The following is a 60,840-nucleotide window of genomic DNA, read 5'->3' as shown; positions in this document are numbered from 1 at the left end:
ACTACACACTGTATTGTTGCTGAAGCTCCAAGGATAATCTAGCATCTTCCACCCTCCTGAAGTTCTAGTTTGCAAAACAGAATTCACTCTTCCTTCTTTTTCCTGACACACATGCAACTATGTCTCCCAACCCAATGGAAGAACAATTCTTCCTCTGGCCAGACTTCAGTTAATCCTGATCCTATTCTCTTCCATTCTCATTTCTCCCTAACCATGGCTGCTGCTAGTCCAGTCTTTCTAACAACGCTTGGGTCGTGCTGCTTTCCTGTGCCTTAGCCACAGCAGAAGAGTGTGCATTATGCACTGTGATCTGCCTAGATGAGGGCTTAAAGCTGGCAGCAACACCCAATTCAAAGGGAAACTTAAAGCCTGCGTACTGGGCTGTCTGCAACCACTGATGCCTGGAAACCAGCCTTTCCAAACAAGCTTCCCATCCAGGAGCCAAATGGCCCCCCTTCCTCCTGCTCTGGCCAATCGCAAGAAGCTCCATCCCTCCCTCCCACCTCCCCAAGAGCAGCAGGCAGCTCTTTCAGTTTCCCATCACCCTGCGGAAAAAGCCTAGAGTAAAGGATGCCCAACCACATCCTTGGGCTCCTTCACCATTGGGCTTGCTCTTTCCAAGGGAGTCTTTGCTTGTTTTTAAATAGCCTCATGTTACGTTCTGAGCCTTGACTGTGTTCCCGTTTTATAAACAGCACAACAGAGTGGAGGAAACGATATCATTTTGAATCAGGCCCCAATTCACTGCAGAAATGTTTTTGTTTTGCTTTTTTTTATCCCCATCAATCCCAAAGGCTCTCCTGGAGAGTAGCAATACATTCAAGTGCATTAAACAGCCTGTGAATTAAGAAAAACACACACATAATAGATATTAAATTCCCCTAACGCCCCCCCCCCAATAGCTTGAAATATAGCTCATTTTAAAAGGCATGTTAAATTTCAGAACATGCATTTTGCTTCTCTGGGCAGTGAAAAGTTCAAAGGGTTCAGAGATTTACCTGGGTTTGGCTTCCTTTAAAGGCTTATTACAGTTATTAATATATGGATTTATTTACAAATACAGTTTCAGCAAAGGTGGAGGCGCAGTTTAAACGCTCCAATGTTCAAAGCCTAATCCTACAGCAATCTACTCAGGCTTGAGGTTTAGGCAAGACAGCTCCCCTCTCACTAGGAACTAACCAGGAAATGTACAAGTGACTCACACACTTTCTTTCTATGCTTCTGGGCACCATGCACATGCTTTCTGCCTCTCTCTTGTAACACTAGACTTGTGATCACCTAATGAAATTGATTAGCAGTAGCTTTCAGGGAGCTGCTGTGGCTGCACCTCCCCACAGGGAAAGATGCTTGGGCTGCCCCATCACATGATACCTGAAAGCACAGAAAGAATATATGCAACTATTCACTGTTTCCTAGTAATGTTTGAAATGGTTCTAAGACCCACTGCAGAAGTTACCACATCTCACCATCCCCTGCAAATAATTACTCGTGCAAGTGGTCTAGTCACATGAGCAGAAAAGCAAATGCACACAACAGCAAGACTCTTCTTCCACGAATAGGAAAAAACCATTTTCAATAAGGAAAAGAGGAAACTGCCTTGTATTGAGTCAGATTATTGGTCCATCTTTCTCAGTATTGTCTTCTTCACTGGTCTTCAGCTGGTGGGTAAGGAGGGCTTTACCCAAAGTGAGTCAAACCAGCAACACAACCATCATGCAAGTTAAGAAGATGCTCCAAATGTATCTTTGCATTCAACACGGGGCTCATATCTGGAAAAAATTGAAAAGTATTGGTACACTGTCAGGCAGCAGTTCTCCAGGGTCTCAAGCTGCAAAGACAACATAATACTGTAATAAATAATAATAATAATAATAATAATAATAATAATAATAATAATAATAATAATAATATAACTCTGGGCGGCTTACAACATATATAAAAACACAACAAAACATCAAACATTAAAAAACAAAATATCCTATACAAGCAACAAACAACCAATAAATCAACAGAAATCAACAACAAGAACAAGAACAAACAGTCTACAGTTATACCTAAATAAAAATAACTACCAACTCCAACTACAAATTTAACCAACACCAACTCAACCAAAGGAACTTCAATTAGAACAATTTAAAACATTTTAAAACATTTTAGCCAGTTGCCGCAAACCAAGAGTTGTTCCAGCAACGTCCCAGTGGCCTCCCAGGAGCCTCTTTTGGCTGTTCAGGGCGAGTCAGGCCCTGCCTCTAGGCCAGGTGAAAATGGGCCTTTCAGCAGGGAGCGGTCTTCCTTCCAGCACTCATGGCAGCAGCAATGTAAAATATTATTAATAAAATTACTAATAACAATAACAACATAGAGTTATAATTATTTAGAAGACATCTGAAGGCAGTCCTGTATTGGGAAATTTTTAATGTTAGATGTTTTACTACGTTTTATATATGCTGTAAGCCACCCAGAGTGGCTGGGGAAACCCAGCCAGATGGGTGGAGTCGTCGTCTTCTTCTTCTTCTTCTTCTTCTTCTTCTTCTTCTTCTTCTTCTTAACAACAACATTCAAAGCCAGTTCCTTATTTCCAAAAATTCTGTGTGCTCTCAAAGAGTTACAAATCTCAGCAACCTTAACAAACCTCAGTACCCAGAATTCTTTGAAGAGAAAAATATGCTTCAGGTGTTCTTTTGAGGTATAGAATGTACACAGCCTCAATAAGGTGACTTTCTCTTCTGCACATGTAAATGCCTGGGGTTTAACCTGGGACTCTACCACTGCTCTACCACTGAGTTAGAGACCTTCCTCAAATGGTAAAAACCTGTGTGCATCATCTGAAGAAGGTTCTTCTTCTTTCCATAGAGTGTTCCTCCACCTCAATCCATTTCCTGTCGTACAAGCTGCCTTGCCGTTCCTACTAAGCCACCCACACAAACTCTAATCCATAATGCACACCCAGTGATCTTTCAGCACTCTTTGAGTCCCTGAAAACTATACGCAGGAATTAGATTTCAGTCGGGTGTACAGAAAGCAATGCAATCTTCCTTGCAGGGAGATTTTCTACCTCTCGTGGGCTTGTCCTCTCTGCCTCAGGCTCTAAAGGTGAACCAAAAAACCCTAGACCACACTTTTGAATGCATCTTAAGATATATCATATTGGTGTATACATCTACACCAAGGAAACCATAGAAAATGCTAGCGTTGACTTACTGAGAGAATCCAAGATGGATCTCTCAGATGATAATGATTTGGTATTCCTGTATACTTAATGACTTTGGATAAATTTTTAGAAGGTAGAAGAAGAACTGGTATTCTCTTCTACCTTCAATTTTTTTTGGTTCTAAACCAGAAACTCAAGTATTATTCTTGAAGAGCACATCCACCCAATCTGTGAGCCACTGAGCCAACTGCAGCTCCCTTCCTCATGCATGGCAGCCTACAAGAGCTTGAAAATACTCTCGTTTTTGATGACTGCTTTAGGTGCAAAGGCTGGGGGCGGGGCATCAAATGTGTGTGATCAGTCATCCTAAGTCTTTCAGCCTGTTTAAAATAGATTATATTGAAAGATACTTCAAGTTGTTTGAGAGATTGGGATAACGTATCCCTTTTTAATATAGAAGGAATGGGTTGCATTGCAAAACATCTATAATCCGCATGTAATGACAGATTGTTGGGAAATGTATTTGGTTCATTTTCATTACATCTGTTAGTGAAAGGTAGTGTTTCCTACCTTTCCTTTACCACACCAGCAATCCTATACAAGTAGGCTAGACTGGGGGCCAAATTAGATTTTGTACCAATGAAGACCCTCCCATGAACTGCAAAAAGCAGTTGACCACAGCAAAAACGCTTTCAGAAAACAGGTCCAAAGTTGCTTAGGCTTCCCTGTGGCTATTTACGAAACCCAAAATGTACATATTAATTAACACCACACCTAGTTTGGTCCTAAGAGGTATTGTATGCAATATCTTCTCATGTCTTCTCTGTTGTGCCAGCATGAAATGCCACTCACTGAATTCTGCAGGCCCATTTGTTGTGTGAGAAATGAATGCCCAGGAATTTGGCAGCATGTAGCCAAAGTACAGACATAGCAATGGTCCAAAAGGCTGAAGCCCCTTCTCACTCTGCCATGTGCTGTGAGGGGTATATGTTCAATTAAAAAATATATGTGTTGTTTATTATACCTAGTTTTTTTATCTACCTACCTACCTACCTGAATCTAGTTTTTTTATCAGTAGTGAAAAAGATGACAAAGCTTGTAGGGTATGAGTGTGATTATGAGTATGGGATGCGGGTGGCGCTGTGGGTTAAACCACAGAGCCTAGGGACTTGCCAATCAGAAGGTCGGCGGTTCGAATCCCCGCAACGGGGTGAGCTCCCGTTGCTCAGTCCCAGCTCCTGCCAACCTAGCAGTTCGAAAGCACATCAAAGTGCAAGTAGATAAATAGGTACCACTCCGGCGGGAAGGTAAACAGCATTTCCGTGCGCTGCTCTGGTTCGCCAGAAGTGGCTTAGTCATGCTGGCCCCATGACCTGGAAGCTGTACGCCAGCTCCCTCTGCCAATAAAGCGAGATGAGCGCCACAACCCCAGAGTAGGTCACGACTGGACCTAATGGTCAGGGGTCCCTTTACCTTTACCTTATGAGTGTGATTAAGGTGTTGGACTCCATAGTGTGACAACTCATTAATCTCCTTATGTAGGTTTAGGATTTTAAAAACATTTTCATGCCACGTTTGATATTCGCTTTTGAGGATCTGTAGGATTTTGTGTGACATGTGTATCATTGCACATGTGTATACAATGTGTGCGCTTCAAGGCAACCCTTGCAAGCAAAGGTTTGAAAGTTGTCTTGTTGTGTGTGCATGGTTCACAATTTGTAATGCTTTTGTGTGCATATGGTATTCTTCAGTGTATGCATTCAAACTCTCAGCAGTGTTTGAAACACTACTTTCCCAGAGTGACAACCAGTGGGAGATGTTTGTTCCAACGAAACTCAAGCACATCATCAGATTGATGGTCAAAGCTTGCCAACGGTTGATGTGAAAATGTAACACGACGCAGAATATTTTATTGATCTAAAATTACTTAGAAGCCCGTATTGAGTCCAGATAATGACTGAATACAGAATACAGAACTACAAAACTCTTATCTGAAATGCTATGAAAAAACAGCTACATCCAGGACAGTCATTATTTCAGTGAACTTCTCAGCTCTTTTTTTGTATCACTGTTCTGGCTCAGTGGCTCCGTCAGCCTGAGGTCTCACTGTTCTTGAAACTCCACTGACCATCCTGGAGCTCTTGAGTTTATGGGAACTGAGACTCCTAGTGGGTCAGCGCTGCTGTCTGTTCATTCCAGGAGAGAGAGAACAGGCAGACATTTCTCTTTGGGCTACTCTACCACCCTGAGCAAGAAGAGTAAACCACCCCCCAGTCCCTCCCCGGCAACTTCTGTCAGCTTCGACAAACTTGTTCTCAAAGAAGAAAATGTCTAAAAAACAAAAGAAAAACCCAGGACAAAAGACGTCCTCTTGGAGACACACACCCATAGAAACAGACACTCCCACATGGAGGAACAGCGCTGGCAAGGCTTGCTCACACACGCAGCCACACACGTACAGCCTCTCTCGCACAGGGAACAGTCGATGCTCCCCCACACAGAGAGGAAGGCACACTCTCCCTCTCTCAGACACACAGGCACGCTCCTCGTCCTCTCATGCAGAGCCTCTCGCAAACTCACACATACACCTTTGAACTCCCCGGCAAACTGGCGGCTGGAGCTGGCATCCTGCATGCCAGGGCCCTGATGTCACAGGCCAGCGAGGAAAGTCTGCAGGAGTTGCCGTAGGGACAGCTGGGTGAGGAGGGCAGCTGCTCTTCGAAGAGGACTATAACTTGCTGCTGTGGCTGCCTTTCTCTGCTCCTCGTTCCCCTCTCTCCACCAGATGCTGTGGCTGCTGCTGCTGCTGCCCATGGAATGGGCCTCTTCGCAGGCGCATCTGCAAGCTGTGGTTGAGGTGAGTCCACGTTTCTCTCTCTCTCTCTCTCTCTCTCTCTTCCAGTGCCTTTCCTTGCTGGCGGTGGAGGCCGGCTCCTCCGAGTTACAGCCAGCCTGCATTTCTCTGCTCCGCTGGGGGATGAGAGCATTCCTGCCTGCTGGCCACACAGCTGCACTGAATTAGCACCATTGCCCATTAGAGAAGCCTGGCTCCCTCCAGGAGCTTCCCCCGGCCTCTCCTCTAAATGAGACCACAGAACCCTGTGCCAAGGCGTTAACAGGACAGGAGGACACTTATTGTGGCGCATGGGGATTCGCAGCGCTCAGGAACGGGGCATGGGAAGGGGCATGGCCTAGAGTAGTAGGGCTCATGGAGAAGGTCTCAGGTTCAGTCCCCAGCATCTCCTGGTAGGAGATGGACCCCTACCTGAAACCCCAGAGCTGTTTAGACCAAGGGTCTGACTTGGGAAAAGGTAGCTTCCTGTGTGAGGAGGCAAAGCCACAGAGTGGGCCTGTAAACAGAGATGGCAGCTTGTCATGAGTAACTGCCGTGGTGCTCAGTGTGTGTGGCACATTCTGCCGCCGCTCACACCTTCACCTGCCCAACTCAGAAGCACACAGGTTCCCAGTCTGGATGCTGTGTCTGTTGGAAATGCTGGAATGAGGTGCGTTATTAAACTTCATACTCTATACTTTTAGTTCTACTTGGGTGTTTCCTGCCAGCCTCTCTGGACTTATGTATGATTCCCACACACCCCCACACCCCACTGGGGCACATGAACCCTCATCAGACGCAGCTCTGTGACCTGTTTCCATTAAGCGCCTAGTTCCTCCTCCTTTCCCCCCTCACAATGCATTGATAGTTGTAGAAATTTGCCTTTACACAAATCTACCGTGCAGCCAGACCTGGAATACTGTGTACAGTTCTGGTTGCTGCACCTCAAAAAGGATATTGTAGAGCCGAGAAAGGGGCAGAAAGGGTCAAGCAAAATATCTGGGACCAGATCAGTTCTCTCTCTCTCTCTCTCTCTCTCTCTCTCTCTCTCTCTCTATATATATATATATATATATATATATAAGTTTTCAACAATAATTAAACGTACATTAACATCTTATACAATTTTTTGACTTCCATCAATCACATCTGAAAATTTTCCAATCTATTTACTTAATTTACATTTCTTATTTTCACTATTACATTTAAATCTCATAACTAATATCCCTCTTCTTTCTCTTCTTTGCAATATTTCATATATTTCTCCTTACAAAACCTCTTGTAGACCTACTAGTGTAATTTGTTGATTACAATTGCTCTTCAAATAGTTCGTATATTTCTTCCAATCTTCTGTAAATCTCTGGTCCTGCAGGTTTCAAATCCTTCCTGTCATTTTATCCAATTCTGCGTAGTCCATTAATTTTGTCTGCCATTCTTCTTTCGTTGGGACCAGATCAGTTCTCGTACAAGGAAAGGTCACAACTCCTAGGGCCTTTTTTTGTTCAGGGAGAAGGGAGAGAACAAGGAGGGATGTAAGAGATGGAAATTATACCTGGTGTGGACAGAGAGAATATTAGCACTCTCTCATAATACCAAAACCCAGGGTTGTCCAATGAAGCTGAATATTGGGACGTTTAGGACAGGCAAAAGGAAGCACTGCAAGATGTAGTAATGGTCACCAAGTTGGGTGACTTTAAAAGGGGATTCGACAAATTCACAGAGGCTATCAACAGCTGCTAGCCACAATGGCCTTATGTACTACTGCCTGAATCAGAGACAGTATTGCTGTAGTTGTTGGAGGGGCCCATTGAGCTCATGTCCTTCCCATAGGCATCTAGAAGGCCACTGTGAGAACAGGATGCTGGACTAGATAGGCTTTTGGTCTGATTTGTTCATTGACTCCGTGTGCCGGTTCAGAATTTTGGCCTTCCAAAATTCTCCACACTATTTGTGTACAGAAAAAAAACTTGTGTTTCCAGAGCATTTCTCCAGAGAGAGGAGAAATTATCCTCATTATTATGTCGCCATTAGGTGTGGCAGTAGCACAACTTCTCCATCCCCAAGTCCCCACCCCCCTTTGTTGCCAAAGGGTCCTAGCATCATTCGGGATCATGCAGGAGATGGAGGGGAATGATGGCACCACAAAAAAGGTGGATAATATTAGTAGAAAATTCTGCAAAATGGCTTTCTCTTTTGGGGAGGAGGGGGAAGAATGAGGTAAGATGAAGAAAGAAAAATCACATTTTTTATCTTCTAAGAAATTTCGGCTCTGTTCTAGAGAAGGTTGTTCAGCCAGGCAGGTGATTTCCCTGGTGATTCTGATCACTTTCTTCATGTCATGAGAACCATCCTGGAGGCAGGGTGAGGCCGAGGAGAGGGATTGGTGTTGCATTGCCCTGCCACTTGCGAGAGTTCCCCAGATGCATTGCATGAGATGCTATTCCAACCATAAGATTTACATACTTGCAAGCCTTTGAAAATCCTCTTTTTCGTTTGGGTAGTTTTCTGGGAGTCCAGCAGTGGCGTAGCGTGGGTTGTCAGCACCCGGGGCAAGGCAAGTAATTTGCGCCCCCTAACCCGTGGATTTGCGCCCCCTAACCCGTGGATTTGCGCCCCCTAACCCTAACCCCCAGATGTTGCGCCCGGTGCGGCCGGCCCCCCTGCACCCCCCACGCTACGCCACTGGAGTCCAGAGATGCTGGACTCCCATAATCCTTGACCCTTGTCTATACCGACTGGTGATAATGGGAGCTGGAGTCCAACAATGTCTATAGGGTGCCTTGTTGGTAACTCCTGCACTAGATCTTGGTTTTAACCATGACATTCAGCAGCATATTCAGAACAAACAAAACAGTATTCATCATCACACACAATTCATATGTGGAAATCATTGCTACAAGCTGTAATAATGGCCACTCTAGCATAAATACCTTTAAAAATGAATTTCAAAAGTCAGGTTGTTCAATGACAACTAGTAATAATCTTGAAGGACAGAACTTCCTTCCACGTTTCATGAATAGAACTTCACTGTTCAGGATTAATGGATGTGGGGGGATACAACAGGAGAAAGCTATTCCAGCATGCCTTGCTTGTGAGCAATCCAGGGTCATTCAGCTGGGAGAGTTGCCAGCTTCGGTCCTTTCCAGTCCATGTAGCTCTGCCTTTAACAGCAACTTGATGCACAGACATTGGGAGGAATTCAGCTCCACATTGCTACAAACATTCCATCAGAATGCATTTCTGCTAGCCCAATGAAATTATTTCCCCATACATGCTGTTCTGGGGGTACTGCTGACCCCCACTTCCACTAATTTGTTGAGTTGGAAGGAAGCCTCATTGTGCTAGTGGAAGTCCTTGTATGGGCTTCTGCTAGCAGGACCAGTTAGTTGAATCTGGCCCCGGATAATGTTTATTTCCATCCTGCAAAAAAAACATTGTACCCACTGATTTCTACACATCAGCCTGTTGTGGAAAGCAGACCTGCTCCTTTCTGCTGGCAACCTTGCTGGTTGTCATTATTGGAGACAGAATGCAGGATAAGGGGAATCTTTGGTCAGACCCTGTTAAGCAAATCTTAGGGGTTTTTGTTCTTGTCCAAATCTCATTGTAAAAGTAGGAGCCAAATTAGGACATGGGAGCTTAAACTGAACCTGATGCAAAGAGGAGGAACTCCCATAGATCATTTCTTCCTGGTTTTCCAACTTCACGTTCCTCCAACCTAACTATTGCCATAGGGCTGCAACTAGAGTGGAGGTGAAATCTAGACATTTTATGCAGTTGGGTGTAACTTTCCCCATTATTAAAAATAAAATTAAAAGCCTTAGGAGGTTATAAATTTAAGTGGAGGGAAAGTGAGGTGTCCATGTGCTTGACCCTCCCTCCCCATTTCTTTCATTTATAATCTCACCCCCCCCCCCAACTGTTCTTCCACCGGTATCTTAGCTTTTGGTAAAAATGGGAAAATACATACCACCTTCCTATCACTGTTCCTCTATTTATGTTTACATATGCAGACTTACGATGTTGTTTTACACACACACACACACACACACACACACACACACACACACACACACACCTGTGAGGGAACATTGACTGCATGTAATGCCTAGGTAAAGGTAAAGGGACCCCTGACCATTAGGTCCAGTCGTGGCCGACTCTGGGGTTTCGGCGCTCATCTCACTTTATTGGCTGAGGGAGCCGGCGTACAGCTTCCGGGTCATGTGGCCAGCATGACTAAGCCGCTTCTAGCGAACCAGAGCAGCGCACGGAAATGCCGTTTACCTTCCCGCTGGAGCGGTACCTATTTATCTACTTGCACTTTGACGTGCTTTCGAACTGCTAGGTTGGCAGGAGCAGGGACCGAGCAATGGGAGCTCACCCCATCGTGGGGATTCGAGCTGCCGACCTTCGAAGCCACAGCTCCACCTGTGTCCCATGTAATGCCTAGTTTGGCCCTAATTGTTTACTTCAGGCACCGACCTTTACTGGCCACATACCAAAATGGGGAGAACCAGGGAGTCCACTACAGCTGCAGCATAATGACTTGACCCTTGTTACGAAGGAAGCAACCTGGATAATGCCACAAAGAGAAACAATGCAAGAGGCAGGGCTTGGCTATACACAGCAACAAGTCTGGCTTCCAGAGAGACGTACCAAGCTGGGAAGGGAGGCTGGAAGCCAGACAGACCTTACAGTTTCTGAGAGCCAGTCTAGGTAGGATCTGTAGTTGGACAGCACTTGGCAGCTGTCAATGCTGAGCCATTGACTGTGAATGACCGCTCCACGCTTAAAACGGGGGGCGCCCTTTGCGTGGACGCGCGCAGCTCCTAGATCTGGAGCGGCTCCAACAGCATAGGCTTGGTTTGCCTTCCCTCAGGTGGGATACCTGGAGGTCTCCGCCTACCTCTGTCAGTTGTCCAATCCCACCTGGGGGAAGCGTTGCCAAGGAGACCAGGCCAGGTAGGGGAGGGATTACCTGCCCACACAATAGAGGGAGGATCTTACCTGGGAATCCTCACTTGGCTCCAGAGCTTCTCCCACCCTACCCACCCTCAGTTAATGTCTTATTTGCAGGTTAACTTTTCTTCACAGGTTTTGCAGGTTAACTTTTCTTCACAGGTTTTGCAGGTTAACTTTTCTTCACAGGTATGCGGGCGCTGCTACGTTAAGGTTGCTGTTAAAGGGCCGGAAAGGAATTTCCCTGCATTGGCAGGTTTCGCCTTTCCCGCAGCAAAACGTCACAACTTTGGCGGTATCAGGCCTTGGGCAGAATCCTTTAGTCCATCTTCCTCTTTGAGGCAGCGATACCAGGGTTCCCCGTTAAAGGGGTTTCTGAAGGGAGGCTTTGACCGTACGCCGAAAGGTCGTCATTGCTCTCCCCTGCGGCGGCGGCGGCGTAACGGGGGCGGCTATCTCTGCTTGAACATATGTTCTCCAGAGCCGGCCCATCCCCCCCACACACACTGGAGATAACCCTGATGCTCCCTAGGTCCCCGGCTGGGGACTGGGGAGGGAGAACGCCCAATGCCTGAGCCAAGGTCTACCCACATTTGAAATTTAATAAAGTTGTGGCCAATTTAATCCCATAGCACGTTGTCATGAGTCGTTATTTCACATGACGGGGGGACTGCGCGGGATCTGGGGACTCCGCCTGTCCACGCAAAAGAAGATGTAGCCTTCCACCACTCAGGCATTCCATGCTGTGCCCCTCCATTTGGATGCAAACTCTCTTCCCCTTTGAGGTTGTGGTAGCAATGTCTAGAGAGGATGCACTTCTGTTTTAAAACAGTTTCATGCACCCATCCCTGGTCATTAACTATTCTGGATGGGGCTGATAGGAGCTGGAGTCCAATTCATCTGGAGGGCACCAGGATAGGGATGACTGGACTTAGTGATGCTAATCAGAGAGGTGTCCCCTCCACATATGGCAAGTGTGAGGGACCAGGCATAAAGGTGGGTATCTCAGGGGTGGGGAAACCTGTGGCCCTATCATCTGTGACCACTGGCCATGCTCACTGGGGGCGATGGGAGTTGGAGTTCAGCAACATCTGGAGGGTCACAGATTCCACACCACTGGGGTGTCATAACACTAGAGGTGTTGTGTCTCTTTGTTTTTATAGCAGAATAGAGATGCAGTCTTTTTCTGAGCCTTGCTTCTATCCAGACACCACTAAGGATTTTATTAATTTCAATCTCATAGGATGACAGATGCAACCAAACAGATTGGCAAAGGAATCCAGGAGTGGAAGGACTGCCTGACGAGAAAGGTGAGTTTTCTGCTCCTCTCCCCTGGGAGTTCCCAGACAGGGAAATCTGGAATATCACAGGAATATCCACTGTTATTGGAGCCAGATATATTTCCCTAGAGATCGCTCCAAGGGACAAAGTGAGGGAGTGATGGAGACCTAAGGGAGTGAGAATGTAATGGGAAGGTGTCCCTCAATGTTCTCACCTTCTTTTCCCTGAAGAAGAGGGAGAGATACTTTTTCTCCTCAGTGCAGCTCAGCCTTCAACTTCCAACTGGTTTTTATGGAGCCAAACTTCATGGGAAAGGACACAGCTTGAAAAACACTCCTTAATCTAAAGAGTCACTGAAAACTATTTGTGGCATTTGTGTGTGTCGGGGTGGTGGTAGCATTCTTACAGTCCACAACTTTTAAAAAGAATTGGCTCATTGTGCACGTTGGGAGACCGCAAACCCTTTATAGGAGGCTGGGGCAACCCAGTCAGATGGGTGGGTACTACTACTAATATGTGTGTGTGTGTGAGTGTGAGTGTGTTTAATTAAAATAGTAGTCAATGAAGGAAGGAGGGTGGAGATTGTGTTGCTAGTCTCTAATTTTCCTTCCTTCCTTCTTTCCTTCCTTCCTTCTGAGGAGTTCAGAGCAATATTCAATATCCAGTTTTATCCTCACCCAGGATTATACCTAAGGCTTAAAGGACAGTGACTATGCCAACATCACCTTCTAAGCTTCATGACTGAGTCTAGGTTTCCTCAGTCCTATTCTTACACTCTGTCCACAACACAACACAAGCTCTGTATCATATGTCCTATAAGTGTTTGTGACATTTGCACTACCACGTTCCATGCAGCAATGCACACACCTAGGGAAATATTCTTCTCCCGGCACCATGTTTCTACAGACTGTTCTGGGGAAAAAGAAACCGTCTTGGCGAAACAAAGAACTGTTAAATGTCAGATCTATTTAGGCAAGCAAGATGCACATTCAAGATCATGAAAAGTGACAGCAGCATTCTACAAGTGTTCTGCCTTAGCATAAAAATAGATGTTGAATTCTGTAAGCTACCTAATGCTTGCAGGGATGGAGAATATTGTGAAGGAAAGGCCCAAAATGAATTGGCAAAAGTTATTATTGCTTTCCGGCAACCAAGTCAAGCCAAATTCTCTTAACTCAGAGACTGCACAGATCTAGCATTTCCATCATCATCATCATACCTTGCCCATCTGACTGGGTTGCCCCAGCCACTCTGGGTGGCTTCCAACGTAAATAAAAGCATAATAAAACATGACACATTAAAAAGCTTCCCTATACAGGGCTGCCTCCAGATGTCTTCTAAAGGTTATATAGTTATAAAACCTTGAAGTTTTTGTCAATATTAATTAACCTGGATACATGTTTGCTCAACAATTAATTGCAGCATGCAGAATTTCCACATAGGTGAGTTCAACACAAGCCACCAAGAATATATTAACAATTACAACATGCAAAAGTAGCACAGGTTGCACACAGACTTTGCCGGCAAGCAGGTAAACAGGGCATTAGACACACTTCTAATACATCAGCAAAGCATTAAATAAGGCCTTTGTCTGCAGAGAGAATTACACTGCAATCCTAGGAACACATTAAGACTTCATTATGTAGATACTTCTCCATAGTGAGTTAGAATTAGAAAGGCACAGGGCAAGGTCTGTCTTAAACTGTTAATTCACCTAATGAAACCACCCAAGGTGTCTGCAGATCTTGCATCCAAAACTCATAATTACCTCCACCAGGGGGGAAAAGCATACCAAAGTATTGTGGAACCTGAAAGGCCAACAGATTCATTGTGACATAAGCTGTCATCGACTAGAGTTCACATCTTCTGATGCATGAAGAGTTATGCACAGTTAGTGGATATACATGGGCATAGAGGGGAAAGATAGTAAACAATGAAGCCAAATAGCATGAAATGCAGGAGCGGCAGGCTCTGTTTACACATGTACGTGTGCATACACATGGCAGACAAAGATTTCAGAACTTGTATGATTGGATGAAACCCACCACGTCCCACCATTGCACACAAAAACATGCCCCATTGCCTGAACAGGGCTACAACCTATGATTATTCTGCACAAAGCTTATATGTCAACAAAATAAACATAGTGGCCAATCACAACAGCAATGTGCAATAACACAACATTCCTAGCTTCACTATGCTAATTTTTTAATTACCTACCTGGAGTAGGAGAGGAAACTATTAACTATGTTGATGCCATTTCACACTGGAATGAAGTGCCTTCACAGAAAAATGATGGCTTTTAGGTTAGGAACAAAGTGTTTTCTAAAGACTGCCAATGGTTTCTGAATATTGCCATTTTTGTGTTGCTTTATTCTTTTCTGTAGAGACTGACTTGTCCTAGGTCAGGCATCCCCAAACTCGGCCCTCCAGTTGTTTTGGGACTACAACTCGCAACATCCCTAGCTAACAGGACCAGTGGTCAGGGATGATGGAAATTGTAGTTCCAAAACAGCTGGAGGGCTAAGTTTAGGGATGCCTGTCCTAGGTAGACACCAGAAGGGCATTGTTGACAGGGCATTACAAAAATTACATGTAATGCATTGGAAGATGAGCTGGTGAATGAACACCTGATGATATGGTTAGCTTTATGGATGATGTCTGTAATATTGTTGCTTGTATGAAAAGGGAGGTAGAGTTGGCATCTGGGCTTGTTGCAGAATCTGGTCCTTAGGTTTCTGTCTCCATTTGATGGTTAATTGTTCCTAGTGACTAGCCAGTTTCAATTGAGGGACTTTCTGCAAGTGTGGACAGGGCTACCACCCAAGGCCTTGTCCAGGATAGGCTGTAGATTATTCATGATGAAGAAGAAGAAGAAGAGTTTGGATTTGATATCCCGCCTTTCACTCCCCTTCAGGAGTCTCAAAGCGGCTAACAATCTCCTTTCCCTTCCTCCCCCACAACAAACACTCTGTGAGGTGAGTGGGGCTGAGAGACTTCACAGAAGTGTGACTGGCCCAAGGTCACCCAGCAGCTGCATGTGGAGGAGCGGAGACGCGAACCCGGTTACCCAGATTACGTGACTACCGCTCTTAACCACTACACCACACTGGCTCTCTGTGCCAGTGATGATGCATTGGGGCACCTTTACCTGGGAGCCATAGGTGACAACAAGTTATTTTCTCTTCTGGATCTGAGTCGTAGAAGGATATGCCTGGGAGTCAGACTGGCTTTTTCAGTCTCTTATTTGCATTTCTGGGTGAGGGTGTCATCAGTTTCAGGAATGCCTGATGTAAATATTGAGTTCCTTTCTAAGGAGCTGGAACAAACGTGGTTGAATTGTGGGGCTTGACTACAGACAATGAATCATGTAGTGCTGGGGTTGCCAACACTGCTCCCCCCCCCCTTTGACCACTTCAAAATTGCTGATGGTCTTAGCAGACCAAATTATGATTTTCCTGTCTGTTGTTTAGCAATTGTAGATGCTAAAGAATTAAAACATGACTATTCTAATGCAGTGGATTTGCCTGTCATACTACTGTTCCTTTTTATAAACCAACCACTCCCACTCAGGTTCAGCATGAGAGTGATATCTAAAGTTCCTCCGACTTTTTGGCCCAGATCAGGGGTAGCCAATGTGGTGCTTTCCAGTTGCTTTGGACTGCAACTCTCACCAGCCCCAGCCAATGGTCAGGGATGAAGGGAACTCCCCTGAGTCTGTGTGGCTCATTTGACATCAACGTGAAACTGATCCTTTAATGTCACTGGCTCAGTCATGTGGAATGCTCTTCCAATAGAGATTCAACAGGTGTTTGCTCAAAAATTTAAGTGCCGCCATACTTATAGAGTCAACAAAGAAACATAGTTAGTTCGCAATCTGTTTTAAATTCTTATATACTTTTTAGTGTCTCTCTGTGTGTTTGTGACAGCTTTGATTATATATTTGTGTGTGTGTGTGTGTGTGTGTGTGATACAATTATTTTTAAAAATAAAAACAAATAATAAATAATATGGCGCCCACAACATCTGGATAGCATCACGTTGCCTACTCACCTAGGTGATGAAGGTGTTATTGATCTATGTCAGATAGAGAACAGGCCTTTGGGTTTGAGGGCTGAAGAAAGCAGACCCTGAAGGACAATACAGTTTTGAGCACCTTATGGTCTATCTTCCCCAGGACACCTCCTGAATGTGAGCATCAGCAGCCAAGGCCGCTCTGACTACCTCCTCTTGACCTGGGAAAGGCCCTCTGGAGGTGTCCGGGGCTTTTCACTAGCCCTTTATGACTTCAAGACAGACTCTTTGCTGCAGAATGGATCAGCTGGGATCGATGCCACCAGTTTCGACTTCCAGGGCTTGCTTCCTGGGACACGATACAGCATTGAAGTCACCGTGCTGCTGGTCTGTGCACGAAACTACAGCAGGAGAGTCACCGGGCAGACAGGTAAGTGGGAGACAAATGCTGCGTGAGGCTATTCTGAGCATTGAGTTGGTTTATATTTAGAAACATGGACATTGCCTTTTCTCGCTTTCATTCACACACTCAAGACTCAGCATGCCACATTGTGTAATGGCGGCCTCCCCTTGACATGCCTGGCTGTGTGCTTTCTTCAGAAGTTGAAAGTGCTCACTTCTATAATAATAATCATAATTTTATTGTTTATACCCCACCCATCTGGCTGGGTTTCCCCAGCCACTCTGGGTGGCTTCCAGAAAAATATAAAAAATAATAACATTTCAGACATTAAAACCACCCTGAATAGGGCTGCCTTCAGATGTTTTCTAGCTTACTGAACAAGTAAAAAAACAACTCAGAGGGTCAGGATGGAAGCAAGAACCACCCTGGCTTGTGAGCTGCTATGCCATGGAGGAAAGTCCCACTCGGCTAGCACTATGCCTTGCACTAGTGCAGATAGTTCATTGAGCCTTGCCCTCAAAAATCAAAGCTGCCATTTCATTGTCAAAGCTACCAGCTACCCATAAAGAAAGGAAAGAATAACAGAGCAACCTAGGACTTTTGCTTTCATTTAATACCCTCTGCCACTCGTATCCTCCTTAGAGTCTGAAAATACGTGGCAGAAGATGCTTCTGGGAGGCTGTCCCAATCACAGCTTTCACACTGATGTTCATGCAAATACAGTGGTACCTCGGGTTACATATGCTTCAGGTTACAGACTCTGCTAACCCAGAAATAGTACCTCGGGTTAGGAACTTTGCTTCAGGATGAGAACAGAAATCGTGCTCCGGTGACGCGGCGGCAGCAGGAGGCCCCATCAGCTAAAGTGGTGCTTCAGGTTAAGAACAGTTTCAGGTTAAGAACGGACCTCCAGAACAAATTAAGTACTTTACCTGAGGTACCACTGTACCATCAAAGGTTAGAAAAGTGCAGGATCACTTTACAGTATACTTGTTTTTTTCTATGACATCTACAGTGGTGTGAACTTGATTTTGGATGGAAGAAGAGCTTCTGCTAGCTCTTCCAGGCTGAATTGCTTTAGCTGTGTCAGGCTAAATATAACATGATGTACCAGTACTTGCGGTTCTACATCCAGTATTTAGCACAAATGCAGCAACATCTGGCTATTTTTTCTGCTTGCACATCCAAGTTGGGCCAATAAAATGTGTGTCTGGCCCATCGTTTATGCAACACTATACCCTGTGAACTTGATTTTGGATGGAAGAAGAGCTTCTGCTAGCTCTTCCAGGCTGAATTGCTTTAGCTGTGTCAGGCTAAATATAACATGATGTACCAGTACTTGCGGTTCTACATCCAGTATTTAGCACAAATGCAGCAACATCTGGCTATTTTTTCTGCTTGCACATCCAAGTTGGGCCAATAAAATGTGTGTCTGGCCCATCGTTTATGCAACACTATACCCTCTTGTTCACAACTTCCAGATGCTTTGCTGGGGAGGGGGAATACTTTGTTCCATTATCCCTTCTCAGCATTTGCCATTTCATTCCAGAAACATCTGACTCGTATAGCTAAAAGCAACATATTGTTTTGTGCATGCAACATTGCTTTTATTAACGCTGCAGTTCTAAGTATTTCCTGCTTGGAAGCAAAGTCTCATTAGTTAGAATGAAACTTGCTACCAAGTTAGTCTTCTTAAGATGGATCACAGCTAATCCTCCAAAGCACTCTGCATCTTATTCTTTTGTACAGCTGCAGAAGGGTTTTTTATCTTCCTCCCTGGTTTGCAATTTACATGTACAATGATATTGAAATCAACTAAGGCAAACTGATTTGCAACCTTTCCCTGTGACATGCACAGAAACTGAGAGCAATTGTCAGGCTCTGCAGGCAGCTGGCAGCAAAGTTAGCTCAGAGTGATTCCATGGCCGCCTGTTCCTAATGTAATGGTACCACAACCGTCTCACAATGTCCTTGTGGACTTTGGAACAGTGGGAGCCACTAATTGCAGAAACAGCCCAAGGTTTTCTGTTGGAGCAACTGATACGGGTCGTTCTATTACAGACAAACTGTGCCCAGACAATTCTGTTACAGAGAAGTGTTTTCCAGGCTTATGAAAAATTCCTTTGATCGCAGAAGTTCGTGTATCAGTCACCAGCTGAAATTTGCTGAATGCAGTGTTTTCACAAAAACTGTCTTTACCACAGCCACACATTTGAGGTGGTGTACGTTTCCATTTAAGTGCTTTTTATTGTCATTCAAGCTGTAGCAGATCCTCATTGCAGTTTTTGCTTGTGAAAGTGCCTCTGAAGTATAGCAACAACCAGGGTCGGAGCTAGGGTAGGATTGCACCTGATCCAAGTCCCCACCAAAATCATAATTCATAGAACCATATAGTTGGAAGGGATTCCAAGGATCCTCTAGTCCACAACCCTCTGCAATGCAGGAACCCTAGCTACGTATGGCCTTCCAAACTCAGTTTCAAAACCTCCAATGAAGGTAAAACATGTTATATGCATTATTTAGTAAATGAAATTTACTTTTTAAAAAATAATGTGTTAGGTGAGATCACTGGTTGTAGTAATGATTTAAATCCTGCAAATATTTAGGGTGTGTACATACTGTGTGATAATGTGCATTCGGAGCTGGATGCAGGAACCTTTTTCGGGTGCTGTACACATGACCTCATCCCCATGTCATCCCTGCCCCCACACTAATGCTTCATCTGCTGGAGTGCTTATAATCCATTTTGTGCTGAGAATGCACTTCTCAAGCGCACGCTGCCGGCGTGTGTACACAGAGCAGGCTTTCTCAGGTCACCTCCTATTGGGACAGACCTTCCGGCCTTGCAGGACTGTGCCACTCCCCCTCCCCATATTTAACTTGTCTATGAATGAAATAGTCAAAACAGGAAGCAATACCATACCTTCGTTGTCTCTGTATGGTGATGCACACCAGTATATCAGCACACCAGTTTCCAAAGACTGTAGAAAACACCTTAAAAAAAAAAGTCTGTGGACACAGTAATTCAGGAGAGTAGATAACACTGTTGCACACTAATTTTAAAACATGCCCACCTGTGTTTACAGACAACCTGGCTAGCAGCTGCTACTTTAGATTGTGCCATTGCATAAAGCTGTGTACAAAGGCAAAAAAGGTAAAGGGACCCCTGACCTTTAGGTCCAGTCATGACCGACTCTGGGGTTGCGGCCCTCATCTCGCTTTATTGGCCGAGGGAGCCAGGGTACAGCTTCCGGGTCATGTGGCCAGCATGACTAAGCCGCTTCTGGCGAACCAGAGCAGTGCATGGAAACACCGTTTACCTTCCCACCGGAGCAGTACCTATTTATCTACTTGCACTTTGACGTGCTTTCGAACTGCTAGGATGGCAGGAGCTGGGACTGAGCAACGGGAGCTCACCCCGTCATGGGGATTCAAACCGCCGACCTTCTGATCAGCAAGTCCTAGGCTCTGTGGTTTAACCCACAGCGCCACCCACGTCCCTTGTACAATGGTAAAGTCCTATGTAAAAAAGCATGCTATAATAAAATGGCAACTGTGCATTTCAGAGGTAGAGTGTGTACACTCTACCTTAATCTGAAAGGCAAAACTTTGGAGCACCAGGCGCTGTCAGTTCTCCCAGTTCCAGAGTCATCAGACCTCCTAAAATAATCCATGAATATTCACCAACTGTGTCTATCCAAGTCTTGCTGTTTATCGTTTTATTATAACTGGTGTTAATGTTTTACGTTATAAAATAGGGGGGTTGACTTAAAGATGTGTTTCATGTTCTTTGCCCTAGGCATCAAGATACTTAATTGTGGCCCTGGCAACAGCCCAGCACTTCTTTACCTATAGACACCCTGTTTCCTGTTTCCTGTGTCTGCATGCAGGCTGAGTTTACATAAGGCTGAGCTGAGGACTGTGAAGCTTTAAGCATGCAATCATAGGTGCACTTTCCCAATCACAGTGGGTTTTATTTCTGAGTAAACATTAGTCGACTTTCACTGTGAAGTGTTCATCTTTCAGTTCAGCGGTGGGGAACCCGTAGCCCTCCAAGTTTTGCTATAGTACAACTAAGAACTTAATTCGTTCTGGAGGTCTGTTCTTAACCTGAAACTGTTCTTAACCTGAGGTACCACTTGAGCTAATGGGGCCTCCCACTGTTGCTGTGCCGCCACCATGCGATTTCTGTTCTGATCCTGAAGTAAAGTTCTTAACCTGAGGTACTATTTATGGGTTAGCAGAGTCTGTAACCTGAAGCATCTGTAACCCGAGGTACCACTGTACTTCAGATAGGCTAGAACAGAACTCACATAAAATACTTTAGAAATCTGGTCAGGATTTGAGAGAGATAGGAGCAGGTTTGGGGATCTGGTAAATATTCTGAAATGCTTACTCACTGGCAACTCTGTTTTGGAACCTTCATCTTGTTTTAGCTCCCTTAGCTGTGCGGGACGTGATCCTCAGCTATGATGGCCCTTCTGTGTTAGTAGCCTCTTGGAGTGAAGCCCCTGGTGGGAAAGATGGCTACCAGCTGGTTCTGTACCACATAGACTCACAGGCACCTGTCAGGAATGTGACTCTCCCTAAAGGGGCCACCACCTTCCGCTTTGAGAGGCTTCGAGCTGGCAGTGAATATGCCCTGCGAATCACCACCCTGGCTGGATATTCCAATGCAAGCACCAGTGCACGTCAATGGACCGGTATGGAAAGTTGCTACTCTGACCTGAGGGCGTTGTTGGAGGATAAAATCAACTCTGTAGAGACAGAAGCGTCTCCAGAAATTAATCAGATACCTGGGCAGGGCTATGTTATCTCATTGTTCCCGCATGCTCAGGGAGTAGTGAGGGGAAAAGAAAGTAGGCTGGGGCTAATTAGCCATGCCTGAGATTAGTTTATGACACCCATGGAGCTTATGAGGCCTGACATTTTATCTATTTATTATAAAGTGATTTATGACTTGCCTTTCAGCCCAGTGCAGTCCGTAAGGCGGCTTACAATTTAGATAGGCAATTTAGACAATTGTTGTCTATGGAGTAAGACTCACCTTCAAGCAGCCAGGCAGGAAAAGATGACAACCGGTCACTGGGAATCACAAATGGAGACACTGCTGTTGGTGCTCATGTTCTGGTTGCAGGCTTCACATGGCCACAGTGAGAACAGGATGCCGGGCCAGAAGGGTCTTTACCCAGCTCTGGTGGGGCTCTTATATCCCTGTGTTCTTAAAACTGATCACTTTCTCTTCCATTAGGCCAAAGGCAGAGAAGTTGTGGTTCTTGCTGGACTCACAACTCACATCATCACTGACTGTTAGCCATGGTGACTGGGGCTGATGTGAGCTAGAGTCCAACAACATCTGCAGGGCCACCTCTGCTTTAGGCTACCAGCGTGCCATAAAAAAATTGGCACATGTATGTGTGAGCAAGGCAAGCAAGTAAAAAATGTCAGTGGCTTAGCTGCTTTCACTGACTGATTTGTTTGCAAGGGTACTGGAGTGTCCTCTTCTGAGGACTGGGGACTTCCATGGAGTGGGGACTCCTCTTCTTGGAGCAGGTGGTTTCCTGTAGTGAGTGATGACTCCCTTCAGCTTTCCTTTGTCCCAACAGCTCCTGTTGCCCCCAAGGCGTTGGCATTCCATAGCAACTCCAGCTCCAGTCTGACAGCCTCATGGGCCAAAACAGAGGGAGCAGAATGGCTCCATCTCACTCTGCAGAACCTCCACACCGCAGCTGAGAGCAGCACAGTGTCGCTCAGGAGAGGCCTGTCCAGTTACGTCTTCCAGCACCTGCAGCCGGGCACCCCCTATCGCCTAGGGATCAGCGCTGCAGCTGGGCTTTACCTAATAGAGGGGCCCAATGTCACAGCTTATACATGTGAGTATGCAGCAGAATACTGTTCAAGGCACTTGGAAGTCAGGTAGGCAGGCCTAAAGTAGAATGAGAGGCTACTTTGAGCCTATGAAACAGAATAAGGCAGGGTTACAATAACAGGTAGTCCTTATCCTGAGAGACCTAGAAGCTTGCTCTGAGTCTGTTTAATAGGGATAACTAACACACATGAACATGTGTATAGTGCTTCTGGCTGTGAAATAAAGACAGTCTTATTGTTCTTTTCGCATTATTTGGTGCTTGTGTTTCCCTACTGTAATAGAGGCTCCATAATTTACTTTCTGAATACATGAACCACAGACATTGTGTTTTACGTTACCAAAGCAGTGCCAATAAAGTTGAGAATTTCCAAAAGTCAACCAGACTTTTTCCAGTCGGTGGGCGGGGGAGGGGGGTTTCTTAGTGCAGGAGTATCCTCCAGGTCCCAGTGACCATTTCTAAAAGGCCATCCCTATATTACAGTTGACTAGCTTTCATGTTTGGCGAATCCAAGCTACCTGCAAATCGAGCCTTTGGTTTTTTCCTCACTTGTATTATGCAAAGCAACTAAATTCATTTCCTTCCTTTGAAGTATGGGTTTCCCTTACATCAACATCAGGGAGACTTGACATTGTGTGTGTTTGTAAGTCTTAATATTCAAAATATTCCCCTATTTCTCATAGAACTCAAGAGCAGAGCAGGTACATCCCAAACATCCCCCTTTGTTTACATCACATTCAGATATGCATCTGAAATAGATGTCAAACCTCCAGTTTTGTGCTCCACTTATCAGTGCTAGCTTGACCCTTCACTTATCCTAAGAGTTGAGATGGAGAACTCTGAATCATATGAGCAGCTAAGGGTTTGGAAAGCTGTCACAATCTATTTACTAATTATTCCTAAAGCACCTAACATGATTTGTTGGCTCTGAATTAAGGAAGACATAAGCTCTGTCCACAGGTTTACAGACCACATCACACTTTTCCAAACTGGTGCCCTCCAAACTACAACTCACATCAGCCCTGGCCAGCATGACCGATGGTCAGGGATGATCATAGCTGTAGTCCAATACATCAGGAGAGTACGAGGTTCAGGAAGGCTGACAACACCCTATTTCTTGGCAATTCATTAATGGTGAACACTGATCCTTCCTTTCATTTTTCCCCCAGACCCCCTGAAACCAACCAATGTGAGCTTGGTCAACAGTGGCAAAAATAACACTTTGAAAGCAACATGGAACTCACCAGCTGGAGGAAGAGAATTCTATCTGGTGATTCTGCAGGAAGGGGAGAGCAGGACACCTGTCAGAAATGTATCGTTGGCAAGGAACAGCACACAGGTCACCTTCCAAAGTCTGAGCCCTGGGAAAAGCTACATTGCCTTGGTGACCGCTGTTGCTGGACCCCATAAAGCATCTACAAAGAGCATCTCTGCCTGGACATGTAAGCAGGGCTTGAAGTTCAGATCCTGCCGGGAGGCAGTAGCTCCTATAGAAATGCTCTGCTACTTGTTTTGGGCAGGAGGGTATTTCAGTTACCTGACTGAAGGGAATTCTGGTAAGGTGAGGACACTCAGGGAAGAATTCAAGATAGCTTTAAGGAGATCACTCTGTCAGTGCAAGCATTTCTACTTGCTGGATGGAATTATCTCCCCACTCCTCTTTTCCCGTACACCATTCTGGGGCTTCTCCCAACCCCTCAGCCAACTGGAGATGAGGGCACAGAGGGAGGAGAGGGTGGGGAAAAAACCCATTGTGCTAGTGGGGACCCGTTAGTTGACTCCATCCCTCACTTTCTTCAGCACCAACACTGATGCTTCATCAGCTTCAACCTAAGGGACCACAGAAAGAGGTTTCTTCACCACGGGGTCATAAAGTATGGTTCAAAGGCAAATGAGGGCACCAGCTTGCTGAAGCTAAGCAGGTTTGGGTCTGGATGGGTGGCTTCCTGGAAACCACATGTGCACTGCCTTGGTTTCCATGATGGGAGAAAGGCAGGATAGAAATGCAAGATTTTTGTTTGTTTAGCATTCCCAAACATCTGTCAGGGTCAGTGAAGAGAGACTCCAAGAGAACAGTTCTCTGTCTTGGCTGGGGCTTCAGTTATTAGGCGTTGGACAAAACAAATATTCTGAGTTGACTTGAAGAGGAGACCTTTCTGATAATTATGTCCATCTTCTACTCTGGAAGCTGGGATGGGAGAAACATCACAATGAGTCTTCTGAGGAAGGGTTATTTTTTTGGTCACCCTTTCATTCTACACTCCCAAATAGGTGCTCCCCAATTTGTATCAACCCAGACCTTTCATAGAAGGCCCTGTGCATAATTTTGTGTCTGTCTTTCCCCCTTCCAGATCCTGCAGCTCCGCCAGGTGGGAGCTTGTCCAGCCAAGGCAGTGCCCACATGCTCCGTGCTCACTGGCAAGAGGCGCCTGGGACTGGCTACGTGGCAGCATTGTACACCACGGAACCCCACATGCTGGTGCAAAACAAATCCGTGCCTAAGGGTCATAACAGTCTGCACTATGAAGGGTTAATACCAGGCACACGCTATTCCTGGGAGATTTGCACCATTGCTGGGCCCTACATCTCCCCGCCCCTCGTCCTTAGCAACTGGACACGTAAGTGTCGTGGGAAGTCCAATAGGCTTTCATGCACATGGCTACCAGGTCCAGGCCTTGAGAGTTTCCTTGGGTAATTGAAGGGGAAAAGGAGCTGCCACTGAAGTGGGAAAGGGGTCTGGGTGGGTGCAAGAGAGACAGGTGGGGCCTGTCAAAGTTCAGTCACCCCCAAAGCCCTGGAGCTTAGTGAGGAGGTGATTTTAGAGCTGAAAGGCTCGCGATCTCTTTCAGAACTGGTGGCACTGGACTGACATTTCACACTTTTGCCGTCACTGTCACCATCATTTCATTTGTGTGCTGCCCAGTGGCGTAGCATGGGTTGTCAGCACCCGGGGCAAGGCAAGTAATTTGCGCCCCCTAACCCGTGGATTTGCGCCCCCTAACCCTAACCCCCAGATGTTGCGCCCGGTGCGGCCGGCCCCCCCTGCACCCCCCACGCTATGCCACTGGTGCTGCCTTTCCACTTATGCTCAAAGCAGCTGACAGCAATACACCACAAAATCAACAAGTACTATTTCACAATAATGATACAGCAGCATGTAACAACATCACAAGAAAACAACATTTCAGTACTGTGAATGTAGGCACCTCCTGGTGGAAGCAAAAGTAATGAGGGAGTCTGAGCAGTTTCACCTTAGTCCTAGCCGCTGCTGCTATGTCCTCAACAAATTAGCAAATACTGTAATAAAGTCCATCTGATTAAATCGCAAAGCCTCAGCTTCCCCAAAGGACCACTGCACCTTTGGTGTCATTATTTGGGCAGCGTTAAGGCTTCCAAAGGCAAAGGGGTGAAGAAGCTGGAGACAAACCTCAAAAATGCCTGAAATTGGTCTGATCTCCTCCTTTCAGATCCTTTGCCTCCGGAGCATCTGAGCCTCAGTAATGGCGGTCACAGCACCAGGTCACTACGGGCTTCTTGGCAGAGTCCCTCTGGGGTCAGAGGCAATTATGCAGGGACTCTCTTGGAAACTAAATCCCAGTTGGTGGTGAAAAATGTAACAGCGACGAAGGGTGGGACAAATGTCACCTTTGACGGGCTGATCCCAGGGCGTCAGTATACTCTGAAGATGATGGGAGTGGCTGGACCATATCCATCCATCATTCAAACAGCCAGTGACTGGACATGTGAGTATGCCATTTTCTGGAGTTGAGGGTTCTCCCAGCAAGTTCTGTCCCTGGTTGATTTCCACTGAGTCTCCCTATTTACCCATGAACAGGAGAGAGAAGATGTATCCCATCTGAAGGAATAGTAGAGGCAGGAAGACAGGGAAGTGGCTGGTAGGGATATTATGAGGCCTGGTTTGGCCTTTGCTGACAGAGGAGTTTATCCTGATTCAGAATTGCAGTGTGTGAAATTTTCACAAGCGTTTCAGACTTTTGAATTCGGACCTCTGACCTTTCAATTTCAAAACATTTTCAAACTTCTCTTTTAAAATCTTAATTCTTGTTGATGAATTTAAGGCAAGAAACAAACCGGTAAAGTAAATAATTTTATACTTTTGCCGCCCAAAGCAACAATAATAAAAAAACAAACCCAAGTTCCAAATCCAAAACTATCCATAACTGGTAAATGTTAAAAAAAGAAAAAGAAATGGATCAAGGCTTCATTTGGTTTGTTAGGGTTTTTTTCATCTCCAAATTAGGAGAATTTGCATGTGTATCCCCTTCCACCCATTGCCCAGGTTTCTGATGTCCTCCTCACACCTGAGCAAAACATAAATATTGTTTGGACCATACAAGAAGTATTACTGTCTCTTGGAGCACAGCACCCCCACCCTCCCTGTATGAATCATATGGACTTTTCCTATCTGCATATATCTGACAGCCATGAGTATGAAGTGCCTTTAGGCTGCACATCCCATTTCCCCCCAGTGGATAAATATTATAAACCTGTGTATATGAAAAGGTAAATTCATAAGCATCTAGCCCCAAAGGGAAGTTACCCGTAACATAACCAATTGGGACCATTTGTGGATTGAAGCCAGGGTGGGTGGGCAGAGCAGAGTGTCTGGACTTGGAGGGTAGCAATCTCCTTACTGATATGAGTTTTTCAGGAGAAATTAAAGCTTGCTGGTATTTTGGTCCCACAACTGCACCCCAGGTTTTTAGGTCTCATGCACATGTTAAATAAATAACAAATAGCAACCATTTCCCAACACCCAAGAACACCTGCCCTTGTGGAGAACATCTGCATTGGCTTCTGTATCTCACCTCTCTTTCCTCCCTGAATGTAATTAGATCTAATGGCTAATGAGTCATCTCAGGCTGTGTCTTTTAAGAGGGCAGGGGGAACGGCATTAGGCCCCTTGCCAGTGCCCCTGGGCACTCTAATCTAGTGTGGATGTGATGTAAGACAGTGTCCTGTTCCCAGTGCTGAAATAAGAGTCTGCCAGTCCAATGGGATTCTGTAGGAGAATTAGGGAAGGAGATGTGGTCTTGTCCTTTGCATCAGAAAGCAAAATGTCTTGGCATTGCATTGCTGTATGGTGCTGACCAGCCACTGAGAAATCTTTTTTTTTTTTCAGACCCTTTGCCTCCTTCAAGGGTTACACTGGCCAGTAGCAGATGGTCCCCCAGTCTTGTTGCCACTTGGGACATGCCTCCAGGTGACAGAGACCAGCTCTTTTTGCGAATCTACAGCCAGGAGCATCCTCTGCAGAGGAACATCACAATTGGGCCAGGCATGCGGAATTTCACTTTTGAGGGCCTTCTTCCTGGCAGCCAATACTTCTTGGAGGTTATAGCACTGGCAGGACTATACCGGGCTTCAGCACAGGTGGTCTCTGCATGGACATGTGAGTATGCCAAAGAATTTCTGAACCGTGTGAGGGCTCAGTAGTGACACTCTCTTAAGCTTCCATCATTTGTGCAATGTAACATCTCATCCTCTTGTTAACCCCAAGAATAGCAGACGCTCCAAGTGTCCCTATTTTCCAGGGACGTCCCTGATTTAGAGAAGGTGCCTCAGTTTCTGATTTGATCCCAGAATATCCCACTTTCCCTTAGGATGTCCCTATTTTCATTGAAGAAATATTGGACAGTATGGAGTTATCCAACCCCCAAGCTGTCTGAAGGCAAACCTGTATAGGGAAGTTTTTTTGAAAAAGCATTTAATGTTTTTTATATATGTTGGAAGCTGCCCAGAGTGCTGGGGCAACCCATTAAGATGTGTGGGGTATAAATCGTAAAATTATCATTATGGAATGGGACGTCCCTATTTCCATCGGAGAAATGTTGGAGGGTATGGAATAGGTCGAGTAACGTAGCATTGGAACAAAATTATTTGAGTGTTAATAACGCACTGCCGGTTAAACCACAGAATGTGTAAATCTAGGAATTTAACAAGCAGGTGGCAAAAGCCTCTAGTGTTGGTGTGATGCAACCCAAGATGCCACAGTGATACATGTCACATTAAAGCTAACACAAACATGCCTCTGTGAAAGCAGCTGTGTGCCTGCTTCCTTATGCCACCATGATGTCCCTCCCACACACCATTTTTGTTGCAACCACAGATCCTCTGTCTCTGGCTAATGTCAGTGTGAAAAGCAGCCAGAGCCCCCAGCAGCTGACTGTGAGCTGGATGGAATCAGGAAGAGGACGAGAGTACTGGGTGCAGCTCTACTCGGGTGAATCTCTCTCCATTATCCGGAATGTTTCAGTGCCACATGGAACTACCCAGGTGACCCTCGATAGCCTGGTGCCAGGGACTCAGTACCGGGTTGAGATTGTCTCCAGAGCTGGACCACACTACATTTCCTCACAAACAGCCATTGGCTACACAGGTACAATGTTGCCCCCTTCTGTCTTTTCTCCCAGGCCAAACATTCTAGTTAAGTTCGCACTCAGCACTAAGCCTAATGCGTTTGTTGACATTCATACACAGACTTTATGCTTACTGTGGTTTACAGTCTAAAATATTGACTTGCAATCTGAAATATCATAACGCAGAAGGGAACATGGGGAGGGGAGGGAAGCAAAGTGTTGTATCCATCTAAAACAGTCATATTCAGAATAGGTCCGCTTAAATCAATGGACGTAAGTTAGCCAATATTGATTTCGGTGGGTCTGACGTATTAGATACAACCCCCAACTTTTCCTTAGTATAACTTAATGACCTGGTGGAATGGCCACTGACTAAGGCAAATTGCAATGGGAGGAGCAAATGGGCATTGGCTCCAGCTAAGCCTCTTGCCTCATTGGAGTCTTGTTGACTCTTGTCCCTATTTCATGATTACTTTTTACTCTGACATTTTGTGGTACTCGCTGATGACTCAGGTTCTTGCCTTGCCTGTGGGGTTGTTCAGAACCTACTTGTTGCTGTTTCCCTCCTGTATTTGTTGTATGGCTTGTGTGTCATATCTCAAAGGACTTAGAAACTTTAGAAAGGTTACCAGGGGTTACACAACATAGAAATCAACAAGATGGCTGTCCCCTCAGGCATGGCTGTCTTCTCTGTCAACAGTTCTTTCCTGAAACCCTTTGTGGTTCTCCTTCTAGTGCCCTTGATGCCACTTGCCGTGACGGTGACCAGCCACGGCTCCTCAGTGTTGACAGTGCAGTGGAAGGCCCCAGCTGGACAGAGAGATAGCTACATGGTCTCCGTGTCTGAAGAGGACTCCACAGCTATCAGAAGCCACACGGCTGTCGAGAAAGCCAGCACTAACCTCACCATAGAAGGGCTAACCCCAGGCATATGCTACCTCGTTGCAGTGTGGGCACTGGCTGGACCGTACAGCTCCACGTCTCGGAACAGCACAGCCTGCACAGGTGAGTCGGGTGGTCAATCCAGTGGGAAGAGAGGGTGTTACATCTCGGATGGAGGAAGATCTGTGAGAAATAATTGAGCCCATGCAGCTGATGATAGCGAACAGTGTTATGGAGTTACATCTGAATGAATTCTGATGCAAAAGACTTGAGCAGGTTTGGATGGTGGTGTATCTCTTCCCTGCAGCACGAGTCAGGCACTAGATCTGCAGTAACTGTCAGATATCTTCATACTCTGCTTTCGTGGAGCCGTTGCATAGACTGATCTTCTCTTTAGCACTGGGCTTGTGATTAGCAGAAGTTGACTACTGCTCCAGCTGTATCACTGTGAAATATGTGGGGTGTTGCTGTGCCATGGGAATCAACGGCCCTTTGTGTCTGAATGTACCCGCTTCTTCTTTTTCCCCGGAAGCCCCTGCTGCTCCTGTGAACCTGACCCTGAGTAATGTTGGCAACTCTTCTGTGCTACACACAGCCTGGGGAGAGCCTCCAGGAGGAAGAGACCACTACCGGATGGTCCTGTATAGCCTAGTGCCTCCAGGCATGGAAAGAGTTCGGGTTGTGCAGCCAAGCACCCAGGACTTCCTCTGGACGGGTTTGCCATCAGGAAGCCAGTTTGCTGTGCAGGTCATCACAGTGAAAGGCCAAGCTGAGGCCCCTTCGACCATTGCTGTTGAGTGGACATGTGAGTCTGACAGGCTAAGTCCCATCCCAAGGTTGAGGAATGCACCTGTTACCATCTGACATGCAGCTTCCTTGTACAGTTCTAGGCCTAGAACCTCTTTCCTCTTCTTCAGTGGCCCATTTTATCTCTTCTCTCCTGGGTCTAGAGCCGAACTGAAATTTCTCAGAAGACCTTTCTTTTCCTGAGAAAATTTCTGAGATTTTTCTTGTTCTTGCCTCCCTAGAAAAAGACCACTTTTTGCAAATTTTTATTCAGATATGCTCCAACAATATATATGGATTGGATACGGACAAGGCTTCCAGCACAGTTACTGCTATTGATATTTGCAGTAGCGGCAGCAGCAAAAAGAAACAAAAACCTCTGAAGAAAAAGAGGCTATACTACTCCCTCTGCAAATTGTGAGCCTCACATCTGAGAAAGTGTTGGAGAATTTCTGTTTGGAGGAATTTGGTGGACTACACCCCAAAATTTCTGTGCACTTATAAGATGGATAATTTTGAAAGACCATTTGTACTCGGCTTGGCTCATCCCGGACCCTATTATTCACTCTGTTTAATTACCCGCTTTCCTACTCCCTTACTGGATTCCACATGATAAAATAGAAGGATTTCCCCTCGTGTTGAGGTATTACTAGCCTGGACCATCTTGCCTCATTAGAGGGAAGGAAATGTGAGAGGTTTGGGGAAGTGGAAAGGCTTGTTCTTCTCTAGATGTGTGGCTCACATGGGGGCAGATATGCAGGCAGTCACTGACTCACACAGGCCACAATCATACACACAGTATATAACACCTATCCTTTATGCAGACATCTTCCCAGCATGTGACCAATTGCATGCACAGAGATTTCTCCAGAAGATCCAAAATGGCGGCAGGGATGAGACATAAAACTCTCTGATCTATGTTATATAGAAAGGTGGACTGAACCAGGTGCTTCAAAGTTTTTTGGCCCTTAAGTTGGTTTAAAAAAATGCCTTGAGAAAGGTTGAGTTGGACTTGGACCAATCTTGAATTCTCTCTTTCAGCCTGAACTATTATTGATAGTTTAGTCCTGCCTGCATGCTATGCCATGTAGATCCCATTGGATAATTATGATAGTTCCATATATTGCAGCTACAATAAGCAGCCTCTTCCTTCAGAAATGCCCTTTATTTTCTCATGCAAGTTCTTACTATTTCACAGCTCCTCTACCTGCTACCTCTGTGCAAATCAGGAATGAAAGGCACCCACACCGGCTGAGTGTAGCTTGGACACCAGCCTCTGGTAGATTGGATGGCTACGAGTTGAACTTATATCGCTCAGGATCTGGTACCACAGCAGCACAAACATCTCTGGGGACAGATGCCACCAATTTCACCTTCTCAGGTCTGACACCAGGAGTCAAATATTTCTTTGAGATCATCTCAAAGGCAGGACCCTATAGGACTTCAGCAGGGAATGTCAGTGACTGGACAAGTGAGTAGCTCAGGTTAACATCTGCCATTTTAATCTGAATGTCAATTTCTCTGTGGGAGGGAAACAGTCAGCAAAACAACCTTTCAATTCATTCCAAGCAGAGTGTTGCAGCCTGCTGTGAAAGAAAGCAGCACTGTGGCATTTACGAGACAAAACGATGAGGCTGTCTGGCTGCTCTTATCGCCCAGGAAATAATCCTATCATTGCCTCTGCACCTCAGGATGAAGACATAGGAAACCAGAAATGGGATTAACTGGGTTCACCCATTTTATTCACTTGAACAACTCTGCTTTGCAATTTCATTTAAAACAGCCCCACCTTCCCGGGGCAGGCCAGCATCAGATCAGTTCCTGCGCTAATTTTGCCCTTCACAGCCTGCACACTTCAATAGCATGCCCAAGAGGTCTGTTCAGCACTGGCAGCCTTGAGCCAGGACACAATGGAGTCAAAGAGGCCACCAGAGTCCAAGGGTTAGCAAAGTTTGCCAGGGCCCACTGCAAGGAGTTAGTTTGGATGAGTCTCTCTTCACCACTCTGAAGGCTCACCTCAACCTTCCTCAACCTGATTCCCTCCAGATGTTTCAGCCTCAGCCAGCATGGTCATGGAGTTGTAATCAAAAACACTGGAGGGACCAGGCTGGGAGAAGATGTTTTTTGCTTTCCTTCTTCCTATAATCCTACACAAAGTCTCCCAGATGTGACTTAGGGATCTGTTGACTTTTAATACAGCAAACCAATTAATACCCAACAGAGAAGAAGTGGAGGGGGACATTTTCATGGCTGATCCAGGGTTCTTTTCTCTTCTGGTATTGCCTTCTTCTTAGGTCCTCTGCCTCCTCACACGGTGCATCTGTCAAACAAAGGGCAGACTGACAAGCTGAGTGCTTCCTGGGGACACAGCGCAGGAAACCAAGATGGCTATGTACTAACACTCTATTACGCTGGATCAGGCACTGTGGCATCCAAGACATCTGTCATGAAGGATGCTACTAATTTCACCTTCATTGGCCTGAATCCAGGAAGTAAATATTTGCTAGAAGTTGCTACTGTGGCAGGGCCTTACCAGATAGCAGCAGAGAATGTCAGTGACTGGACATGTGAGTATCCTAATGCACTTCTGCAGGTTTGTTTACACTGGATGTGAACCAAGTTGACTCCCCATTAATATAGGGGTGTCCATATGATGACCTCCTCATCCCAGCATGGATCTTTCCGCCTTTAAATGTGGAGATTTCCCATCCTTGGAAACAGTTCAAAACAGCCAAGATAAAAAGAATTCCCATATTTGAAGGAGGAAATGAAAACACCCATTGTCTAGCCTCTGGGTTTGCATTTAAGCCTTTTATGCTGATTGCTGTCTCATAGAAAACAATCCAGGTATCAGGAATTTTAGTGTAGTTTTGACTGGGGAGTAATGGGTCTGACTCAAAATAAAAAAGGAGTTCATTATTTTTCTGACTCAGGCCTTACTCCATACAAAAAAAGATGGTTTGTTCTGTGTCTGTAAACATTTTTAAAAATTACTCTGCTAATGCTAATGCAAATAAAATCCTTCATTATTTTATCCATCTCGCACAGGGTGGGGCTGTGGTTTAGAGAGCATGGGTTACACCAGGCCTGTAAAGTTAGCCAGTGTTCTGATACCCATTTTGCTAGATGGGGAGAGTTGGGAATCAGAGCCAGTGTATGACAAGAGAATCTTTCTCAGCCTTACCTAGGAATGGCAAGCAGTGAAGCTGGGAACGTCTGCATGCAAAGCAAATGATCCATCACTGCACTATTGCCCTTCCATTTTGCATTCATAAGGCTCCATATTCAATTCCTAACATCTCAGTAGAGGTGCTAATCTCAGCAGAGAGCCTCTTTCAGTCCAGGACGATACCACAAGCACCACTGCTCTGACTTTTGAACGTCAATGGCTGCTCCTCCAGGCCAACTCTCTCCCTGTTTGTTCTCCCCAATCCCAAAGCAGATGGCTCTGTAGTTTTAGTGTCTAACTCACCCTCTCTTGCATTGTTTTTACACCACAGATCCTTGGGTTCCTCGGAAACTCTCCATAAAGGCAGAGAAGGGAAATCCAGCACTGTCTGTGTTCTGGACAAAGCCCCTCAGCAAGCCAGAGCGCTGCCAGCTGCAGCTGTGGCATCCAGGCAACAGCACCATGCTACAGCACCATGCCTTGACCCAGTGGCAGGTCCAACATGTTTTCCAGAGACTGGTCCCAGGGAGAAATTACTCCATATCCCTCAACTGCATCGCTGGACCATATACGAGCAGCTCTGAGACTGCGGTGATGCCAATAGGTAGGTATGCACTTGTCCTAGGGCAAGAGAATGTGACTTTTATTTTCTTTTTATTGCATTGGCAGTGGCAAAGTCTTGAAGACTGTGTACATGTGCCACCTTCTAATTTTCTCTGGATAAAGTCTCAGAGGACTGGTATGGAAGGAGCCTCAGAGGCAACGCAACCAAACGCATTTATATTATCCATTGGTGAGATTGCTCACTGCTTTCCCTTTAGTATAAAGGCTTTCTTCAACATACCCTTGGCTCTATCATTCCCTGACAGGTTCTGGTGAATCTTTCATTCCTCCAGGAGAAAATCCAGAACTCTTTTCATCATAGGGCACTCTCATGCATCAAGCTTTGTGCTTGTCTGTCCCTTTTTAGTTACAGAAATCTTCACGATTTTGTTCCTCTTTTCATGGAGTTAACTTCACTCTTCTTATCAGTTAGGTAAATTTCCCCACTTGTTTTATGGGTCTGGTAGTGTCCTACTGCCTTTAGCCTTCAAAGTCTGTTGCTCTTGGTCATTTGTTAAATTTTGCTCTGCACCCGTCCCCTATATAGCAGTGGGGGAAGACAGAGCATGTGCATGCCTCACACCAGCTCTATAACAATTTGACAGATGTTTTAATATCATACAGAATGGGCTGAGAAATATGATGATAACAAAACAACAGCACCACTGATTTTTCATTTATAAAAGCCCCAATATTCAATCATTCCTCTTCTTTCAATATCAGCAGCAATGTATGTTTCCTGTTGTTAATGTCCTGAGGAACTCTCACCTATGTACTCCCCAGTGAAGACACAGAAGCAATTTGCTTCTATTCCCCAGAACAGTTGGGACCAAAAGAAGGAGATGTTAAAGGAGAACGAGAACCACTTACAAAAACCCCAAATATATATGTCTCCATGCAACAAACCTATAACTTATACTGCCCCTTAGAATTTATGAACATCTCGCTTATCTGAGACAAACTGTTCAGGATATAAGATTCTGTCCTTCCCAACTAGGCCTGACCTTCTGTGCTAGGCCTGATCACCACAGCAACAACTGTGGGATGAAGAAGAACTACCGTATTTTTTGCTCTATAAGACTCACTTTTTCCCTCCTAAAAAGTAAGGGGAAATATGTGTGCGTCTTATGGAGCGAATGCAGGCTGTGCAGCTATCCCAGAAGCCAGAACAGCAAGAGGGATTGCTGCTTTCACTGCGCAGCGATCCCTCTTGCTGTTCTGGCTTCTGGGATTCAGAATATTTTTTTCTTATTTTCCTCCTCCAAAAACTAGGTGCGTCTTGTGGTCTGGTGCGTCTTATAGAGCGAAAAATACGGTACTCTCTTCTGTAACTCAAGGACCATATTCCAAGGTGGTGTAGGGGAATCTGTTGCAACCATTAGTCACCCTACAATGCATCAGTGTGTCTTGATGTGCTGAAGGCAGTGCCCCCCAGAAAAACGCACCCAGGGCCACTACAGCCCACCCCATGCTATGCTGGATGTGTGGTCGTCACAGAGACAGTCAAGCTGTGCCTGCTCAAGTTTTTGTGTTGTGTCTCTCCAGAGCCCACACAAGTGAAGGACCCACAGTGTCTCCCTGATAGCACAAGTATATTTCTGAACTGGACCATCCCTGAGGGTGATATCGAGTCTTATAAGCTGACAACAAAGAAGTTTCCCCAAGGAAGCCAGCAGCAGCCTGTGCTTCCTTTGGCTGTTTCCAGGGCTGATGTCACACTGACAGAACTGTCCTCAAACACTTCCTATCAAATCAGCGTTAGTGCTGTGGGCAGGAATGGCATCTCGGGCCCAGCCGTGACACTGCTCTGCAATACATCTGTGGAAGGTACGTGTCTTCCAGGCTCTCCGTTGCCACAGGTTGAAAGTGCCATAACTTAGTGGTTGAGCAATGGCTTTGGATACAGAAGGTCACAGGCAGTGGCAGCTGGTAGATCCTGGGTGCGGTAGGGCAACTAGGTGAGGCTTAAGAGGTTGCACAGACAGGATATGGGGGCAGTTAAGAGATGTGAAACACTGAACATTTGAAATATGCTATTTAAACTTTTTATTTATATGTACACCTGCTGGTGACACCCTAATACCTCTTCCTTTCTGGCTTTCCGAAGCAGTTCTCCCGCCTCCTGTGCGAATGGACACCCCCCAGTTTGACGCCAGTTCTAGAGTCATCATCTCCCCTGATATGTTCAGCGAGGAAAATGGCCTCATAGAGTATTATGGAGTTGTTGCCACCACTAATGAGTCTTGTAAGTATCTGCAACCACCATGGGCCATCCTTGTGAGGGGATTCATGATGCCCCCCATGATCATAACGTTGCAATGCTTTTCTCTCTGTATCTCCAGTGTTGAGGCCCACCCAAGACATCATCTCCCGCACGTGGTATGACCACTATTATGGGCAGGAAGACTCTTACTTGGCTCTGTTGGTGCCAAACCCATTTCGTTTCAATGACAGCACCAGTCCCAAGGCCTGGCCAGTGACAGTGGGTGCAGACGAATGCAGTCGCTCTCGAAAGACCTGCAATGGAAGGCTGAAAAAAGATTCACAGTACAGGTAAGAGCATAAGAAAGTGCCTAAATGGAACACTAAAGGCCTATCTGTTCCAGCACAAAGCCGTGTTCCTTGGTTCACTTGGGAAGCTCACAAGCAGGCATGACGGAAATGTTCCATCAGCAGATACACAAGGATCTGCTAATCAAAAATATACTGCAGCCTTCTCCTTACTCTTGACCATTGGCCATGCTGGCTGGGGTGGATGGGAGCTGTGGTCCAATAACATCTGGAGGACATCCAGTTGCAGAAGGCTGGTAGACTGTTTCTGCACATGGAGGTGTGAAATTAGGCAAGCTTAACTTGGAACAAACTAAGCTCATTCTTAAGTCTTATGAATATTGCATAGTTGTTTCATCTCAGCTCTAAAAGTGCTATAGGAATAAAATTTACCACTCAGGAAAATGAATAGAATAGAGGCTGATGCAGCCTTGAGTCATCCTTTATGTCTCAGCGTAATGCACCTTGTGGAGTCATTGGAAAAATAAGGGGCAGGAAGAGAACCATTTACACTGCTGAACTATTTGGAGGGAAGGTGAGGTATAAATGTAATGAATAAATGAATAAAATTCTCCATTTTGTTCTGTTATAGGTTCAGCATTGCTGCCTTCACCAGATATAGTCAACAGGCTCCTAAAGTGTCATTCACAGCATTCTCAGGTGAAACAAGTCTCTTCATCTGGTTGCATTCTGGATTAATTAAGCCTCTAGTCTCTTAGCCAATTTCACTAGGTCCTTTTTGGCACCTCCTGTTTATCTTTCAAAATGATGAACAGTACAATCCTCCACATGTCTATTCAGAAGTGTACAGGAGTGCAGCCTCCTTCACAATTGTATTAATATGTTAATCTTGATGCTTCCTGAACAGTGAAGTGGTGGGTGGCAGGAATTCCTGGTGAGTGCCATATGTGTGATAGAGCTCCATGTAAGGGATATTCTCATGGCTGCCTAAACCTCTGGGTAGAAAGGGAGGAGTCTCATATAAACTGTACCTTTCACTGTCTTTGTGTTCAGCGGCAGACACCTCAGCAGCCTCTGCTGCTTTATCTGCCCCAGTTGTGGCTGGGATCATTATGGGATTTCTCGTGACAGTCACAGCAATTGCTGGATGGGTCTACTGGAAACATCTGAGAGCAAGGAGGTGAGGACAATTGAAGGGGTTGCTGCTTTGGAAGGAATGATACAGCGCAGGATTTTAGTATTTGGAGCTTGCCTGGAAATTAGCTGGCAAACCTTGAGTAAATCTAGGATGCTTCCAGAAAAGAGTCTTCTTGCATTTTTTGTCATCGCTTTCCTGTTTTTTGTTGCATGTGGAATTGACTAATCCTTCCAAATCACAAATTCCTTTTATGGCTTTTGTTTTTGCTACCATGCCACCATTTCCCATCTACATCAATGAGCATGATGGGATATAGCTGGATTTGTCTTATCTCTCCCTCCCATATTCCCTCCCCCTGAAAATTGCTTTCTTTTTGAGCACAAAATGGCCCTAGATAGACTCTCTGAATGTTTCTAAAACACACACATTCATAATATCCAACAGGTGAGAAACTATGGACAGGTTTCAGCTAACAATTCCCACTAGAAGAAACACATGCAAGGACTTCCACCATTCCTGGCACCCCCCTATTGACAGTACAGGAGCCAAAGAAGGGGGTGGGGATCATTCCATCTGGCAGAGACAGAATAATCAACATTGTGTGACATTGAAAATGCCCCCTGTACCCCAAGCACATATAGAAGTTTGGGAACACATATAGTTCTCCCCTTAGGTGGGAGAGTCAGCAGTAAAGAAGATGCTTGTCTCCCCACTTAGGAATTAACCACCTGCATGTATGTGCCTTGCTTTCAGAATGAAAAAGGGTAACATCCCCCAAGAAATGGCCACGTACAGCCCAAGGTGAGTGAAGCTACTCTCGTGTCTCCCCTGCTCACTTAGTGTCATCTTCTGCCACAGCACAGGCAACAAGCCAGGCTTTGGGACAGGAGGAGTTGTGGGTCTGGCCATTCCAGCCTATCCTGGCAAGGAGGTGTTGTGGCACCAGCTCTCCTTCTAAGGGCTCATCACGTGAGATTTCAGCTTGCTCTAGGCTGAGTTGGTTTTACTTCTATATTAGTCCCAGAAAATAATGCACAACATTTAAATACCGTATTTCTCACTCTATAAGACGCACCAGACCATAAGACACACCTAGTTTTTAGAAGAGAAAAACAAGGGAAAAAAAATTCTGAATTCCAGAAGCCAGGACAGCAAGCGGGATCGTTGGGCAGCAAGCAGCGATCGCTGGCCAGCCCTTCTCCCTCCTCGGGGAAAAGCCCCAAAGCACACACGCTCCACACGGCTCTTTAAAGGGAGCGCTGAGCAGAGCCTCCTGCCTGCATTCGCTCTATAAGACGCACACACATTTCCCCTTACTCTTTAGTTGGGGAAAAGTGCATCTTATAGAGTGGAAAATACGGTAAACAACTTCCTTCCCACCTCTTGTCCTGCAAGGGGATTCCTGTAGGGATGGGTGAATCTTCTGCAAAAGTTCTTTTATGTAATATACCATATTGCATTTGGGTATGCTATTTTCAGTAATATATGAATCTATATGCACAATTTCCCCAGGAATGTGCATTTTGTGTTAGAATTCCTGCGTGTTACTTGGCTGGAGAACTGCATTGCAGAATTCAGAGAAAGATGACTTTCCCCAAAGGATGGCTCTGTTTCAGTTCATATATTATTTCAGAATGTGTATTAGGTAGATAAGCATTTCTCCCCCATGCTTAGATTCATGCCATACCTTGAAACTGAAGTTATGGTGAATTCTCATTTCAAACAATGGGCTGATATCCCCCTTTTACTACTATAACAGTTTGCCACACGCCTGCTGATATATCTTCTGTTACAAAAGAATGTTTTGTGTTTGTAATTTGAGACTTATCGGAAAGGAACCTGAATTTTACCTAACTTGATGTGTATGTACATTGAACCACTCTCTCAGTATTTTCATTCTGCCTAAAGGAGGATCCCTGCACAGCACTCCTCGCTCTTATGTGCATCTTTATTTCTTGCAGAAATACCCACCGGCCAATCCCCATACAGAGCTTCAGGCAATATTATGAGACAAGGGCAGCAAATTCCAATCATGGCTTCTCTCAGGACTTTGAGGTAAGCGCTCCCCTCTTCTTCAAAGTTAATCCAGGCTGACTGTGAAGCCACGGTCAGACATCATCATCATTGAATGCAGGCTGCAGAAATTTGCCAGTTTCGTGCTTTTATTAGAGCTAAATTTCACTACCTATGAAATATCCATTGAAACCAAGGCAGGTGAGCATGAAATGTTTCTCTTCTCCCAAATCAACATACCGGTAATACTGAGTAGCATGCAGTCTCCTCTTCTTATTACTAGTAGGTTTTAGTTAACCTAGAAGGAAAAATATTTCTTTGCCAGCATGTGCTGACTGCTATAAATTCAGGCAGAAGAGAGGCTATGTTCATGGCGCCCCCAACCATAACTGTACAGTGGTACCTTGGAAGTCGAATGGAATCTGTTCCGGAAGTCCATTCAACTTCCAAAACGTTCGGAAACCAAGACACGGCTTCTGATTGGCTGCAGGAAGCTTCTGCAGCCAATTGGAAGCCACGGAAGCCGCGTCAGATGTTCGGGTTCCAAAGAACATTCGCAAACTGGAACACTCACTCCAGGTTTGCGGCGTTCAGGATCCAATATACATCTGTAGCTTCAAATATCAGTTTAAAAAATGGTCAAACCAGAAGAGGCCAAGGGTTTAAAATAAATTCAGATAAAATCAAAATGTTGGTTAAAAACATGGATGGTCAGTAAAAAAATTGTTAGGAGAAATGTCTGGTTTGAAAATATGTTTTTTAAAAAGTAAGATATTTGGGAATCTGGCTGACAGCAAGAAATTGTAATTTATTTGAAAATAATTATATTAAATTGTGGAAAGAGGTTAAGAAAGCGTTGGAGATTTAGAAGAGAATGAAGCTCTCCCTGCTAGGTAGAATTTCAGCCACTAAAATGAATTCATTGCCCAGGATGCTGTTCTTATTCCAATAAATCCCAATTGTAAACAATTCAGGCTGCTTCAAAGAATGGAAAAACAATATTTCTAAATTTATTTGGCAGGTGGGAAAGCCAAATAAATTGGTTTTCTCTGACCTTGATACCAGACTTGAATGTGGTTTGTTTTAATTGCGATAATCTTTTGTAAGCTGCTTTGAGAGCCTCTAAGGCCATAAAGCCGGGAGATAAATATTCTAAACAAATAATAAATCCCCTTCTCTATGAGATTGGCACCTGACTCAAACTGACGTAGGGGATCTTGCTGATAAAAGTTTTCTCCTTCTGTCCCACAGGAGCTGAAGGAAGTAGGGAAAGAGCAGCCAAAAACGGAAGCTGAACTGCCTGCTAACATCTCCAAGAATCGATATCCTCATGTTCTACCATGTAAGTTCTGGACAGAATTATGTATAGCTAATTTCCCCCCCTCTTCCTAGTTGGCAAACTCCCTTCTCTGGTTGGTTCATAAATTTTACAAATCTATTGGATGTTGCAGTTTTAGCCATTTCCTGTCCCATGAATTGTAACAGAGCTGAAAGACGGTTGGCTACACCTTTATGCAACTTTTAGCCCCTGCTCCCCTTCCTCATCCTTTTGCCCTTTCCCCTGCTTTACCCCACCCCTGAACAAGTCTTCTCCATGGTAAATCCCACTATGGTGTCCATGATTGTGCCTGCATGTGTATGAGTGTGACCACGTGTGTGAGCTGTATGCCTGGCGAATGTGTGGTGGAGTGAACGTGTGTGCGATCTGTACATGTAAAATGTGTACACTGATTGATTGATTATTTAATTTCTGTACCGCTTAATAGTCGGCATCCATCTGTGTCAGGAGGAGTGTGGTCAAGCTGCTGGAAGGTTGTAACACCTGCTGTGGCTGTAGAGACCGATCTGGGAGAGACATGTTGTGTTGCAGCTGGGGCAGATGAAGGCATCCGGTTGTGCTGCTGCAGATGCACCATCTCTGCGCTTATCCCAGCCATCATTCCTTCTCTGGTCACTGCTGTGGATACACAACCTGACTGCCTGTCTCCAGGCACTGTGGTCGTCTGCAAGGGATTCCCACACCGTGGGGTTAATGTTGCCAACCTTCGCATCACACAAAAAGCAGAGAATTGGCTAAACTCTTCCACAGGGCTGCCAAGTTGCAACCTGGAGAATCTGATTTCACCTTTGTCTTCTGTGTACCTTCTTCCTTTGCGTGCTGTAAAGAATATTACAGTCCTCTGCAAACAGAAAGACCAGAGGAGAGGAGCACTTACCTCAAAATCCTAAGTAGATAGGTAGCCGTGTTGGTCTGCCATAGTCAAAATAAAAAAAATCCTTCCAGTAGCACCTTAAAGACCAACTAAGTTAGTTCTTGGTACGAGAAGAACTCAACACACGAAAGCTCATACCAAGAACTAACTTAGTTGGTCTTTAAGGTGCTACTGGAAGGAATTTTTTTATTCTCAAAATCCTAAGAGAAGCCACGATTGGAATTTGCTGCCCTTGTCTCATAATATTTCCTGAAACTCTGTATGGGGATTGGCCGGTGGGTAAAGATGCACACCAGAGAGAGCAGTGAATTTATATTGGTTTATATGTATTAGCAACTTTGTGTTTAATGTAACATTTTTATATGTAATTGTGCAGATGATTACTCCCGAGTGAAGCTGAGCCTGTTGGATGAAGAACCACATTCTGACTACATCAATGCCAACTTTGTGCCAGTGAGTTCTTTGAATACTTCTGTAACCTTACTGGCATCTCATAGGAAGGCGCAGGATGTTAGGGCATCTGCAGCAAGATCTTCACATATGACAGGAATGAAACCTAAATCTCAGGAGACCTGGTTGACCATTAGAATACTCTGCAGAGTTAGGAACAAGATTTGATTGATTGATTGATTGATTGATTGATTGAATTTGCATCACTATAGCTTCAGTTAGGACACAGCAGGTATATCATGTGGAGCAAATAGACTTTTCTAATAATTACATTCTGTCACTATATTGTTAGTCTCTTTGGTTTCTGTGGAATGATAGAAAATCCAGTTTTTCTTTTCTTTTCAGTAAGTGGGAGGCTAATACGGAAATAGACAAGGATAAAAGGAAAACAAAAGATGGGGAGGATGGGTCAACTGAGCAAGGTGTCAGAATATCATAACTTCCACATAAGTGTAAACATGGTCTAAAAGCGGACTCAGGCATGGACACCATGTTTTCCTCAGTCCAAATTTACTTTAGTCCATCTCTAGGCAAAGGCAGGCATAAGAGCAGAAGAGAAGCCACAGATGTCTCTCAGCTGCAAGATGGGCCTGGCTTCAAAAACTGACAAAAACGGATGAAAGCAAATTATATTATGTCACCATCAGTCTTCTCATGCACCCGCAGCTTCAGGGGGGGCTGTCTACTTTTAAATTTTTAAAATCACCATATGAACATTCACACATTTATATGCATGCTCTTTTAATTTCTTAATAAAACCTTACCAGTTCAAAACCGCTCTGGTGATTGAAACTGGGTAGTATGTCCTAGTGACATTGCAGGGGTCAGACAATCACCACCATGTGCGGCTAGCCTCTTCTTCAGACTTGCAGAGCTGTTTCCCCCAGAACATGTTTGGGTTTGGACTGAATGGAGCGAGGGCACTCCCTGAGCAGCCCCATTGCTCTAAAACTTTCACTTGTCTTTCCTCTTTCTCCTGCTATTTACAGCTGCATATTAAAGAGCTTGGATGTTTCCCTTATGCCTCTCTGGTGATTTATCCAGGTAATGGCTAGAAAGCACATCTTTATGTGTGTGCATGCAGCACTTGTATTTGCACACCCAAGTCTGCCTTGTGTGTACATGGTATGTGTGCGTAATAGCACAGCAGTCATGTTTGCATGCTTGTGTAAGAACACTGTGCTTCATTTGCACGTTAACATCTAAAGTTAGAAAACAAGTATCTTTAGCACAAGAGCATCTGTGTCTCCTTTGCAGGCTGCATTGGCTAAAGAGTGTGTGCCTGGCTGGCCGCTACTGGAAACACAATACTGGAGGAGATGATCTGTCTGATCCAGCAAGGCTCTTTTTGTATTTGTAAACATATGAGCAGCAGCAGATAAGGCAAAGGTGGCAGCCTCTCTTTTGCCAAGCAAGGAACTGTGCAACTGCTCATTCCTGGCAGCCCCTCTTTTACTGAAAAATTGTTCACCATGTATGGAGAAGGGAGGCTTTGTATTGCTTTCACTGAAGCCAGGAGAGCAAGAGAAATCGGTGTGCACGGATCCCTCTCGCTCTCCTGGCTTCACTTCACTGGAGAGACTCTCCAAATGTTGATGGATTCTATCTGCTATCAGCCTACCCAGCATAGCCAATGATCAGAGATTATGGAAGCTGTAGTCTCAACAATATCTGCAGGGTCACAATTTCCCCATCCCAAGTGTAGCGACTTCTGCTGAGAAGGTATCTTCTTCACTTCAGCTCTCTGTGGCACATTGTAACATGCATCATGATGTGGCTTGAGTGTGTTAATAGCACAGGCATGGGGTAGTGCACCGAGAAATCTTTCTTAGAGTTTCAGGTTGAGCTATCTGATCTTCCGGTTTCTTCAAGCCCAGTGAGGCAGCATTCTATGAACTTGCATTCCTTAAGCATGTGGGACTGTGCCTACTGCATTCTGTGGCTTGGAGAATGGGAGATCACCTGAGGAAGCCAGTGGGTCTTTCCTTCGCTCTAGAAGAGCCCACAGAGCACATTAATCCAAGACTTTTTAAGGGTTTCTTGAAAAGACCATCTTTGATCTCTATTGACTCTCTATGTCCTGAGCTGAATGTTGTGCATAGCATATGGAATGTAGAAGCATTTTGGATTTTGAGCCTTTTAAGGTGTGATGCTATCCTACAGATCCACTGACTGAGGGATATTAGAAAATGTGGCTCTACCAGCAGAGATGGAGTTACCAGCAAGGTATGGTAACTCCCAGTGACACAAGTGGAGTTTTCCACCAGCTTGTCTGTAGTCCTGGTGTATGACCGGGGTGAACATAGGATTGTGTGGCTCACTGTGTTTCTCCTCCATTATTAGAAGGGTTTAAAACTTGCTGTTTAAAAATAATGGTGGAAAGGTGCCGTAAGGAATATGCAACAATATTCTTGTAGGGTGGAGAATTAAACCTGCTTGGCAGGGGGTTGGACTCGATGGCCCTTGTGGTCTCTTCCAACTCTATGATTCTATGATTCTATGAAACCTCTATAACTTTGCTACAGCAGAAGGATGACTCAGAATGTACTCAGTTTGAATCCATACAGCTAAACATCAGTACCTCCATCTGTTAATAATTGGTTACATGAGAAGTTTATTTGGTTATGTTCATAAATAAGCATGCAAGATATAAATGAATGTCATAACCAGTGTTGTCCAAAACATTCGGAGCCGGCCAAGTTGGTGAAGGCTGCTGTGTAGCATAAACAGCATTCCAAACAGATCTGAAACACTGTTAACCGTTTTGGATGACAACAACAACAAGTTTATTATTTATACCCCGCCCATGCTGGCTGGAGCTGATGGGAGTTGTAGTCCAAAACATCTGGAAGGGCCAAGTTGGAGAAGGCTGCCATGAGGAAATAGCAAACATCTGCAAGACCATAACCACAAGCATCCAAAACAAGTCAAGCTTAAAACTCATCCTATTGCTTTCATTAGGACTTGGTCAGCACTGAAATGTGCTGTATTGTTCCCAAAGTTATTTCAAGGTGTAAACTAAACTTTGCTCTATTTTTTAAAAAACAAAAAACAACCACAATACAGAATAATTCAACCAAATCAATACTGTACGCTTTCCTTGATTCAAGAAAAGCATTCTGCAATTGCTAATTCTGCTCATTCATTCTTTCAGGGTTACAACTCCCCGCAGGAGTTCATCGCCACACAGGGCCCCCTGAAAAAAACCCTGGATGATTTCTGGCGGCTCGTCTGGGAGCAGCACATCTGCACCATTGTCATGCTGACTGTGGGCATGGAGAATGGACGAGTAGGTCTGATGGAAGCCCCTACTGTAGGGGCGGGGTCCCCCTTTTCAACCCATAGGCCTCTTTCCCTTCTTGGCCAACTTCCAGGGGCCACATGGCAGAGGTGGGTGGGGCTAGACACAGAAGCAGGTGGAGCAATCAATGTTAACTTACTCTTCCCTATCCTCCACCCCAACAAACAAGAAGCAGAAATGCATATTCTAGCCAAGTAGAAACACACAAAGCAGGGCCCATGGAAGAAGGGACTTGCTTGGGGAAAGATCTGGGGTGGGGCAGATAGAGAAACATGGAGGGCCACATTCAGCCCCTGGCCTGAGGTTCCACATCCTTGCCCTACTGTATATGGTCCAGGGAACAAGAGTTTTACAGCGTGGTAGCATCAGTGCTTTCAGTAGTGGGAGAGTCTTGATGGCCACTTGGGACCAATACTTCTTTCCATCCGTATTGTCAGAGGCCTGTTGCTTTATATCTAGTGGAAGGGAATTCTGAGGGCCAAAAGTAGATATATGAAAATGTGTGTAACAAAAAAAAAAATGTAAAGCAGACTTGGGAGGCTTTGATCTTGAGTGAAGGATCAGTGCCTCACCCTTTACCCACCAGACATTTCCCCACTCAAAATCATCCTCAGCAGTTTCTGCCCCCTTCCCTCGGAAGCAGAAAAGCACGCTAACAATTGAGATCTTGTGCATATAAGCTAAGAGTCCAGCATTTCTGATTGCCTGAGTTAACATCTTTTTGCGGGTGGTAGCTGATCAAAAATTTATAAACTTTTCTTAAATAATGAATGTTAAGGAAAAACACAAATTAAAGGCTACATGATTAAAATTAGAAGAACCTATTGGCCAATGGGAATACCCAGAAGTATAGGAATGATTTATCATTGCTTGCCAGCTGAAGAGAAAGTTAACGACTGCGGTATATTACTCCTACAAGTTGACACATAATCATAGCCCAGTGTGCAGGAAATGTGGGACTGATGCTGGTTTTGCTTCATGGTAAAGATCTATGGGAGAGAGAAAATAATGAAAGCATTTTTATTGCTACTGCTGCTATTGTATCCTGCTGTGCCTCCAAAACGAGAGCCCAGGACAGCTAATTATGATCAAACCACTACTACAAGTCGCCAAATATAACTATAAAATAGCCATAAAAACTGACCGATCAGCACAAAACAATCTGCAACTGGTATTAAAACAATCTAATTTAATCATTCATTTAAATAGTGACATAATAACAAGCTAAGATTTGTAACTCAATCCCATTCTTTTTATTTATTTTTACTGTGCTGCTTACTCACACAAAAAATGCCAAGGCTGAAAGAGGGAGAACCCCTCCCCTGTTGTGTGGTTATTGTTGACAAGCATACTATACACAGGAGTGCAGATACAGTAGTACCTCGGGTTAAGAACTTAATTCGTTCTGGAGATCCGTTCTTAACCTGAAACTGTTCTTAACCTGAAGCACCACTTTAGCTAATGGGGCATCCCGCTGTCGCCTCACCGCCGCTGCATGATTTCTGTTCTCATCCTGAAGCAAAGTTCTTAACCCAAGGTACTATTTCTGGGTTAGTGGAGTCTGCAACCTGAAGCGTCTGTAACCCAAGGTACCACTGTAGGGACTCCAAAACACGGTGAAAGTGGTTTTGACATTTCCTGCATTCGAAGTGGTATGTTTTCAGGGAAAATAGTATGTGTTGTGGCACAGCACTGTAGAATCCACCAAGCACGTTGCACAAGGATAGCCAGGGGCAATACATAAGGAAACAAGGCTCCCATTTCCTTTGAAAATGTTAATTGCAGTTCCATCTCCCTTGCTAGGTGCTGTGTGAATACTACTGGCCCTCGGACACTTCTCCCACCTCTTTTGGGCAGATCAGCATCCACCTGCTCGCTCAGAATTTTGCAGATGAGTGGACTACACGGGAGTTCAAGCTCCAGCATGTGAGTAGGAGACCAGAAATACCCCATGGCACCTCCCAATAATCTTGCCCAATCAAAAATGCAAATATAATATAAACTGCAGCGTTGCGGTGCTCCAGGGAATCGTTATGACTGGAAACAAGGCAAAGCTCTTACCTTTTGCGGACGGTTGAGAAAATCTGGAATAAAGAGTACATGCTTCATAAGCTTGTGGACCAGCTTTCTTGGTTGTAGTACCCAAATTCAGCAGAAGCAGATCTCATGCAGTTTAATGGCAGATGCTTCCTCTCTTGCAATTTCAGGTTTAGGACTTTGCCTGAGCTGCTTCTGTGGGCACTAATGTGGGCATCTCTCATCACACAGGAAGGGCTAAACATGGAAAGGAGAGTAACCCACTTGCACTACACAGCATGGCCTAATCATGGTGTTCCTGAGTCCACAGCTTCCATGATTGCCTTTATAGAGTTGGTGCGAGCACACATGCAGGGTGCAAAGGAATCTGGGCCTACGCTGGTACACTGCAGGTAAGTTTCAGGCAACCTACTTGGCTGGTTATTAATGTTGGGATTCCATTCCATCCTTTGCTGCAGACATGGGATTGTTGCATGTCACATGTCTGTTTACATTCCAGCACAGATTGCTGGCATGAGCGGAACTTCCGCTCTGCATTGCTTTTGTTTTTAGTCTCTCTCTGAGAAGACGGCAAGGAGAGATGCCATGTTTTCTTTGTCTTGATTTATGTATAATAAATGCATAGTTTAGTATGTGTCTACAGCCTCAAGCCTCTTCTGTTGCGCAGTTTACACTGCTGAGTAAAGTGTGCTCAAGTCTGCAAGCTTGAGTCACTGATGTACATCGGAGCAGAGGTTGATGAATCTCCGCAGCGGCAAGGCTGAGGCGAGATGCTCCAGCTGGGGCCGAGCCAGCTGGCCTTTCAACCCCCCTAGATTCTGACAATTACTACCAAAATCTGCAAAGGCAACAAAACATCAAGAAAAATGCTGCCATAAAATCATTCAGTTGGTAAACATCATTGCCTTGCCATGGTTGGCATGATCAGGTGTCCTCTTTGCCCAAATTCCTTGACTGCTGGGGTCACAAAAGGTAGGGAGCACAGAATGAGAAGGAATGAAGGCCTCCAAGGTGAGCTGTGTGAAAGAGCCTCTTCTTTCCCTGTATTACTGCAGTGCAGGTGTGGGACGCACCGGGACTTTTGTTGCTCTGGATCGGCTCTTGCAGCAGATGAAGTACGAGAAGGTGGTGGATGTGTTCAACACCATTTACAGCCTGCGGATGAACCGCCACCGGATGATTCAGACACTGGTGAGAAACTCAGAGCTGCCTCTCAGGTCGCTGGTTTCCCTGACATGGGAATCATTCAATGACACAAGATGGCCTTACCCTTTCTGCTGGGTGTTTGTGGCCAATGCGGAGGGATGGAGAAGATGCCAGAGACACAATGGGCAACAGAAACTAGAAGGAACAGCAGGGGCCTGGGGGAGCGCCCAAGACATGGCAGGAGCAGTCAACCTCTTGGAGTCCATAAGCACATTGGCAAGCCAGAAAAGCTGTCATGCACACAGACACACACAAACACACTGCAACCAAGAGCACATGGCAAACTATTCTAGTGGCTACAAGAGAATGCTTCTTTCAAGCCTAATTTCAGTGAAGGGGTGGGATCCTTTGGGCATCCTCTATGGGCATGTGGAGAAGTAAATGAACAAAATGGGCAGCTACTGAAAAATAAGCATAGGATGAGGTACAAGCATGTACTGGTTTGCAAACAGCTTCTTTCATTTATAGAGGCTGTAGAAAGATCAGTTCTTTGGCAAGTCAGTGCCAGTTCAGGAATAGAGGCCTGAAGCTCCCAGCTGCACATTATAATGATTAGATCTGGTTGCCTTTCTATTTCAAGGTGCACTGCAGTGCTTTCAGGGTCTCTGTGTGCATAAAATGTGTGCTCTTCTCTTCCAGGGGCAGTACATTTTCCTGCACACCTGCATCCTAGAGAAGATCTCTGAAGACCCACAGATTGGCCTGTCTGGAGTGGAGCTGTAGGTTTATACCCAATTTCCCTTTCCATACCAGTGGAATGCATAGTTCTCTCCTATAAGTCTCTCCTTCCCCTGCTTAACATAGCTATTGTCTCCAGAAATGAAGCTACTCCTTCTTCCCCACCCATATGTGCAAACAGGCTATTACATTGCTGGATCACAGCTAGCACAAGTATAATGCAAAGGGGGAAAACTGGTTGGTTGGTTGGTTGGTTGGTTGGTTGGTTGGTTTCCCCATTCATCATCTGGAAAGGTCTATAGGGACCAGCAACACTCATTGCAAATAGGCATGGCCTGCCTCAAATAGCAACAGAGGTTTCTTGTTCAGTAGGAGTTGCAAGGAGTCTCCTGGAACCACAGTGTCTTGTTCTCTTTTCAATGCAGCTGTGCCATCAGCTCATGTTAGAGGGATATGGAATGGGGAAGCTGAATAATTAAACCCATCTCTCATGTTTTCTCAAGCTCCCATCCAGTCCCTCTCAAGAACTTTGTTCAGCACCACGCAAAGAACAGTTCCAAGGCCAACACTGGCTTCCTAAGGGAGTATGAGGTAAGAGGTTGGCACACAGGGACGCTGGGTTTTAAGGGTGCTCCAACTCCACATGCCATGTAGGTGGCCAGATTGGGCCGCATCAGAGATGCACGACTATCACCATGAGGGCAGCTCAGGCTCAAGCTGAGAAAATATACATCCAGCTGCATGTAGCATGTAGTTAACTCTTCGGAATGAATGTTTTGAAGATCTCTGCATTAGCAACTGTATCAATGATTAAAGTACCCACCATTGACTCTGGGGTCAGCGATCCTGCATGCTCAATCATAGTGAAAAGTCCACCCCAACCTATTTCTCCATCTCTCTCTCTCTCTCTCTCTCTCTCTCTCTCTCTCTCTCTCTCTCTCTCTCTCCTACTTTGCTTCTCCCCATCAGCAGATGCTCCTGGAGGCTGCCAAAGAGGAAGTCAATTCAGCAGTACCACTTTCTAGCAGTGGCAACCAACAGATCAATCTTCCCTCAAGCAAGAACTCTTGTGAGTAAATGGTTTTGTGGTTAGTATTGTTGTTTTGCATGAATCACGGGCGGGGCATAAGGCACTGAGCTGAAATTCTGCAGTGCAGGACTGCGCTGTGCCTGACGCACTGTGTCACCCAACCCTCCACCTTCTCACAAAGGCTGTTTTGCAGATGATCGCTCAAAAGTGAAGTTCTCGCAGCTGGATCGAGATCCCTTCTCAGACCTCACAAATGTCTGGCTCATCCCTGTGAGTCCACCATGAATTTCATTTCCCTCCTTTCGGGTCCTCTGTTGTTGCCTCCAGATGTCTTTGTTGCATGCTGCACTCCTATAGAAGGGATCAGTTGCTTGTGTCACTGCTTTGAGGGTTTTTTTTTTCTTTTGCAATCAAGAGGTGTATATACTTTTTAATGAAGTGTTATGAAATAAATGTACAGTGGACGCTCGGGTTGTGAGCGTGATCTGTGTGGGATGCATGTTCACAACCCGCAGCTGCCAAGCTGTTGAGTTGTACTTGCTATGACCTAGCCTTTTCTCTCTCACCAAAGCAAGGAAAAGCACATACAGTCATACCTCGGGTTACAGACGCTTCAGGTTGCCTTTCTTTCAGGTTACGGACCGCTGAAACCTGGAAGTACCGGAACGGGTTACTTCCGGGCTTTGGCAATCGCGCATGCGCAGAAGCACTGAATCGCAACCCGTGCATGCACAAACGCACAGACGTGGGTTGCGAACGCTGCGGGTTAAGAACTTTGCTTCAGGATGAGAACAGAAAACGTGCTCCGGCAGCCCGGCGGCAGCAGGAGGCCCCATTAGCTAAAGTGGTGCTTCAGGTTAAGAACAGTTTCAGGTTAAGAACGGACCTCCAGAACGAATTAAGTACTTAACCCGAGGTACCACTGTATTAGAAATCAAAATAATATTGATAAACTGGAGAGTTGGGACAAAATGTACAAGTGTAAAAGGAATGCCACTTCAAGGGAAATAAGCCCGAGTGTTCAAAAACTACTCAATAAATAGTGAGTTCTTAGAATCATAGAGTTGGAAGGAACCACGAGGGACATGTAGTCCAACCCCCTGCACTGCAGGAATATTTTTGCCTGTGGGGCTCGAATCCATGACCCTGAGATTAAGAGTCTCATGTACTACCGATTGATCTATTGCAACCCCTGAAATTAATACAAGACCTGCTAAAGTGCCACTGTGCAAAACTGGCAAACACTTTTTGAGGTTCCATTGGCAAAAGTATATTCAGAGACAAAGGAGGGCCAAGTACACGATCACTGGTTACAAATAATTGTTAAGTAATTACAGTAAAAGCAAATAGTGCATTGTGGGAACTTTGTGACTAGCCTGCGAGTGGTGGGTATAGGAGATAATACAGTGGAAGAGGATGGAGAGCTGACTTCCAGATGAGGGATACTGCAAGTAAATTTAAAATGTAATACCTCGTTTGGGAATCTATATAGCAGCAAGTACCTGGGCCAGCCTTCTTTAACCTGGTGCTCTCCAGATTTGTTGGACTACCACTTCCGTCAGCCCCAGCCAGCAAGGCCAAATGTAAGAACACCAGGCTGGAGCCGGCTGACCTCAACAATCTATTAAGGTAGTTTAGTTCACAAAATTCCTTGATTATCAAGACCAAGAAATCTAGTCTAAGACAAGTACAGTGGTATCTTGGGTTACATACGCTTCAGGTTACATACACTTCAGGTTACAGACTCCGCTAACCCATAAATAGTACCTTGGGTTAAGAACGTTGCTTCAGGATGAGAACAGAAACCGTGCTCTGGCAGCGCAGCGGCAGCGGGAGGCCCCATTAGCTAAAGTGGTACCTCAGGTTAAGAACAGTTTCAGGTTAAGAATGGACCTCCGGAACGAATTAAGTACTTAATCCGAGGTACCACTGTACTTAAAGAAAGAAAATATGCTTTCATTTCACCCACTGATCTGTCACTAAAGTTGCCAGCAACTCCTGGTGACTCATCTCCACCTAACTTCCCATGGGAGAATAAGCCAGTTACAGATACCATAACCTGCAGCTTACTCCTGTAGCTAGGGTAATCCTTATCCAAGCTTAAAGGTAAAGGTACCCCTGCCCGTACGGGCCAGTCGTGACCGACTCTGGGGTTGCGCGCCCATCTCGCTTAAGAGGCCGGGGGCCAGCGCTGTCCGGAGACACTTCTGGGTCACGTGGCCAGCGTGACAAAGCTGCTCTGGCGAGCCTGCACCAGCGCAGCACACGGAAACAACGTTTACCTTCCCACCGGAGTGGTACCTATTTATCTACTTGCACTTAAGAGTGCTTTCGAACTGCTAGGTGGGCAGGAGCTGGGACCGAACGACGGGAGCTCACCCCGCCGCGGGGATTCGAACCGCCGACCATACGATCGGCAAGTCCTAGGCGCTGAGGTTTTACCCACAGCGCCACCCGCGTCCCTTATCCAAGCTTAGACCAGGCTTATCTTCTGCCGCTGGCACTTTGCTAACTCTGCTAAATGAGACTCTGTTTTTCTTTTTCTTTTGGCAGGGCTGTAACTCGGCCAAGGACTATATAGCTATTGAAGGACCTGACAAACTGGCCCTGGAGGAATTCTGGGGGCTGGTCTGGGAACATGGAGTCCACACCATCATCACTCTACTACCTGGACAGACGAACAGCCCCGTAAGATCCACATTATGCATTATGCAGAACCACAGATTTATAGAGGCAGGTCCTTCTGGGATAGCTGCAATCACTGGGGCCATAGCACAGAGCTATGGGACAGGTTCAGTTTGGGTGCCTGGAACTGAGAGCTGTGCCGTTTAGAATCCTGGCTGCGTAAGAACTGCTTTTCCACAAGTGGTTCCCATGTAACTGAAGGCTATATCTGAATGGTGGCATCATGTGGTCAGGGCAAATGGAACTGCAACTACAACCCCTATTTTTTATGTGTGTGTGTGTGTAGGCTCCAGACAACTCGTGCTGGCCCTCTGAAGGTGAACCTGTGTGCACAGAGACGTTGACCATACAGCAAGGCCCAGAGAAGGTTATTTCAGGATGGCCATGCACTCAGCTGAGACTGAAATATGTACGTGAGTTGGAAATAGTGGGGGGAAGCCATGGGGCCGTGGGCAAGGGCAAGAGGAACAATGAAAGCAATATCATTGGACATGTGTGTTTTGCGGGGGAAACTCCTTGTCACCATAGCTAAGCTTTTGAGCTACACAGAATTCTTCATTTGTGCATTGGCCTGCCCTCTACACCGCATTCCCAAACAGTTGCTGGATCAATTATCATAATGTCTTTGTTACTTTGTCAGGAGAAAAAGGCCAAGGAGAGGCTGCTGCAACGGTTCCAGTTCCCTTTGGGGGAAGGAGAGGAATTTCCAGACCCTGAGATCCTGGTGGGCTTCCTCACCACTGTCAGGCAACTGGTGCCATATCGGAAAAGAACAAATCCCTTGGTCCTGCATTGCAAGTAAGGCCCTGCCTCTCCAGGTACCCTTGGGCTCTTGCCCAGTAGGCAGCCCTTCTTAGCAGGTAGCCCTTTTCCTGCTGCATATGGCACCAGTGAGGGCATAGGCCAATCATAAGATGTAGGTATTCCCATCTCACTGAGCTGATACCCATCAGTAAAAGGGCTACTATCCAACCCCCTGCTGGTTCTATCTAGTGGCATCCAGTATGTGGAACTCCCTGCCTCATGACTTCAGTTTTTGTGACCAAGACGTGCCCATCCATCCAGCTCTTTTGTTGATGCTGATGTTTTGGTAGGATCACCTGTGTTGTGATTGTCATTTGCTGTGTTGATGTGAGGAATTATAAGCTCCTGGTTTTAACTAATGCCCAGTGGTTAATGGTTTTATGGATGGTATTATTTTATTGTATTGTGAGCTGTCCTGTGCTGAAGGCTGCACTAGTTTATTTTTTAATTTTTTTTACTAGTTTATTTTTAAAAAAATTATTTGATTTTTTTTCTTTCACAGTTCTGGCAGCGTAGGCCCGATCGGGGTGCTGATTGCCCTGGATACTCTGCTGCAGCAGCTGAAAGGAGAGAAGAGTGTAGATGTATATGGTGTTGTTCTGAGGCTGGTGAGGAGCTGCTGCCTCATGACTCCAACACTGGTAGGTAAAGGGCAGAAAGGGAAGCTTGAGCAGCAATGGTAGCCAAAGGACACTATGCTGTTCCATGCTCTGTTCTCCTGCAGGACCCCTGTGCTTTCTGTCTCCCTAAAGCTAGTCAAGGAGGACATGGGATCCCTGATGGACTTTCCCTTTACTGTACTGGGGTACACTTTTTGCATGGCCATCCAATATTGTGGTTCAAAGTGAGGAAGTAGGTAATTCCAGTCATGACTCCGTCTGATCTTATTTAGCAAGCCCCTTGGATGGGTCTCTACAGCTCAGTGCCCTCTCCCCCTCTCCAGCCACCATCTGTCTCGTATTCATGAAGAGCTGGGAAATATTGGGCAACTTTCACACAACAGATACTTTTGGACCTGCTTTCTTTCACCAAAGCCAGAGGGATGTCAACAAGGTTTTCAGTTCAGGCTTTTCCATATCATCAACCAAAGCATTTTCCATCCCTTGTGGGATACTCCCACATACTCTGACTCTGTGGGATATTTATTTCATCTGCATGTAATAGAAACTGGGGGGTAGGGATCGTTTTTTGCTGCTGTTCATCTTTTGAAAAATTCAAAGAGGCTAGATGTAGTCTTGATGCTATGCAGGAAAGGGAGAGTTCATAATCTCCAAAGACTTTGGGGGATGGATTCAAGTAAATAGTTGTACTAGAGGATGACAGTGTAATGAGTTTTGCTAGCCCAATTGAGCTTCCTCCTCCTCCCTCTGTAAAGGTAAAGGGACCCCTGACCATTAGGCAAACCATTTGAAGCGCTGGGAAAATGCAGTCTCAGCAGCAGTATCTTCTGCAGGGAATATGTCCTACCTCTAGGGCAGATGTCCAGCCTCTATACAGTAAATGAGGGACAAATGCACATTTACTGCATAAAAATGTTTGTGTATGTCAGGTACATATGCCCAAGACTGCAGTATTAGGCTGCTTCCACATCAGCTGATCTTTGTGGCAGTTCTGCCACTAGAGGGCATTGTGCTCAAGCCCTTCTAAGTGAAATCCTGTGTATTGCAGGACTTATCACAGACCAAAAGCTGCAGCACAGGTGTACCATACAACTTAAATTGCATACACACATACACACCAAGTTAGAGCTCCCTGACATTGCCAGAGGAGAAGAATGTGGCCCTCCCTGGTGACCAAGCTGCTTAGCTGCAGAGATGCTCACATATGCAGCCTGCATGCTTCCTGTAGCCATAGAGCAGCTATAAGGGGTTCCACAGTGTGTTTTTGTGCCCCTGCTGCTGCATTAGCAGTTTGATCTAGCTGAACATGCTTGCCTAGTTCACTGTAAATTCCTGGACCTAATTCCTGGCCTGTTTTGATGGCAATCCTTGGCTGTGTTTTCCCTTTTCACCTTGGAGTATTATTACAGATTCTTTGATTGTCCATGGGAGATGATGAGAGCAGAGCTCCTAATCTCTCTATCCCGCCCCCCTCTGCTTCTCTCTCTCTAGGATAAGTACATTTATCTGTACGAATGCATTCGTGACATCATCACCCAGAAGCAAGTTTAAGTTGCCGCTCTTTGTTAGATGGGTGGAATGCACCGAGCACCACAGTGTTGTAGGCATAGCCAGGATGGAGGTGATCCTATGTGGAGATGAACAGCTGCATCTTAGCAAGAGCAGAGTGGTGAAATAAGAAGAGCCAAGAACAGTGAGCTGATTACAAGGAACTTAAATCTGCTGTCAGAAAAGTACGGGTATCCATGTATCCCCTCGGTCAGGATGGATTTGGAGGGGAGGGGTTGGGGAGAAGCTTTCCGGAGACTACCTGGCCTGGTTTCAGCATTTTGGGATTCTGAAGAACCTCAAGGTTCCCATACACTGACAGAGTTCGTAGGGACCACAATAATGGAATCAAGAGGTCTTATCAAGTATGATAACCTTTTGGATAACTTGTGCCATTCTAGATGTTTCGTGCCAGAAAGAGATACAGCAGGAGATGATGTAGAAAAAGGTGATGGGCAGGGCAGACCAATGGTCCAGCTTCTCTGCTACCACATGCCTGATACTTCTTGTTTTTGACCCTTGTGCCAGTGGACTTGCACAGCTGGGTCTGTGTAATCAATTTGTCAGACTGACACAGTCCCCAGTGCAACATGTCTGGGTGATTCCCTTGCACAAGCAGACTTGGGCAGTCTCCTATTCTCATCCAGCTCGCATGACGTCAAGAACAGGACAGCACTGACTAAGTTGCAGTATCTTCTTCACAAAAGCACCTCTGAAATAAGCATGGATCATCTTGCACACAGGGAAGGAAAGTTTAAACCGTCGGCAGTTTATGAAACCTTATATGATGCAGCAAGAGTGAGTAAAAAGAGGCTAAGCATGTTTACACAGAACAAAAGAATGGTGGTATCCAGTCTAATGAAACTAATAGAAAGCTACTTCAAGGATATCTCAAGGACTTCTTTGCACAATGTAAAAATAACCTATGGAATTCAATGCCAAGGGGAGTTGTCTATTTGTATAAGTGCTTATGTGGCTGCAATCCTATATCAGATACCAGGAGTAAGTCCCACTGAACTCAGTAGAGCTTATTTCTGAGTGGAGGGATGCACTGTTAATGGGTTAGACTAATTAATGCAGGATGAGTATATCCAGATGAAAGGATACAGTAGGGACAGCTAATGTAGTGGCCCTCTAAATTTTGTGGACTACAGCTCCCATGAGCTCCAGCCAGCTTGGCCAGTGGTAAGAGATCACAGCAACTGTCGTCCAGCAACATTTGCAGGGCACCATGTTGGCTACCTCCAATATACAGAGAGGATTAGAAGCAATGCAGAAGGTGGATACAATCATTTTACCCTATTTTGTGCATTTCTTTAGCACAAAATGCTGGCTACTGTTTTGGGAGATTTCTAAAAGAAGAAGAAGTTTTAAGACCACTCTTGATTCAGCATGTTTTCATAACAGTCCATATATTCCACATGGTAAGCCCATCAAGAACCATCTCTCAGAAAGCAGACAAGACTTCTCATCATGATCCCCCAACACCCTGATTGTGTTCTGTTCCACTTCCTGCCTTGGCTCTTGACACTGCTAGGCCCCCTCTTGAGAGCTGGGCTTGTTCTCTCCAAAACTCTGGCTCCTCTAGTGTTGCAATTCTTTCCCTGGGAAAGGGGGGTATTGGGAATATCTGCCATTGCACTCAATGGGGCTTAGCTTGTGATTGAACATGCTTAGGATTAAATTGCAGGACATTCTTTGGTAAATTTGATTCCCCTCCTCAGTTTGAGTCTCATCATGCCCAATTCTTTCTATTTTAAACTGGCTCACTCTCGACTCTGTTTTTAGAATGGACACTTTTTTTTTAAAGAGGCTTGAGGAGTATGCTGAAAGAAATATGCTGTTGTAAATGAAAACAACTTCCCCCAGTGTCTCTGAAACAGAGAAAAAATGGGGGGAGGGGGTTTGTAATAATAAATTATTCATTTTTAAAAAATGAAATTTAACACTTTCCTGGTTTTATTTATTGATCCAAGTATTTACAAACCACAAACACATAAAATTAATATCATGGTGACATACCATCTGATCATTAAAACTTCATAATATTGAAAGAGCAAATATTACCAACAACACAATCCAGTTCTCTAAAAATGTTTGACCCACAGATGAATTAATATCAACATTGTAAGAGCCTCTTGGAATTCAGACAGTACTCAAAGTAGAGGAGCCACTGTGCTGAGAGCCTTTGTGTAAAGTAAAGGTAAAGGGACCCCTGACCGTTAGGTCTAGTTGCGAACAACTCTGGGGTTGCGGCGCTCATCTCACTTTACTGGCCGAGGGAGCCGGCGTACAGCTTCTGGGTCATGTAGACCCCTCTCAAGCCATGATTGGTTATCTTGCTGCCAGGGTACCTCAGTCATCAAGAGGGATTGGTGTTCCGCTAGAGGGCAGTGCTGCCACCTACACACACAGGACGGAGATTCCAAAGGACAGTAGGTAAAGAAGAGAGAGGGATTGCTGAGGGCTTTGGAACCAACAAATTTATACAACTGAAAGATGTAGAATAGTTCACTTGTTGGGAAACATGGCTTGAATGGATCCAGGCAGAATCAGCACATGGTGAAGAAGTTGAATGACAAAGGATGCTAATCGTTATTCTATACAGCACAGATTTCTATACAGTACAGGCTTCCCGAACCTGGGGGCCTCCAGGTGATGTTAAACCATGGGTAGGCAAACTAAGGCTCAATTGCCTTCTAAATCCGGCCCACAGACGGTCCAGAAATAAGCATGTTTTTACATGAGTAGCATGTGTCCTTTTATTTAAAATGCATCTCTGGGTTATTTGTGGGGCATAGGAATTCGTTCTTTTTCTTTTTCCAAAATATAGTCCAGTCCCCCACAAGGTCTGAGGGACAGTGGGCCAGCCCCCTGCTGAAAAAGTTTGCTGACCCCTGTGTTAAACTCCTACCACCCTGGACCATTGGCCATGTTGGCTAGAGAGGATCAGATTTGCAGTCTAACAACCTCTGCAGGCCATCAGGTTTGAGAAGGCTGCTATAGCGCTGTCTATGGAGGCTTTACATAGAGCAGTGTTGAGAGCCCTGTTCCGAGGGACGTTCAATCCAAAAATGAATGCAAGGAAACAATGGACAGAAATGGAGGTAGAACTATAAACAGGGGAAGAATATTTCAGTTACACCACATACTTTGGATTAGTTACAGCAGCCTTCGCTGTGCTGCCTGGGACTTATGGGAGTTGTAGTCCAATAATGTGCAGCGGGCAACATTGGTTGGTGAAGGCTGTGTTATGTTATAGGGGAGAGGGCTCTAGTCACAAGGCTTCCTGGCAAAATGAGTTTTGAGGAGGAATTTGAAGGAAGTAATGGAGGTGGCTGCACAGAGGCATGCTGGGTAGCAGTTCCAGGTTTAAGGGTGAGTAAGGGAGAAAGGGCAGTTTCCTTTCAGGGAACAAAAGCTAATTGGTGAGTAGCAGTGCCCTCTGAGCAAATCTCAGTGCACTATAGTTTGTTTCTATCAACCAATCCTGAACAACCAAACCACAATAACCATCCTTAAAGTAAAGGAAACAGCCTGACGTCTGATCAACTCTCGAAGTGATTCATTTATATACTGGTTTTTCAGTATATGCTTAAAGCAACAAAAATAAATAAAAACATGATAAGAACATAGGAGAACAAGTTTACCAAAACAGCCAGTCAATTAAAAACCCATTTCTTTACGTTGTTTTATTTTGTTTATTCACTTGTTTGCTCTGGAACATAAATAAGAATTTTTAAATACAGCTAACCTTATTTCTGTTTGGTTTTAGACAGGCAGTACTTCTCCAAGAGCCAACATTTTAAATAAGTTTTAGGAGTATGGTAACTACTAGACTAAACAAGGGGAAATATTTCAGCTACAGCCACTTCAAATGTAAAAGCTCAGCACTGTCTTCAAAATCATTTGTGGGGAAATAAGCTTGATTGTTCACAAGGGAGTGTGGCTACGCTTGCAGGCTGGAGTTGAGAGAGAGAACAAATGAATCCAGCTCTAGAGGACCAGATGAGGAAAACTGGATTACTTTCAAACAATGGCAAGAAAAACTAATGGTTCATATGGCATTGTGTGAAGAAGAATTCAAAACACTTGTCACAGACAGCAATACTGACACCACTCCTGTTGTTGTTGTTGTTGTTGGCATCCGACTGTGTTGGGAGACAATGGAGGAGTGTGCCTTTGGGGGTGAAGTCAAACTATTGGAAGGTTACAATACCTGCTGTGGCTGTAGCACTGCTCACATCACTTCCTAACTCATAGTATTGTTACTCTCTC

The 60,840-nt window shown here is 45.2% G+C and overlaps 1 protein-coding gene across 4 annotated transcripts; it reads left to right on the top strand.

Moving 5' to 3' along the window:
- Positions 1-5,555: 5,555 nt before the first annotated feature.
- On the top strand, positions 5,556-58,503 carry LOC308587242 (receptor-type tyrosine-protein phosphatase V-like). 4 transcript variants are annotated; one of them, XM_081194654.1, is made up of 37 exons: positions 5,556-6,008; positions 12,187-12,253; positions 16,402-16,668; positions 21,078-21,344; positions 22,248-22,514; positions 23,678-23,950; positions 24,860-25,126; positions 25,976-26,251; positions 27,652-27,921; positions 28,639-28,908; positions 29,624-29,893; positions 30,303-30,575; positions 31,755-32,027; positions 32,851-33,123; positions 34,057-34,329; positions 35,874-36,155; positions 36,436-36,573; positions 36,671-36,881; positions 37,471-37,538; positions 37,896-38,019; positions 38,731-38,778; positions 39,939-40,032; positions 41,242-41,332; positions 42,580-42,656; positions 45,808-45,942; positions 47,758-47,880; positions 48,223-48,383; positions 49,047-49,182; positions 49,837-49,916; positions 50,379-50,466; positions 50,845-50,944; positions 51,099-51,175; positions 53,459-53,593; positions 53,877-53,999; positions 54,231-54,388; positions 54,897-55,035; positions 56,506-58,503. In XM_081194654.1, the coding sequence occupies exons 1-37, from the start codon at positions 5,937-5,939 to the stop codon at positions 56,563-56,565; spliced, it is 6,306 nt and encodes a 2,101-aa protein (XP_081050780.1). In that variant the 5' UTR covers positions 5,556-5,936; the 3' UTR covers positions 56,566-58,503. The 4 variants fall into 4 exon arrangements, with proteins under 4 accessions (XP_081050780.1, XP_081050779.1, XP_081050778.1 ...); XM_081194653.1 differs by having other exon boundaries at positions 37,893-38,019; positions 50,848-50,944; XM_081194652.1 differs by having other exon boundaries at positions 5,557-6,008; positions 36,439-36,573; positions 37,893-38,019.
- The last annotated feature ends 2,337 nt before the right edge of the window (positions 58,504-60,840 follow it).

The sequence above is a fragment of the Podarcis bocagei genome, assembly GCF_964188305.1.
Source record: "Podarcis bocagei genome assembly, chromosome: 5".
In the NCBI taxonomy this organism is placed as follows: Eukaryota; Metazoa; Chordata; class Lepidosauria; order Squamata; family Lacertidae; genus Podarcis; species Podarcis bocagei.
This window is presented reverse-complemented; position numbering and strand designations above follow the sequence as displayed.

Bases quoted from the DNA above. Each gene is read 5' to 3' on its own strand.
- LOC308587242 (XM_081194651.1), top strand. From the start codon at position 5,937: ATGCTGTGGCTGCTGCTGCTGCTGCCCATGGAATGGGCCTCTTCGCAG. The intron at 36,156-36,435 runs GTACGTGTCTTC...GGCTTTCCGAAG, and splicing joins CTGCAATACATCTGTGGAAG to CAGTTCTCCCGCCTCCTGTG. The intron at 49,183-49,836 runs GTGAGAAACTCA...CTTCTCTTCCAG, and splicing joins ACCGGATGATTCAGACACTG to GGGCAGTACATTTTCCTGCA.